This window comes from Phoxinus phoxinus (assembly GCF_949152265.1).
Source record: "Phoxinus phoxinus genome assembly, chromosome: 13".
NCBI lineage: Eukaryota > Metazoa > Chordata > Actinopteri > Cypriniformes > Leuciscidae > Phoxinus > Phoxinus phoxinus.
In genome coordinates, this window is record NC_136888.1 from 31,587,077 (window position 1) to 31,648,461 (window position 61,385).

General features: G+C 37.9%; 1 protein-coding gene across 1 annotated transcript; it reads left to right on the forward strand.

Annotated features, from left to right (window-relative positions):
* Positions 1 to 378: 378 nt before the first annotated feature.
* Positions 379 to 44,496, forward strand: LOC307008895 (ALK tyrosine kinase receptor-like; the record flags this gene model as incomplete). The annotated part of the gene is made up of 2 exons (XM_079632170.1): positions 379 to 1,232; positions 44,393 to 44,496. Exons 1-2 carry the CDS (start codon positions 512 to 514, stop codon positions 44,494 to 44,496), a joined length of 825 nt encoding a protein of 274 aa, XP_079488296.1. The 5' UTR covers positions 379 to 511.
* Positions 44,497 to 61,385: the final 16,889 nt, after the last annotated feature.

The following is a 61,385-nucleotide window of genomic DNA, read 5'->3' on the forward strand; positions in this document are numbered from 1 at the left end:
TATGTTTATGATCGGCAGATATTCCATGGATTGTGTTTGATTTCAACGCGCAGTTTGTCGTGTAAATATGTTGGTTTATCGAAAAGTGGACATGTTAAATGTGTAAGGATCTGTTATTATACGACTGCTGAAGATTTAAAAAAAAAAGGATTGCTGACAGAACGACTCTGAGGAATTGCATGCAGATACAAGGAGCCTTTGAGCAGCCCTGGAGAACTTGTTAGGCATACCAAGAAGCTCCACAAGAGGCGAATCTTTTTTTTTTTTTGGTGCGATTTAATGACCCTACCAAGGAATTATTTTGTGGATTATTCTTCTTTAATATGCGGGAATTAAAGAGCAACCTCAAGAGCTTTGATAAAAGCAAGCACATCTTGATGCACAAGGAGAAGAAATGTAGACTCGAATAGCTCTCCATTCGTTGTCCGTTTCAGCACCCCATTTGGAGAGCGTGCGGGTGCCGGAGTGAAGCAGAACCTAAAAGAAAACTGGATCTTTTTAGCTTAAAATCATGATCGCACGGATACTCTACTTTTTTCTTTGGTCTGCGGCATTTCTTCCCGAGCTGCAGTGCGCTTCTCAGAGAACCGCGGACGCACTTACTACTTTTCCCACGTCCGCGTTCATCAACGCCACCGACAGAAAGGACTCCAACCAGACCTCCACCTCTCGGATCAAGAGGAAGACGCTCTCGGTGGATTTCGCCGTCCCGTCGCTGTTACGTTACTACTTGGCTCTGTTTATAAAGCGCCCGCTTAACGGGGACTGTCTGTCGTTTAATGGATGTTACACGGTGCGCGCGAACTTGCTCATGCGCTGCGTTCCGTTGCAAAAAACCATCGCCAGTTTGGTTGATGTAAAGTTGGCCGGCATGAACCTCAACAGATCCAGCACTGGACAGCTCCCGTATCGACAGAAGCGTCCCGTGCCGAAAGTTTTGAATTTAGGTTTGACCAGCGCCAGTCGAAAGTCCAATCAAGTTGTGGTGGAGGTGGGAGAAGAGATGGTTAAAACGGGATGTGGAGGACTGCATGTGTACGAGGACGCGCCGGTTGTGTTCCTGGAAATGGACCTAACGCGGATTTTGGAGTGGTGGCTGGGGGCGGAGGGAGGCCGGCTCAGGGTCCGACTCATGCCCGAGCGGAAAGTGCAGGTCCCGGGGAAAGAGGACAAGTACTCCGCTGCCATCAGAGCTTCGGACGCCCGCCTCTTCATTCACATCGCTTCAAGTGGTAAGAATTCAACTTTGCGATGATTGCAGTGTTTATAGAGTTTAAGGTTATACTTTTATGTTAAGGTGTCCATGTTTCATTGTAATTAATTTTACTGAGTAATTAACTATGCTACTTATAGGTTAGGATTAAGATTGGGGATTGATTTAGAGTTATAGTTGCATGCAATTATATATAATTTATAGTTAGCCTGTGTACACTTTAAAATAAAGTGTTACCGAGTTTAATTTGCAGTGTAATTACATGCAGAGCAGTCGCTAAGGTTAAGGTGGAACTGTTTTGGGGCCCACAGTTCAAGGAGGCCCCTCAACAATTTATAAATATTATTTAAAAAAAAACCCAACACAATTAATTTCTTACTTGTGCTCAGTTCTTGTAATAGTGAGCAATTATATTCATTGTCTACACAGTTCTTGGTTAATCTGCAGTCAGATAGGTCTTTATAATGACCATTGCCCATGCAATGCTATGTAACTTCAGCTCAATTCAACATTTCACATCCATGTTGGGGTTTATTTTTGTGATAATGACCGGCTACATTATCCTCTGAATACAATACAATAGTGAGAAAAGTTTGTGTACAGCAAAAAAAAAAAAAAAGTTTTCATTGTGATTTGCTTATGCTGAGATTTGTCACCTCCCCCTTTTGCAATGTTATCAGTCTTGGTAATTCATTGGCTGTTCACAAGGGTGGCACTGCAACACCATTAAAGACTACACAGCATCACTGCACGCACAACAAGGGGCACAATCGCATAAGCTGACAGATGCAAAACCCATTTAATGGCTTGCCCCATCCCTCCTGTAAAGTCCAAAACTGTTGATCTGTTTCCTCATTGTAATTTAGTGTTGAGAATCTCAGTGTTGACCTAAGTAGAGTGACCACTGGAGACACCAGGCTTTCCACAGCAGGCTTTCATTCATTATCTGACATCAGCAACGTTTTTCTGTTTAAACATTTGCAATGATGTTTGATAGTATTATTATTGGTAAATCAGTTAATGGTGCCCTTTCCCCCAAATAATCCGTGAGGATGTTCTCAGAGACACTATGAAGTGCATAGACCTCAAGAGACAGGTAAAGGTTTTATGACCCCTGAATAAGCACTTTAGGCTTTTTGTAGTATATACTGCATGTTCTAAAGTACAGGCTTTAGTACCAAATTCTGGGTTATTTCATTAGAAGTCCAACAGCTGCTGACCCTCAGTTTTCGTTGTGGTTGTGTTACTTTATGATGTTTTTTGTGTGTGTGACTCCCACAGCTTTGATAATAGTTGCTTTATCTGTAAATAGCACTTCTGGTAAGGTTAGGATAGCATAGTTACCTAATATTGCCCATGTCACACTCTGTTCACACAGTCTTTGATTCTGACACATTCGTTTCTTTTCACATTTCTCATTCATCTCCCTTGAAAGCTTCCTCATTTTTGGGTGATTTTTCTGTAGCTGCTTCTGCGCAGGATTCAAGTTTCTGGTGCAGCCCACATATTGTGATTTGAAAGGTCTCTGAAACCCTTCATCAGTGAATGATGCTATTCAAGGCTGATTCATTCTTTGCTCACTCAAAACCGTACTAAATATTCCACGGCATCCATCAATAACCATCTCTGTCAAAGATGTCCTTTTTAAGAAGCAGTTCGATGAAACCACGGTGGCATTTTTCCCCCCTACATGCTCTGCTATTTTCCGCATAATCACAGTGCATTTAAAGTGGTGCGTGGATAAATAATTATTATAGTCAGTCTGGAATCTTTTATACCAATCATACTTTGATTACAGCGAAGATACTGTAGCCGCAGAGACTTGAGTGCCTCTTGAGTTATTTATGAAATTACAAGAACTATAATCATGCCAAAATCACATAAACTTGCTTTTTCTGTGATATTTTTTAGGTTTAAATATTGAATGAACCATCATAAAGAGATGTAATGCCCAAATGAATTTAAAACCACATCATGCCATATTACTCGTACTAGTACGAGTAGTTACTCGTAAATCATATGTGTTTGTACATGAAGTCTGGTTCTATACTCTTTTTTTGTTTGTTTTTGTTTAGATAAACACTAAAACTTTACAGATGTACATGGAATTCATAGGTCGTTTTTATCGAAGTAATTATGAAATCAATTTATTTATCATTTATTTGACACAGTGACCTCACTCTATTTTATTCTGTGTGATTTTCAAACACTGTTTCGGAAGTGTTTCAGTTCGGTTTCATACTTGTTGAGCTTTAAAGATAACTCAATTCATCAATTCAAAGAGCGCAAATGACATTCATTAGTTCCATCTAGATTCCATTTATAAATAAATTTGCCATTAAAAAGGTCATTTACTTGTAAATGAGAGTCTGAGTATTGAACTCGGTCACCTGTGGCGATGCCCTCTCAGAAATTCCAGCAATTTCAGCTCCGACATCTACTCTAAAGTTATGCATACATTAAAGGCTTTACTTTTCAGATTAGGTCAAAACATAGATTGCATTTCAATGTCTTTCCAAACATACACAACATTTGAATCTTTCACTGTAAAGTGTTGAGCAGATGAAGCATGATCCACGGACATCACATAATCTGTAATAGAAGTATCAAAGGCTTGTTGTCTTTCGCGGAGCGGTCAGGTCTAATCCTTCAAGACTCCCAGGGACTTTCTCATCTGAGGGTCAGAAAAGTCATTAAGATTTCTCTCTCTCCTCAGGCCCGGTGCTTTGTGACATTGTCTGTCCTCTGCTGCTCTCAGCATTCTTCGTTGCAATCAAAATTTCCTCTTCAGAAGCACACTATTCCATGTTCTTCATTTGTCCTCATTGCTTTCTGTGGTATGTGTTGTGGTTTCAATCTTTTTATGAAATCACTTCTCAGAGATCTTTGATGCCAGAAATGTTAGACTTTATTCACAAACAAAGCCGAGCAACCTCCTGCAGGAGATGACTCCCTGCAGGAGATGACTCGCGAACATCGGTTAGCTTTTCACATATATGCATACAGTGCCTCCAAAAATGGTCATACATCCTATAGATAGGGTCTTGCACCATGTGACAAACTTAAATAGAATCATCTGCTGCATCAGCATTCTGTAAGCCCCCCAAAAGTCAAACCAAAGACACACACAGGGAAATAATGGTGTACAAATATATAGCTGAATTACTTATTTCCTAAATAATAAAATCTTCAACATTCCCTCCTCTGGGGCTTATCTAAGCCCCACTTTTAGTATCCTTTTCCAGAGTGTAGTTTCAAAATCCAGCCCTCTCAGTTATGCTACCTAGTGACTAAATCAAGTCACCCAGTCTCTTTTCCAATGACTAGATTATGCGCACCACACTCGGGAGGAGCATTCGAGCCAAACATCTCTCTCCACATATTTTCTTTTCTTTCAGTTGTATTTTCTTTCTTTCAATGGAGAGAGTAAAAGACTTCGAATTCTCCCTAATAAAACAAAAAACATTGTTATAAGTGTGTGGATAAAGTTGGTTCAGCATTGCCTGTTATTGTCACAGTAGAGTATGTCAAACATAAAAATCCCTTATACATTTAAAAGTATTCTTGCGGTGTAGATATCCTCTTCGACCCAGACACTTTACGCATCGTAGAGGGTCACCCTTCGGGGAGAGGTTAGGCTAGCACATACACCCAGGGTCTGGCTCGTCAATCATCTTCTCCTTCCTCACTTGAGTCATTGTCCAATGCTTGTACATTTAAATTTGGTTTATAAGCCCAATCTTAATAATATTGGTTGCCCTTTAAAATTAATTTTCATTATCTTAATATTTCAGCATTTCCATTTGTCTAACAGTGATTTTGACAACTAGTGATCTTACTATGGGAAGTACACAACAGAATAATAACCACCTTTCAATATTGCAACTTCAGAAAACATTCCTATTTTAGCAAACCATGTTTAAACTTCAAATCAAGTTTTTCTTAACTTTTTGCTCTTAAACTTTTTTTTTTTTTTTAATCCTGTATTCGCTAAATGTTCCTCCCTGCGCAGTATTATTTGGTTAACGTGCAACACTGATCTTCAAACATAAGTCCTTCTACTTTTCTCATGTAATTGTTTTCCTCCTAATGCAGACAAAGCTTTACAGTAAATCTCTGCTGATTTATAATAAATAATTTATTCATTCTGCGTTTTTATTTTTCCGTGATCCATATGAATTTTGATTTAAAATAGGGCTGGGTTAAATACCTATTTTTCTCATTTTCAATTGCTTCTTTTTATGAAGGAATATCAATTATTAAATTCGAAGAATCAATCTTTTAGTCAATCATTTTTAGTTGATGAACGAACAGAACATTGTAGTGCACCTTTTATCCTTTAAATCGCTTTGTGCTTCGTTATAAAGTTTCATATTTAAATTCAGTTTTATTACCAAAATGTAACAATAAATACCATTTAGACATTTTTAATCTTGCGTTATAGCTCCTCATTGGAGCTCTTCAGTTCAAGCGGTTCTTAACTGAATACCTTTTCTTCCTTTCTACTAATTTCTAAATAAACTATCATGAATAAACTAATTATGTCACATGTAATCACTCAAACTAAGAAAGCTTTAGAGCAATGTTACATTTACCTCATAAAAGTCATTCAATAAACTCATTAGACAATTAGAACAAATAACTCTAGAAAATAACTTTTTCACTACCTACATATTGATTATATGTAAGCCTACATTTCTTTTTTTCTGTAAATTTAATCCATAATTTTTATATCAACCATTTAAAACATAAAGCATTATAACTTAATTATTATTAAAACTTCCTTGTGTGCAATTTAAGTGTTCGTATACAATTCATTTTAATCTTCAATATTCTTGGAATAACTTGCTAACCCATTATCTGAATTTATTTCTGATAGCATTTCAAATCTAAGGAATACTTCTCTGTTAGAAATCTCATTTCTACATCTGCCCTTCCTCTGCTAATAACATTGCCTTTACCCGTCTATATCATGTCCACATAATCCATTATCAAGCGTTTTAATAGTCCTTTCTCGCCTATTTGTGTCGCTGTTCCTTTCTTAACTTTGTTTTTTTTGGCACAAATTTGACAGATTTGCCATTTAATTTTCATTTTTTCCTTTAAACTTCCTTTTACTTTTCCTTATTCTTAATCTCTCCTTATTCTTAATCTCTCCTTATTCCCCCCTTGCGCACTGGTCAAAACCATTGCGCATCTGGATTGAGAATATTCAAAAGTGATGTTGGTGTAACAATCTGTTCTTCATGTGAATGTCAATTATCTTTTTGACCCTCCTCTGGTACCATAGATTGTTCTTAAGTGCCTGCTTGTTATTGAATTCAAATAACTTCCAATTAACTTGAGTTTGTCGTCCTATTAGCACTACTTAATATTTTATTTAGTCAATAGCATATTGAATCATAACATAATCTTATGATTTAAAATTAAAATCGAATATTTGTTAATAGCCAGTCTTAATACTTGTTTTTAATTTCAACTGTAGCCTTAAACTAATTAGGTATACCCCTGTATTGACAAGTTGCATCTGAGTACCCTTTTGGATCTTTTTAAAATGTCTTTTAGTTCTTTTTCTTTTTTCTTTTATGAATTGTCTTACTTCCCATTATTCTATGTAAATTTCTTGAATTAGTCGTTAACATTCATTTTATCATCATACCATACATTTTCTCTCTTCAATCATTTTTTTTTCTTTTCTGGTGGGGTTATTATTAAGTTGCTACTAAATATTCAAGGGCTTTAACATTACATTTTTAGAAAAGTTTGGTTGATGTTGAGTATTGTCTGAACTTGTACTCATCTCTTTCACTCTGATTCTCTTCTTTGCACAACTCCTTGTGAATTTCCCACTTTCTGCAACTTTTCATTCCTGTGAATTTGGTCAAGTTTGTCTCCTTTTTCCATTCATGTTGATCTTTGTGAGTTGTTGTAATGGGTTGTTTCCTCTCATTTGCAAGGGAAGATCATTGATCCCTCACTTTCTGTTGTGGAGGGGGTTGAGGCTTGTTGGTGTATTTTAAGTTGAGACATGGACTTTGCTGATCAATGCACAAGCCTCTTTTGAGCCTCTTCTGAGATTACAATGCACAGTCACTGGTTCTTTTTTAGAACCATCCCAGAAACCTTCCTGGAAGTGAGCTACTATCATCTGTGAATGAAATCTTAATTATTTATGTTAGTGACAACAACATATATTAAATCATCTGCTCATCTGACCCATTGTCCTCCTCGGTGTTACCTGTAGAATGGTCATGTGGGCTGAGTGGTTTCCTTTCATTAGCAGCAGGGCTTGAACCCATATATTCCCTTTTTATTTTATAAATTTGGCTTTTTATCTTCATATTTGCACCCTCTTTACATTTTTCTCACATTCAATTTCAACTGTACTTTTTACAATTAGTCAACTCAACTCAGTTATCTCATGGTTTTGAGTCCCACTATCAGCACACTATTCATCTTGGACAACACTCAACCCACTTTGCTATAAGAAAAAAGTTACAAGACATTATTTCATACTTTTGACAAATAATCAGCTCCATCATGATGTGCTGAAAAGAAAGTCAGATGTGTTATGCTCCATCATGATATTCTGAAAGGAAAGTAAGATGTGTTATACGCTGCGCAAAATGTGGCACTGTTTTTTCCCAATTTTTTCTATTGCCACTACAGTTTCAACCAGGACATTTAACCAAATTCATCCATGGTCATTATTTTATTGGGCAGAGTTTGCCCTGTGGGCCCACATATTCAATTTTCAATACAGCTGTATTGGCAAAATAATTGATTTGCCTCAGTGTCTCTTCAAACTCAATCTCTCACTCCATTCATACTCAGTCACACGCATTGGCCAACACACACTCCAGTGGCTGCTAAAGCAGGTTCTGCTCTAAATGCAGAACTTTTAATTTTAGCTGTGGAATTCCACAAGGTCTGATCAGGTCAACACAACTATGTCCAATCACTATTGAGAAGTTTCCATGATCATAAGGTTTCCATTTAACACCGGTTGTACAAAACCTTTTTTCTTTTTATAAACTCTAATATCCTCTATATTTTAGAATAATAGGCCTAGTTGGTCTAATTTTTCTTTCATATTTTTTTATCTTTGCTCATGAGCTGCTTTTAAGAAGAAATTGGAGATCTCTGCATAATCTTGGATTCTTGGCCAGTAACATTTCCAACTCATTATCCCATTTTTGACGTTTGTGATTTCATAATTTTGGACTTTTGGAGAAACTTTTCCCTCCAATCTATCTCTAGAATTTACCAAAACAAGATGGAGTGACCAGTATCATTGCTTTGTCAACAATAATAATCAATAATAATCATGCTTTTACAATAATAATCATGCTTTGACATTTTGTCTTTCTTTTTCTTTGCCAGAGAATATTTCTATCATGCTTTTAGCCCTATAGTTGTTTAATTTAATAGCCCTCACTATACCAAATCCAGCCTCCGTTCTAATTATTTGGTGAGTTTGAGCACCCACTTCTGTCTGTCAACATATTTTCTTTTTCTTATAGGGCTGGACTTGTACCTTACTGAAAAAGCAGAGAGGGTTAGTTTAGCAGAGAATATAAAGAATTGCTCTTAGACCAGTGAATAATCAAAATGAATAAAGTTAATATAATAATTAACCAACTTTGAAGCAGTCTCTGGTGATCATTGAGGAGGCCACACCTGTGGTGCCCCGTTCTTCTGTTTTTAGATCATCAGTCCGTTGAAGCTTCTTGGCTGTCGCTCTGCATGTGTTGTCAGCCGATGCTGTCACTCAAAGGCCTGTTAGGCTCTGCTGTTTCTGCAATGAAGTTGATCCTGCCTGAGTTTTGCATCTCAGGATTTTCTCTTTTTCCTTAGGAAAAGTCTCAAGTGAACGTTTCACCTTTTCCAGTATTAAATCAGTCTTTCTCCTTGCTGAGCTTTCCAGAAAGTCAATTTCAGGAGGGGAGCTGAAAGCCCCTCACCCACTTCTGTCTTCTTCTTTCTGCAGTCGTGTCTTTGACCTTTGGCCTCTTGTTGCTTTCATTGAAACTGTCAGTGAAGCCATCTGAAATTTGAACACTCAGAGATCTGCATGAATCAAATTTAACTTTTAAAAATACTAGGCCCAATTGTGCCTGAGCTGTCAGCTCTTTATCTAAATTTCACTTTTTAACCATCCTTTTTACTAGTTATTCTATATAAAAATCTCACTGGTTGACAACAGCAGTTCTTCCATTCTATTTTTAGTAAAGCAAGTTCTTCATTGCAGGAAAAAGCAAGCTATTTCTGGTTTTCAATATCAGCAATAATCTAACTTTGATAATCTAAGTATAATTAACTTTTCCCTATCATAAAATCAGCTTTAATCTTTATTCTATTTTTGCATGCTGTGTTCAAATAATCTAGCATGGTGAATAACATTTTTCTCAACCAACATCAAGGAATTCCTCTTATCTTTTCTTTTTAATTATTGAATCAACAATATTTACTACAATCCTAAGATTCCTGTAAAATGTTTATGATTGTTGAAACTTAGTCACCCAATCTTGCTCACCTTCAGCACACTGCACAACTTATTTTTTCTTAACACAAATTTAATTATCTGCAATGGAATAATTTTTTCCACTCTGTCTTCAGGGATAATGAGATACAAATTTTAGACGTCTTCAGATATATCATATAATATATTAAGCACGTGCAATCTTATTTATATTGATCTATTAATATATATATATATTATTTTTCGGCTACATTTATTGATTAAATATATATCTTTCTTTTTTTTTTTTAATCTTATTTCACACTGCAATAATCTGCAAAGTTAATATCTTGAAACAATTGTCTTCCTTTACTTTTGTTAATACACAACATTTATTTCATGTCTCTAAATCTCATTCACACATTCTTTGTCCCTTTTCAAGTGACCAGGGTCAGGGGGGTCACTATTTTTACCCACAGGCACAGTCAAGCAAGACACAGGATCCCACAGGCACACACACCCTATTCTGTACTATATTCCCTGTCAGATCTGAATTATTCGCTACTTCTCAATTTTTTTTTTTTTCTCAAAACACTACATTAAATATTCACTGTTTCACCTCCTCAACACAGCAAAAAACAATACCTCTAAGATTCACTGATTCACTTCCTCAACACAGTGAAAAAACAATACCTCTTTAACTATACTAAAACTTCATCTGTGCACATGCTATTTACTTGTATCCTTCAAGGCCCACTTACAAGTAAAACACAAATCAATAATAACTGATATCCTTATCAGTACGGTTGTCATATATGCTATTCTTGTATCATTCAATGCCCACTTACAAGAAAAACACCCTGTGTGCATGCTTTTTGCGTAATCATCCATCGAGGCCCTCTTGAAACGCAAAAACACAGATAAATCAACTGATATCCTTATCAGTAAATACAAATCCTCTGTATGCATGCTCTTGCTTATTATCCATCGAGGCCCACTTAATAAAGCAAAACACAGATTCTTGCATATTCGTACAACAAAACCTTAGCGCCAAATCAGCAACACCAGTGTTCATAAAATCCACACAGGATCATATAAGCACTGGTAAACACTACTGGGAGCTCCCCCGCGCTATTATAAACTACTTGATATCTACAAGGCCTTCTTATTAGTAATCAAACTGCATGCAATCATTTCTGGAATCAAAGACCCCTTTTTCAATTTTGTTTTGGTTCTTTTAAATTTGAAGAAGCTTTTCTTACCACTTCCGGGCAGCTGCTGGTGACCAACACATACTTTACACAAAAGCAAAAATGCTCACCTCAAAGTACAGTGGCCACTGTTGTCTGTGCCGGTCACCAGCGATGCCTTTTGTGGTTCCTTCAGCTCCTAACAAGTCCCATCTGGGGTGCCATTTGTTGTGGTTTCAATCTTTTTATGAAATCACTTCTCAGAGATCTTTGATGCCAGAAATGTTAGACTTTATTCACAAACAAAGCCGAGCAACCTCCTGCAGGAGATGACTCCCTGCAGGAGATGACTCGCGAACATCGGTTAGCTTTTCACATATATGCATACAGTGCCTCCAAAAATGGTCATACATCCTATAGATAGGGTCTTGCACCATGTGACAAACTTAAATAGAATCATCTGCTGCATCAGCATTCTGTAAGCCCCCCAAAAGTCAAACCAAAGACACACACAGGGAAATAATGGTGTACAAATATATAGCTGAATTACTTATTTCCTAAATAATAAAATCTTCAACATATGTGAATAGCATGGAACAAATACTAATATTTCAACACAGGCTCACAGGAAAAAAATATTTTAGCTACGTTCAGTTTGATAGAAAATCTGGCAACGTTTTATTACATTAGTTGTTGTTCGTATTGTGGGAGTTCAGAAATGAAATGACCGGTGAGTGGCGCTAAAAGGCTAATACTCATTCGTGTTTGAAAATAACACACCTACACTAAACCCTAAACATACCCGATAGTGTTAACAAAAGCAAGCATGAGACAAAAACACATTGCAGAAGCAACCATGCCATAGCTTGCTTCTACAAGTCTTTGAGCTCTTTTATCGTGAGTTCGTGACATGTTTCAAAGGACTTTTATCCGTGCGCTCTGCATCGCAAATGGTACATTCACTACACCAGAAAAGCCATACAAAATGGAGATGATAATGTGTTGCAAACATCAAAATACATTAGTGTTTTAAAGTAAAAGTGTTTTGAGTTCAAGGAAACGTGCAGAAAAAGTCTTGATTCGTCGACAATCTGCCCCTGTAATTGTGTTGAAAAGGAATAACAGTTGTTGGTGTTTTACTTCCTAGTGTTAATTTCTGCTGGAAACATTAAATTGTATGTATAGCTAAATTGTTTTGAGTTTTGCAAAAATGTAGGTAGAGGCACTCCAATAAGCCTATATTGTAATATGTATAGTAGTAGTATTAGTAGTAGTAGTATTAGTAGTGGTAGTAGTAGTAGTAGTAGGAATATATATCAATATGCACAATATAGGATCTTTTTGGTAACACTTTATTTTGATGGTCCACTTTAGACATTCTAACTATGAGTAACTTTTAAACTACATGTCAACTAACCCTCATTAGAGTATTAGTAGACTATCTGCTTAATATCTGCTAACTCTTTATTTTGCTGCTACTCAACAGACATTCAACTGACTTTAAGTAAATTTGCAACATGTCCACTTATTCTACAAACCCGAACCCTAACCTTACAGTCTACCAACAGTCGACTAATATTCTAATGAGAGTTAGTTGACATGTAGTTGCAAAGTTACTTATAGTTTGTAAACTGTCTAAAGTGTACTATCAAAATAAAGTGTTACCTATTTTTTCTGTTTTATAATATTAGTTTGTTGTAGACTTGGTTTAAAGGAACAGATCACACGGAAATAGTTGTCATCAGTCACTCATCTTCATGTCTTTCCAAAGATGTAATAACCAACCCTTTATTATTCTGTGGAACACAAATAGCTACATTTCGGGAGGTAAAAAAAATAAAAAAAATAATCCTTTATACAACTTGTTGTCTCACAATGCCAGTCACCTCATTTGTCAAACATCAAGTGAAATTCTCATACTGGGTGTTCTGGATTGTTTTTGGCCCCCTACCGGTAAACCTCTTTTAACCAGTGTGCTTCTCTCTCCGAGTTGAGAAGATCAATAATCCACCTGCTTGGAACAGTTTATCTCTGAAACTGGAAAGAACACAGCCAGGAAAGGATTCTCTAATCTTTTTCAACAATGTTTATGTCTGTAATTTTTTTGGAGGCTAGAATACTTTCTCCAATTTCAGTTTAATGCGCAGAGACAACTTAAGTAAGCCATTCTCACGGATTGATTTCCCTAGAGAGTGTGAACACTGTGGTTCTGTGGCACTTTCAACATTGCTCTGTTTCTTTGAGCAGCCAGAGACAGAAACATTAGTACGTCCAATAGGTCTGAGATTGGGGTGTTTGTCCGAGCAATGCAAGACCTTTTTGGAAACCTTTTGGTGCCGGTAACAATGCAGAAAATACTCACAGAAGCTGTAATCTGTCTTGAATTAGAATAAAATAGAATACTTTTGATTCTCCAATTGCAAAAAGGCTTTGTTGACATCTTACAACTTCTATCCCAGTTCAAAAAGGCAAGTTAATCACTTTAAGCTGGAAAACCCTGTCCTTTTGAACTTCCGCAAATCTCTAATTGTTCGTTCAAGCATTCAGTTCTCCTATGTGTCTTCTTGCGCATACATGAAGTGATAAGCAGAATCGAAACAAGTATCCAATTCCTGACCTTTTCGATTCCCTTCCCTACACAGGACTAGCGTGGCATAGCTGGAATTATTTAAATGCTCATCACCACATTTTGGTTAATAGCAGCTTTTAGCCTATTGTATTGGCAGGCTTATTTTGCCCAGTATTTCAGAGGCGGCCTTGACTTTTGAGCATTGAGCATCATGAATGGCTTAGGACATGCGTTCCAGGATTTGTTTGAGACACATAAGCCTATTATCTCTGCATATGAAAGACTTACAGAGAAAATGGTGCCTTGATGAAAACAATCAGGAGAATGCAATTTTTGTCAGTGTGTTTTTATTTCCCTCAATGTCAACATCAATTGAGCTAACAGTGCTAATTATGTAGATTACAGCAAAACAGCAATTTGGGGAGATTAGCATATTCACTATGTATAGAAGTCTGTAGCCGTAGGTTAGATATTTAAGACTTTGTTTGTGAGATTTTTCAACCAGACCTGCTCCAAAATTAGATCTATATTCATCTAAATAACATACTTGAAAGTCATAGATTTGAATGTTTTCATGCTCCCCTGCTCCCCCACACAGAGATTTAGTGCAGATTCAGCTTTGAAGCATGGTTAGTGTTCTCACTGGAGCCTTGCTCACCTTATAGGATATGTTGTTTTCGGATTTGGTTGAAGTTCTTTCACAGGGTTGCTTGAAAACCGATGTTGCGTGGAAGGAAGCTTTTAGTTTATGGTTTAACAGAAGGCGCTGAATTCCAGTGCAGTCAAAGGCTTTACGTTTGGAGGCGTTTGTGTGTCGTCTGTGCCGTCTCACCAGATTGAGCCTTGATGTAAGTTCTCGAAGCGCGGGGAGCATCTAGGCATCCTCTAATGATAGGATACTGCATCCAAGTAAGTGAGAATCAATTGCCTCTTGACTTTTCAAGCTTGTATCAATCAAACACTCATGGGAAAATCAATAAGGTGTCAAATGACACAGGGATTCATTATCTATGTATTTTCTATAATCAATGAACTCGAGGTGCACCTGTTTACAACCAAGGGCATTGTTTCACCGGTCACTTCAGAATCAGACCTTAGTTTAATTAGGACATTTAAGTCGTTTTTACAAACGTTCCTCAGAAAAAAAAAAAACATTATTGGTGTGCATCTTGAGACAAAACAATGGAACTGACATGTTTTAAGATCTATCAGTGCAAGTTGCTTTCAGTTAAACAGCTCAAACATGCATTTCTGTCTAAAAGCTTGCAGACACTTTGAATTAGTGAAATTAGCAAGAAATGTGAGTAACATTTGTTACTCACATTTCTGTCAGAATACAAATGAAACAGGATTTAATTTATAAATTAAGGATTACTGTCAAGGGGGTTGACAAATAATACTAATATCAAACATATTCAGAAAGCAAAGCACCAAAAAAAAGCATGGGCTTATCTTAAAAACACTGACAAGTGCACACACTGACATGAAATTGATCTTAAAGTCCAAAGTAAGTGGAGCAGTATTTGAGTGTCAAGGTCACTGTTGGTGTATTGTGAAATGTTTTCTTAATTTGAATTGCAAAACAGTTTGTCATAAGTTTCCTACGTGTATAGCTGAATCGTTGGCCAGGACCTCAGACTGCCTCAGGCCCTTTCCAAGACTGGCACCGGAAGTTGAATAACAAACCACATCGCCTATAGTTAATTTTTTTTGTTTTTGTTTTTTTACTTGAACCCAAGTGCAATTTGGAGCTAACAGTGTAGGATGATCACTAAGGCCCTGGGCTACTATTTTCACTCATTTGATTTCACACACAGTACTTGTGAACACTCAACTGAAGTGTGAATAGGTTCTCTCAACTTGAAGAAACACTCACAGTAGCCACAACAAACAGATATTTTGCTTGACTGCAACTAGTAAGCTGATGAAAATTGTATTTTTCTGATATTACGCTTATTTTACTGACCGAATTCCCATTCTGTTCCCAAGAGGAACATTGGGCCTGTGTAAAAATTCAGTTATAGTTGCCTTCAATTTAAAGGGATCCATCTTTGAAGGACTTTAATGTTTGGCTCAGCTAGCCATGCAGATAGATAAAAATCTATGCATCTTAATGAGCTGCCCTTCTAACCTGCCACCATCTATCTCCAATGCTAATGTGCACTGGTTCACTCGGAAGGGCCATCTACAAATGGCCTCCACTGATGGCAAAATGTATATAGCTAAGGCATGGGCAATGGGACTTCTGGGGTTATTCTTCACTATACTGTATAAAGTGCTGAGAGATGATGTTTTGTAGACCAAAACCTGGAAATAGCAGTTAGCATTATAGCTCATCCGGTTCCATTGTCCCAAAATCAATGGGTTTTTTTAATGGGTTTTTGGTCGATTGCCTGAAATAAGGTCTGTGGTTAACACAAGCTCAATATTAAGTTTTATTCTACGACATATTTTGTTTTAAAGCTTTCACTTGTCTTGGAAAAGGTGGTAGCTAACAAGTGGCTAAATGGAATTACAGAGTTTGTCAGTGATGTTAAACATCATCACATTGAACAGGTAAACTCATCTACTCACTTTTCCACTTTCAGTCTCATTGGGTCTCATTCATGAAACATTCGTAAATATACGAGTAAATATGTGAGTGATTTGCGCGTAAAGAGACCTTCCCGAAAACTTTTCTCCTGATTCACAAATATTTTGTAAACGTCAGATGTGATAGTGAAATGTGTGTGTGTGTGTTAATGAATTCCAATCAGTCGTAAATGGGACGCTCGTGCACGCTCATTCTCAATTACCATAAATCCCGCCCATTAAATCCGACTGACAACTATATATGGGCATCATATTATGACACCAAACGAAGGATTTCAACATGTCTTCTCAAAAGCGAATGAAAAATAACAATTTCTCATTATCAGATAATATTTTATTATCAGAAGTTCATTCAAAACGCCACATTTTATTTTCAACCGTACATAGTGGCGTATCAGGTCCTAAAAAAAAGGAAGCTTTGCAGCATATTACAGATGCAGTTAATGGAGTTTCATCTGTTAATCGAACAGTCCCAGTAGTGAAAAGAAAATGGTTCGACATGAAGCTTGACTGCAAAAAAACGAATTAGTTCACTTCGAAAAAATATAGCCCAGCCCTATTGAAAGCAATTAATTATTTGATTAAAGTGTTCTGTTTGCAGATGATATCACTGGCTCTCATAATAAAAGTAAAAAGAAAAACCTTATGTAATTACTACATATAATATTTTTTCAAAATGCTGTGTAAATATGTACCCGATTGGTGTAAATATGTACCCGATTAAAATGCAGCCTTATTAATGAGCAAAACGTTCGGATGTTAAACACACTATTTACGCGTGGCTGGGAGCAGGTGTAGATTTCTTTCGTACCAACTAACATTTGGAAAATACGAACATTTTAATTAATCCGAAAATTTACGCCAGAACCACTTTACACACGATTTACACAAAAATGAGTTCTGCTCGTGTTTCATGAATGAGAGTGAGACCCATTGTGTTTATAATCATGTGTAATAGAGGCCAGCTAGAGCTGTGCGAGTAAACCTCACTCCCCTGGCCTCAAGAGGCGCTCTAGCGACTGACACTAGAGGCTGCGGTCTTTAGCGTCCTTGCTAGCGCACCCATCGAAAACGCCGGTTCGAATCCTGCTCGGAGCGGTGCGAGTGGAACCAGGGGGATTACACAGGCTCTTGTAAACTATTCTAACTCAACTTTTAAGGGAAAAGGCTTTTTTAAATAAATACTGAAAGTGTTGTCGGAAGCTTAGTGATGGTAACGTTGAAGTCATGTGACCGTGGTGTAGTTAGATTATAACCTACGTTTAGCTTTTTACTTCTGCCGATTGTGCTTTAAAAAAGTTGTGTTCGTTTGTGAAGGATATCAGGAGGAACAAAACGTAAGAATCATAATCTTTTGTTGGTCACAGCTTATTTTCTGCAAAAACTCCAAAGGCCAATGGATAAACCATATTGGGTTTTTGTTGAGAGGGACAGGGTGATGCTAACTTCCAGGTTGGCCTACAAAATATTAGAGACCTTGTTACTCTTGACCAAGAGAATTACATGTAATAGATGCTTGAATAAAGATTTAAACATTTCATTATCATAATTAATAGGAGATAATATGATTCATGATTAGTTATTTCAAGAATTATTACAAGGCGTCTTTGATGACTTCAAATGGTTTTAGCATTTCTTTGGGGTTCCGAGAATTAAAGCTGGATTTGGCATTGTTCTCGCACTCGGTGGCTGATGTAAACCCACATTCTCTAATCCTCTAGTTGTAAATGTTACATATATTTCCCCAAACTCATGAGTTTTTGATTAATTGCTTTGTGCATGTGTTTCATGGGCATCTTTTGTGCAGCTTGAAACCAAACAGGAAAATGCATTTTGAGTGAAATCTTGAGCTCTCTCTGAGACTTCATTAAGAAACTACTTGAGTGTGTACATGTGTGTAGAAGAACATAGCGTTTGATGTGGCGAGGTGATTTTAGAGCCTCTGGTGCAATGTTGCTGCATTATAAGTAGGTATCAGCACACTTCTCATTGGAATGCAGAGTGCAATCAAGTATCACTCAACACAAAATGACCTCACAGTCACAGTGCTCTTATATAAGGATAAGGTGATTATGTGCATGAGTTATACTTCCTATATAACTCAATTAGGCATACAGCACTTTTAGGCAAGTTTTGGTAATTATGCATGCTCTTTTAAAGGACTCGGTTTCATAAACTAGGATTATAATTAGCCAAACTGCATGCAGTGGAGCGTGGATGACTTTTTTGACAATGGTAACATTCTTCTAGTTACAATAACCATTGGTGGTAGATTTTAACAAGGCCAAATTTAAGAATATCTTCCTCATTATTGGAAAACTTGACAAGAGACAAGGGAATGGAACAAACTCATGATTATGCCTCTGCAACTGAAACTTTTTGAGATATACTGTAGACAACATAAAAATGTTAGAAACTCAAAATAAATGGATTAGACCAAAACTACAGTATATATCACAATAATTATATAATATTTATTTATAATAATGATATAGCAATATAGTAATAATCTAGTAAAATGAGGTATCTCATTTGATTATTTTCTCTTTTTATTCAGAAATTGATGGTTGGATGCTTAAAAAATATTCATCATTAAACATCATTCAACAAATGAACGATGGTTTTGCATTGAGTTTGCTATCAGTGCAAAAACAGCTCTGCATTTTAGCACTTAAACATAATTCTAATTGGAATAACCAAAATATGAAGCTGTGATGATAACTGCTGATACGCACACACACTTGCGACTTTATGATTCACATCAGTTGCATGATAAAGTGTTACCTTCTATTTTAATGTGAAATGCTGTGATGTTGCTTGGCAACAACTGTGTTTAACAAAACCCCTTTAATAAGAAGTTCTTTCTCATCTTGACTCGTTCCATTCTGTGTTTTAATGTTTATTCATCTTTCTAACTTCTAACATGCAAATAATGTTAAGTGATCCTACCCATTTTAAGCAGCAGAAATAAATGTTCCTCTATATAGTAAAATCTCTTCTGATTGACACATTTCTACCAATTTACAGTATTTACTTCCTGGTATGTGTTGTCATTTATTACTATTATTCATAATAATAATAATAATATATATCAACATCAAGACTAGTAACAACTCTTAGCAGTGCCATTTTGTAAGAGAAAACTTTAAAATTCCCCTCTGGTATCACGATGCCATTTTAATTTATTTATTTATTTTAATATGATTCCTATATCATTAAATGAAAAAAAAAAAAAAATCCAACTATTTCCTGAATGTTCTGCACTCGTCTTCATATGTCCACTGTAATTTCAGGGGAATTTATCCTTGAGGATATTTCTGATTGGTTGGTCATAGTGATGCAACTTGTAATCATGCTGAAAGTTATTACAACTGACTAACCTCAGACGGAAACTTCTTAAAGCAAAATAATTTTGAACAAAATGAGACTTTGAGCCATAAAGAGCTGTGTGAGGGATGAAGTGTCAAGGGTTTACTGAATGCCAGTGGCAAGTGTTGCACTAAGACCTACTTCAGAATAAATAACCTCAGAAGAGATGGTTCTGAAACTCCTTCTTTGAAATGTGTGTGAGTGTACAGCTTCATAACATTCCTAAAACTCGTAACATTTCTCAAACTCTTTGATATACAAATTGGGATATTTAAAAGTTCATCGTTCACATTTGAGACCACCACCAAACACAATGCAACTCTCTTTTAGTCTTTGTGTAATCTGAACTCTGAGCTTTTAAAGGTCCTTTGAATTCACAATTAGACTTTTTACTTTTAGTTAATGTTTGGTATAGATATGCACATTTAAACCAAGGGTGTAACCATGTTTTGAGCATTTTTTTATGAAGCTTAAACAAATAGAACAGTAAAGGAAATTCTCTGTCATTTGGCCATTTCTTATTATTGGGGGGATTTGTCATATATATTGATATATATGGTTATGGCCATGATTTAAACATTTAACTGACTAAATTAGCTAAATTAGCAAAGTAGCTATGACATAACTAAAAAGAATTGGCTACTTTATATAAAAAAAGGATGATCAAATTGTTATTTCCCACCCAAACTTTCCTTTTTCAAAAGGAAACATGTCAACACTGGACAGAAAACTGCACTTGTCAAGTGATTTCATGGGCTTTACTATATAATGGCTCACTAAGAGCAACTTGCAGTGTGTTCTGGGTTACAATGAGAAGTGAGAAAGCTACAATTCCAAACACGGAAGCAAGTTTAGTAACTTGGCAGATGATGCAACACAGACTTATTGAAGTTCAGCCTTCGAGACTTTCAGAGAGAAAGATGAGATGAGACCAGCACTTTGACAGTAAGCCTTTAAACTCAAGGTTCCACATGACGTGTGCTGTTTCATAAAGTAAAACAGCAAACAATGACCATTTCAGGACTCTTTACACAACATTAGTTGTTGATTGATCCATACATTTCTGTAGATGAATCATTTATGAATATTAAGATTAGTCGGTAACACTTTATTTTGATGGTCCCTTTTGAAAATTCTGTTGACTATAAGTAGATGTCAACTTGCACGTATTAGAGTGTCAATAGACTGTCTGCTTAATATCTGCTAACAATAGTCTCCCAACAGACAATAAGTCACTTTGCAACTACATGTCAACTTATTCTAACCCTCTAATGAGAGTTATTAGACATGTCGGTGCAACGTTTCTTACACTCTAAAATATGCTGGGTTGTTTTAACCCAATTTTGGGTAAAATATGGACAAACCCAGCCATCGGGTTGATTTTTTTTAATTGCATTTTTGATCCAACGTTTGGGTTTGTCCATATTTGACCCAACATTGGGTTAAAACAACCCAGCATTTTTTAGAGTGTATTGTCAACAGAATGTGTTAAAGGGACCATCAAAATAAAGTGAAACAGATTAGTCTATATATAAATATATGTAATTTAAGCCATAAACAAAACCTGAGAATCTGACCTGAGGTGAATGACAATGTCAAATAATTTAGGACTGAACTCAACCTGACCTCCTTGTTTTTTAAATTGCTCCTTATTTCTTCAACAAGACACACATATTCTCATAGCTCTGACTAAAATATGAAGGGCCATGTACACATTGGGGAAAAAACAATGATGACATCTAAATTACCTGTTTTTATTCAAGTAAAAATAGTTCAGTGATTTTATCAACCTAAATATATTGATTTAACCTTTTTTTTAAATGTTATATCAGGTAGCTCAATTGCAAGTTACCACTTTTTACAGTGTATGTGTCAAAAAGTTACTGATGCAAACTCAAATCTAGCCCTAGACCAGACGCCTTGTTGGGTCCGTCAGGCTCAGGTTGGGTGTCAGACCTCTAGATGTTCGAAACAAGCATGCTTAATCTCATTTCTATGTGACGGGCATCTTGAGTGGATATCTTTCTTGACAGCTTCTGAGTCAGCTCAACCCCCGAATGAGACAAAGAGCAAGAGAGTGAGATGCGAAGAGAAGAGACAGAAAGATAAAGAATTAGTGCTGACTTAAGGCGAATCTGCAGGAAAATGACATCCACCACGGGATATCAACTGCCAGTGCAATTCTAATCCAGAAGAGATACGAGTCAGACTCTGAATGGGAATGGAACAAGCTGTTATTTTATATCTGTTTGGCTTCGGTTATTGCCGAGATGCATGTGTAAGTAATTGATTTGTATGCTTGGAGTGGGCCAAGTGGTTCCTTTTAGTGTATAGCATTAGAGCCAAGTTCAGGATGTAGTGCACATGACGCCAACGGATTACGCACTGATTTGCCTTGCTTCTTAGCCTGCGTTTTTTCTTCTTCTTTTTGCTGGATTTATAGTTGGAATTTTCTTATTGTCTTGACAAGCATAGGGAAATCGCAGCTTCAGAGGTCCTTCTGGCAGGGTCTTGTGTTTATGCGTGCATGTTTTTATGTATGCATGTAACATTTTCAGCTCATAATTTACGCAGCAGAATTAATCCGTGGTCACACTAGACTTTGATTACTCAATTTCTATCAAGGTTGTGATATGATGTCACACACTCTTTTTTTTATAACATGAGTTTAACATAACAAATAGTACATTCAAAATGTAAAAATATACAATCTACTCGATTTAACTGCAAAAATATGCATTCTTTTAATCCAGCCAAGCGGTCACACCATGACGTATCGATTTTCTACTGGTCACACGTCTTCACGTGAGGCGAGTTCGCAGGTCAGAGTTCATCACACTCAAACTTGAACAGGGAAATGGGAAACTTTTCACATAAGCTTGCGTTTCCAGTCTGATGCATATGTGAATGGAAGTCAATGGAACGAAATGTGTAGTGTGACCGCCCCTTCAGTTCACTCAAAAAGTGAAAATTCTGTCATAATATACTCAAATTACACTAATATACCCTTATGTGGTTTAATGACTCTAAAAATGTCATGTGGGATAACCATTCAATAAAAAATTAACAATTTTCTTTACAGCTTAAATGCATCTTAGTGTTCAGAATTATTAATGGTTAAAATAATAATGAAAAATTCTAAATAATGATCTCACTTTATATTAGGTAATGTACTTAGGCCTATGTCAAAAAACTAAAACTTTGATTATATGAACGTGATTATATGATTATAAAAGGTTGTGCGGCTAGAATTCAATTCTTTTAAAGTCCCCCTATGGTGAAAATCAAGCTTTTATTGTTGTTTATGTGTCTATGTGGTGTTATTAATATGCTATAAGACAAATCATGTGCAAATTCATAAGTCAACACCAATGCTGAGTATTTTCTCCTCAAAGCTGCAGTGAACCAAAGACAGTCTCAAAAACACAGTTTGAAATCGATGGTGACGTGTTTCTGATGTCACAAACTACCTTGTAACCAATCAGGTCAACGTGTGATCGTCAATGAGTGGCTCTCTGAGCTGGTGTGAGTGAGTGGAGGCGGGGCTCATTTGCATATTCATAGAACTGCGTATACTAAATGAGGCAAGAGTGTAGAGTTACATTCAAGCAATTTTAAGGCATGAACATTTTATTTTTCTAGGAAATGTTTAAATATGTTTTACTTTATTATGATATCAGGACAGTTGTATCACCCTGACATGTGCCCCCCCCCCCAAAAAAAAAAAAATCACATATTTCAAATATCTCTTCAGAGAAGTCATATTTCAAGTAATTTTATGTATTATTTTAATTTTAAATGTATTATTTCTACTGTGAAAAACAAAGGAAATATCCTACAGAATGTCAAGTCTGCTCTTTTCCGTACGATGAAGGTAGACATTGACCAGAGGGGGAGTTTACATTTCTCTGTGTATTATCCCTTTATAGTCAAGGAGAGCGCTAGGTCCCCTTTCACAATGCTGACAGTGAATGAGTACGTCTTTAGAGAGGTTGGAGCTCAGAGAAATGCAAAATGTGGGTTGGATCAGCTTGTGGCATTAAGACCAAGAACCTGCGTTCTGATTAACTGTCATGAGAGTGACGCGTGTTGCTGAATGCTGTTGGTTTGACACACAGCTGTTAACCTTTACAAACTGCTGGCCCCTCTTTACGTCTCCACGTTTAACATCACACTGATAAGGCCCCGTGCGGTTCATTTGTTTAATAAACCCCCATGCAACCAGCTGAGGCCATAATCCTTCCCTATCATACTGTTCTTAGCTTAAGTCAAACTCCAGGACACAACATTAGCGGATTGTAAAATGAGGAATCTTTACACTTTAATACCCCCCCCCACCCCCTAAAATAATAATAATAATAATAATTTGTCACTATCTACTTTCTCACGAGTCATGCAAAAGGTGTTCAAGCTCCAAAATGACAACAAATAAACATAATAATACTAAAATGTAGTAATATATTAAAAGTAGTCCATAACTAGGCCTACTCTTGAACTAAATTTCAAGTCTTCTGAAAACATTTGAGAGATGTATGTGGGGAACAGAGTTATTTGCTGAAAATCCACCTCCCAGTGGCACTTTCATGAGAATAATGAGAGAAATAGCAATTCATAAATGATTCATTATTTACAGTGTGATCTTTTCAATAAATCGGTTGATGTGCTTTACAGAACAACCTGTGGTTTTTCCCAAAAGCATCATTAACCAACTGTAGTCACAAGCTCCGTTGTCAGCAGCATTCACAAATTCAGTGTTTCCCGAAACCACAGTTCAAACGAACATTCTCAAACAGCGTGCAGAGATTGACACAAAAAGAACCTGCCATTGAATCAAACAGTTGTAAACAATGCAACATGATTTAAATCAAAAATAGCGAAGAAGTCCTCAGATGTTCGCTATTTACAGCAATAATCTTGCAGGAAATTGAATCCACCTGCATGACATCATTATTTTCTATAGCATATTGTTGAACCAATGTGGATTGAACAACAGATGTGTAGAAGTTAGTAGGTTAGTCGTGGCTAGCTCATTTCTCCAATGATGGTTCTATGGTAGTTAAGCAGTGAGTTACATTGTTGTACAGGAAACACATCTCTGATCTCTTGATTGATTCATGAATCTGACGGATCTGGTTCTCGAATTCAACTCACTGACTCAATCTGGTCACAATGGTTAATGGATAAATAATGGATTGGAAGAACAGACTGAAATGTGGGTTATTATTCAGAGCTGTTATTGTTTTTACTGAACATTTTACTTTTATATTAAAGCAAATTTAGTTTTTATGGTGAAATAAGTTGTAAAAAGCCAAAATAAACTAATAAAATATTAGATTGACCTACATGGCTGTGTCTAAATAAAATACATGTATTAAATACAGCACACTGCAAAAGTAGTAAAACACAGATTGTCCAATTTACTTAATCATATTATTTGTCATCTACACAAAAGAATGTGTTTCTATTCAAATACAACAAATACTATGAATTTGAAGTTAAATCCTCTCAGGGAACAAATAAAATCATTTTGAGACAACTTTTTTTTTGGTAACTTAAAGATTATTTATTTTAATTATGTTGAAGTTACATGAACAATATAGTTTGTTTTACTTTATTGATTCGTGTGTCATGTGTACATCACATGATTAAATCAAGTAAATACTTTTTTTTTTAATTCTATGGTCTTTCTAATAAATAATATTTATACTTTGTATGAATGTTTTTGTCTATTTTTTATTAATATGATTTTTTTAACCAACCATAAATGTACCTTGAAAAAATTTAATAAATTTGGCTATAAAAAATTAGAGTATTTTTGGTCCATAAGTTGGTCCAAAGTATATGTATTTTTTTCTGTTAAATGAGTTCAAAGTGAGTGAGCATGAGTAACAAATTTTAAACTAAACAGTTACACTTTATTTTAAGGTGATGTAGTTACATTGTACTTACTCAAATAAGTAATATTAATTAACCACATTTACTTACTGTAGAGTTACGGTTAGGGTTTTGTTTAGAGTTAGTTACTTGTAATCATGCATCATTTACTGGCATTACTGTAGTACAGTAGGTACATGTAGTAACGTGTAACTATGTCATCTTAAAATGAAGTGTTACCAACTCAGCCTTTAGGATGTGAAGTAATGCACCATCAAATAATGCCTGTAGGTGCCGAACACAGCAGGAGACAATTTTCACATCATCTACTGCTGCTAACCTGAAGAAACCAGTGGCACTTATGACTCAGGAGAGAGCCTCATGCTAAAGAGACGGTACAGTCAACACAAGATGGAGCTTGGGGCTTATCACCTCAGCTCACACCACACACACATCTACGTGCTCAGCAGTGTGGAGCCGCTTGGTGAGAGCCCTAGCTCTTCTTTGAGACAGGTCACTAGAACTGAATGCCGAGTGCCAATCCTAACTGTCCCGTGCTCTGATACCTCTTCTTATGGAGAGCTTATCTTCACCCTACTTTTTATCCACTGCTGAAGCTCTGAATGAAAAAAGAGAGAGTCTCAAGGAGAAAGGAATCAAAGTTTGACAAAGTCAGAACTTCTCGGATTGGCGGTTAAAATTCAGAGCAAGTAGGCTTGTGCTGTACACTTGAGAGCACAGATTATTCCGGCTGAAATACGGAAGCCCAAAATTGGGGACTGCCGAGAAAGACTGCGGACTTTGCATGTGACACAGGCACCATCAATCATAACAGGCGTCTGCTTATTTGACACCACTCTTGTCTTCTAGAATCTCATTTTGATTTGGGATTTGGGGAAGAGTTCCAAGACAAATTGCTTTCTTTTTTCTTGAGTCAGTCGCTGTTATTTGGCGAAACAAACAGAACATAATTTCAAGGTCTCGTTGCTTCCTATATTTATGCATAACTATACAAGAGATAGTGTAAGTGCTAGAGACAGACCATGCATACGTGAATGAGAGAAAACAATACAGCTAAATATAGCATCTGTAGTCTCAGTAAGTCGCCCAGGGTTGTCCATCATTCACAAATAAATGAAATATGCCTTTTAAATTCAAATTCAATTTTTGGTATCAAACATGATGCAGATTTGTATACGTGTAATTCTTGTGTAAATACATAACTATATTACACTTTTTAAAACATTGAAACCATATTTGACACTCCTCTCTGTGGTGAAAAGCTAATATTGTAGTATTGAAGCAAGTTAATTTAGTTGCAGTATTGGTGAAACCATTCAAGAGTGTATAGGAAACAATCCTCCTTAATTCAGTTAAAAATAAAGCTGCTTACATTGATTATATTTGAGGATTTGGTTGTTCCCCCGCGGTTGAAATCATCACATTCCGTGGGGGGTCGCTTTAGAGATTTCAGTCCCATTCTCTCATTCAGGATCTACTCTAGCATGACCACAAATAGCTGCTTGGGGGTGTTACCAAAATGGCCGCTGAGTGAACTGACTTGGTTCTTAAGTGATACTGGTTATGTTAAAGGTATAGTGGAACATTTTCTTTTTCCGGATGGATCATCAAGACTATTGGTCCTCCTAGTTGTCAATCATTCTGGTGATATGTTTACGTAAGGCCGTCGTACGTGCTCATCCCTTTCTGCGCATGCGCACTTTCAGGTGTATATGTGTGGTGTGCTACGGTTTCAGCCAATCAATGAAGCTCGCCGTTCTCACCGGGTTTTTTCAAAATGTCTGAGGGTCGCAAGAGAAAAAGTGTCTACAAATTGTATGACAAGAAGAGAAAGGCCTCTGAAGAAAGAAACAAGACCAGAGTGTTTTTGGGAGAATATTTCTAAAAGCACAGGTTGGGCTTCCCACTGATGCCTCAGTGAAGTTTCTACTCGACAGGTACAGTTTGGCATGCTATTTGGAGAAATCCATTTAAAATTACTGCTAGTAAATATTAATGTAAGCTATGATTAGCGATGCTAGCCCTGGCACAAGTCACGCACCGCTCAGACACAGTAAACATCTCAATTTGTCTAAAGTAGCTTTATGACCAAATGGTAAAAGGTATCACGCTGAAATGTTATAAAACCTTGTGTGTTCCTTTTTGATAATAGTGTGACAGTGGAAAAAGTGCAAATCTTCTTTTTGAAAGTAGGCTTGTATGAGCCATGCCGACATGCCGTGCACTAGGAGAACTTGGCTCGTGCATGTTCTCTCGTGCACGCGTTTAACAGGCGTTCCCTCTCGGGAGCAGTGTTGCGCATGTGCATTTATTTCAAAAAGTGGAGAGGGCGGTTCTTTTCTAAAATTCGGGAAAATCTTCCACTATACCTTTAAGCCTGGAACACACCAAGCCGGCGCCGACGACCTAGCGCTGATGAAAGCCGACTGTGTTGTCGCCTCGCGTCGGGGTAAAAAGCTGCACTTGAACACACCGAGAGAACTACAGGCGAATGCGCGTTCTGCACCTGCGTGTAAATGAGACAACTGTCTATTTCTGCAGATATATTCATCTATATTCGTCATTCAAAAAGGGAAACCGACGCTACAGGCTGCAGATACACACACCGTAAACAAAGCAGTGCGTGCTTACCGTTTTGAATATTGATTGATTAATTGATTCCTTTATTGTCATTGTACTTTACATACAATTAAATGTTTTATACTTTCCAACATATACAGCAAAGACTAGTTAGATTCATAGTGCAAATTGTCCATTATATGTTCACTTAATTGTCTAGCATGTCAGAATATCTTGTGGTAATAAGTTGAGGATGTAGTAGAATATCAATCCTGCTAAACACTTAGTTTATTCCACTCCGCTCATGTTAATATTGAAATATTCGCCATGGAACACTCAGGTAAGATGACATAACATAAGACCAGCCTTCTATCTGTACCGTTTTGACTTCTTTGCTCGCTTTTTTGCAATTATTCTCGTGCACTGACTCGTTCACTAAGCTGAACAGCCAATCAAAGTTCCCTCTTTCACCGACGGCCCGACGCCGATTTAACATGTCGAATCGTCCGGAAAAAGCCAACGAGGACCAATTTCAGCCGACGGTGTGGAACACACGGAGAAAACTTAGTCGACCGATGCACAAAAACTGCCCGACGGCCGACCATCGGCTTGGTGTGTTCCAGGATTAAGAGCCAAGTTAGGCCTTGCTCACACCACAAAGACTTGGCTAGGATTCACAGCCATTTACCTGGACACAGCCTGGATCACTTTGAGCTGACACATCAGTACAGAGGCAAGAAAGTGTAACCGATCACACTGGATAACTCCCAGCTCAGTGACATTAAAATGACCTTCCTTGAAAGACCACTGACTTGGCTTTCACCCCAGAGTTTTTGCTCATTTTTCTCTTTCACACGTTTGCCTCTGGTCATTCAGCAAGTGTAGAAGTGAACAGGGCAATGGCAAGGAGACAGGACAGTACGTTGGGGTCTCTTTCATTCGCTTGGCAACCATCTTGATAGTTGTTCAAAGTTTTGCTTTAAGTGCAGAATAAGTCTGTTTTATGTCATTTTATACTTGAAAACAGACTGAAGCAAAATGCCCTTTCTGACAGACATGGCAGATTTAAAAGAATAAAAATAAAACTGTGACAGAAAGTCTAGCATTAATTTTATCCTATCTGTTTTCCTTCCTTGAACTGCCACCTTAACGTGGTGGAGGGGTTTGAGTACCCGAATGACCCTAGGAGCTATGTTGTCCGGGGCTATATGCCCCTGGTAGGGTCTCCCAAGGCAAACAGGTCCTAGGCGACGGGTCAGACTAAGAGTAGTTCAAAAAACCCTTTATGAAGAAAATTAAAGCAAGGACCGTGACGTCGCCCGGTATGGCGCAGCCGGGGCCCCACCCTGGAGCCAGGCCCGGGGTTGGGGCTCGTATGCGAGCGCCTGGTGGTCGGGCCTCCCCCCACGGGGTCCGGCCGGGCTCAGCCCGAAGGAGCGACGTGGGGCCGCCTTCCCGTGGGCTCACCACCTGCAGGAGGGGCCGTAAGGGGCCGGTGCTTAGAGGATCGGGCGGCAGTCGAAGGCGGGGGCCTCGACAACCCGATCCCTGGACACGGAAACTAGCTCTAGGGACGTGGAACGTCACCTCGCTGGCGGGGAAGGAGCCTGAGATTGTGCGTGAGGTTGAGAGGTTCCAACTAGAGATAGTTGGAATCACCTCTACGCACGGCTTAGGCTCTGGAACCACACTCCTTGAGAGAGGATGGACTCTTCACCACTCTGGAGTTGCCCATGGTGAGAGGCGGCGGGCTGGTGTGGGTTTGCTCATAGCCCCCCAACTCAGCCGCCATGTGTTGGAGTTTACCCCGGTGAACGAGAGGGTCGTTTCCCTGCGCCTACGGGTTGGGGATAGGTCTCTCACTGTCGTGTGTGCCTACGGGCCAAACGGCAGTGTAGAGTACCCGGCCTTCTTGGAGTCTCTGGGAGGGGTGCTGGAAAGTGCTCCGACTGGAGACTCCGTCGTTCTACTGGGGGACTTCAACGCCCACGTGGGCAACGACAGTGTTACCTGGAGGGGCGTGATTGGGATGAACGGCCCCCCTGATCTGAACCCGAGCGGTGTTCAGTTATTGGACTTCTGTGCTAGTTACAGTTTGTCCATAACGAACACCATGTTCAAGCATAAGGGTGTCCATCAGTACACGTGGCACCAGGACACCCTAGGCCGTAGGTCGATGATCGACTTTGTGGTCGTTTCATCTGACCTGCGGCCGTATGTCTTGGACACTCGGGTAAAGAGAGGGGCGGAGCTGTCAACTGATCACCACCTGGTGGTGAGTTGGATCCGATGGCGGAAGAGGAAGCTGGACAGACTCGGCAGACCCAAGCGTACTGTAAGGGTCTGCTGGGAACGTTTGGCCGAGTCTCCTGTCAGAGAGATCTTCAACTCCCACCTCCGGCGGAGCTTCGACCGGATCCCGAGGGAGGCTGGAGATATTGAGTCCGAGTGGACCATGTTCTCCACCTCCATTGTCGAAGCGGCCACTCGGAGCTGTGGCCGTAAGGTCTCCGGTGCCTGTCGAGGCGGCAATCCCCGAACCCGGTGGTGGACACCGGAAGTAAGGGATGCCGTCAAGCTGAAGAAGGAGTCCTATCGGGCCTGGTTGGCTTGTGGGACTCCTGAGGCAGCTGACGGGTACCGGCAGGCCAAGCGAACTGCAGCCCGGGTGGTTGTGGAGGCAAAAACTCGGGCCTGGGAGGAGTTCGGAGAGGCCATGGAAAATGACTATCGGCTGGCCTCGAAGAGATTCTGGCAAACCGTCCGGCGACTCAGGAGAGGGAAGCAGTGCCCCACCAACGCTGTTTACAGTGGAGGTGGGCAGCTGTTGACCTCAACTGGGGATGTCGTCGGACGGTGGAAGGAATACTTCGAGGATCTCCTCAATCCCGCCGTCACGTCTTCCATTGAGGAAGCAGAGGCTGAGGGCTCGGAGGTTGACTCGTCCATCTCCCAAGCTGAAGTCACCGAGGTAGTCAAGAAACTCCTCGGTGGCAAGGCGCCGGGGGTGGATGAGATCCGCCCTGAGTACCTCAAGTCTCTGGATGTTGCGGGGCTGTCTTGGCTGACACGCCTCTGCAGCATCGCGTGGCGGTCGGGGACAGTACCTCTGGGATGGCAGACTGGGGTGGTGGTCCCTCTTTTTAAGAAGGGGGACCGGAGAGTGTGTTCCAACTACAGGGGGATCACACTTCTCAGCCTCCCCGGGAAAGTCTATGCTAGGGTACTGGAGAGGAGATTACGGCCGATAGTAGAACCTCGGATTCAGGAGGAACAGTGCGGTTTTCGTCCCGGCCGTGGAACACTGGACCAGCTCTATACCCTCTACAGGGTGCTGGAGGGTTCATGGGAGTTTGCCCAACCAATCCACATGTGTTTTGTGGATTTGGAGAAGGCATTCGACTGTGTCCCTCGAGGCGGCCTGTGGAGGGTGCTCCGGGAGTATGGGGTCCGGGGTCCTTTGCTAAGGGCTGTCCGGTCCCTATACGACCGGAGCAGGAGCTTGGTTCGCATTGCCGGCAGTAAGTCAGACTTCTTCCCGGTGCATGTTGGACTTCGGCAGGGCTGCCCTTTGTCGCCGGTTCTGTTCATAATATTTATGGACAGAATTTCTAGGCGCAGCCAGGGGCCGGAGGGTGTCAGGTTCGGGGACCACACGATTTCGTCTCTGCTCTTTGCGGATGATGTTGTCGTGTTGGCCCCTACAGACCAGGACCTTCAGCATGCACTGGGACGGTTTGCAGCCGAGTGTGAAGCGGCTGGGATGAGAATCAGCACCTCCAAATCCGAGGCCATGGTCCTCAGTCGGAAAAGGGTGGCTTGCTCACTTCAGGTTGGTGGAGAGTTCCTGCCTCAAGTGGAGGAGTTCAAGTATCTTGGGGTCTTGTTCACGAGTGAGGGAAGGATGGAACGGGAGATTGACAGACGGATCGGTGCAGCTTCCGCAGTAATGCGGTCGATGTACCGGTCTGTCGTGGTGAAGAAAGAGCTGAGCCGCAAGGCGAAGCTCTCGATTTACCGGTCAATCTACGTTCCTACTCTCACCTATGGTCATGAGCTTTGGGTCATGACCGAAAGGACAAGATCCCGGATACAGGCGGCCGAAATGAGCTTTCTCCGCAGGGTGGCTGGGCGATCCCTTAGAGATAGGGTGAGGAGCTCGGTCACTCGGGAGGAGCTCAGAGTAGAGCCGCTGCTCCTCCACATCGAGAGGGGTCAGCTGAGGTGGCTTGGGCATCTGTTCCGGATGCCTCCTGGACGCCTTCCCGGGAAGGTGTTCCGGGCACGTCCCACCGGGAGGAGACCCCGGGGAAGACCTAGGACACGCTGGAGAGACTATGTCTCTCGGCTGGCCTGGGAACGCCTCGGTGTCCCCCCGGAAGAGCTAGAGGAAGTGGCTAGGGAAAGGGAAGTCTGGGCATCTCTGCTTAGACTGCTGCCCCCGCGACCCGGCCCCGGATAAGCGGAAGAAGATGGATGGATGGATGGATGTTTTCCTTCCTCGATTTAGTCTTTCTTTTTCTGCTGTCATTCCATAGGGATTTAATGTCATGAATCATGGAATAAATAACCACCACCCAAAAAGAAATAAATACGCTTCTCTCTGACTGAATCTTAAATCCAAGTAGCTAAATTAGCTCTAGTTTGTGCTCGGGACGGAGAAATGACATGCCATATACTCAGGCTGTAAGGCAGGATCCGTTTGCATTTATATGCTGTATTAAGTTGTCAAGGTTTAGTGGTGGTAAATGTGTTTATGCATTTCATATGGACCTGAAAAACAGCATTTTGTTTCTAACTCAGAGGCAATAGAGATAATACATCTAGGTGTGGATTATCATCACAGCTGTCTGAAAAATATTTTTGTCTTTATCCAAGAAAATGCAATTCCAGGTATTATAACCAAATCCTAGAGTACTTTGAGGAAACAGTAAGAGGTATGTGCAAATAGTATTTAAAAAAAAAAAAATTATATGCAAGCTTATCTTTTTCATATAGGCCTTGTTTCACAGAAATGGCTTAGATTAAGCCAGGATTAGGCCTTAGTTTAATTAGGACATTTAATTAGGTAGCTTTTATAAAAGTCCATATATATATATATATATATATATATATATATATATATATATATATATATATATATATATATATATATATATGTATATATATATAATGCAACTTGATACAAAACAATGACAAGCAAATTGCTTTCTGTTAAAACAGCTCAAACATGCATTTTAGTCTGGGACTTGACTTAAGCCTTGTCTGTTGAACTGGGGGATAATGAAGTAAATTAAAAATTGGCTTTCATGGTCCAAAACGTCCTCATAGCTCCATAAAGTTTCCTAAAATAATTTATTCCATCTACTATAGCTTTCCTTGGCGCCTCCATGAGTATTGAGAAGTAATGGTGTCTAATTCTTGAACAAATCCTTCGTTTGAGTAAATTATTTCAAAGAATCAGTTGATTCAGATCACAAAACTGGTCTGTGCCGGGTTTCCCGATAACGATGTATTTTAGCTCTTAAGAGCGCTCTCTACGTGCAAGGTTACGAACGCTCGCGGCAATTCCACGCGCGTTTCCCAAAAATGCACTTAACATGAACGTGCAAGAACTCGTTTTACGTGCTACTTAAGAGTCGCTGTCCATTTGCGAAGTGCTGAAATATTACCTTATATGGATTCCTATTCTGAACGTTTAACCTAATAATCGTCATCTGTTGTGGATTAGCAATCAAGACAAGTCTATATAAAGCACCCACAGGCGGAGGGACTGACAAAATGGCTGGGGAAAAAAAATAAATAAAAAATATATAGATACCTTTCAAAAAGATTACATTAAAGAGTGCCCTTACTTAACAGGGAGGAAGATGAAGAGGTGGAGGAGGTGGAAGAGGAGGACGACGACTAAGAAATGGGACCACATGATGGCCAACCAAGAAATCGCCAATACATGGCTGGTTTTCGTGCACGTCATTGACAGATTTTTTTTAATTCATCCCTATTTTGCCCAGTCTTTGAAGCATATTTTCCACATTACTTCTTTTATATTTTTTTTTGTTAATTCATTTAATTTAGGTGTGTATTTCTATCTTTTTCTTCCCTTTTTAATTATTTCATTTGTAAATTCATGTAAACAAAAAACGAGTAAAATAAAGTGTACAATAAAGTACAATCAAAACATTATATTACTCACGTTGCAGTGTGTTAAATCTAGATAAAAGTGTAATCTGCCGGTCGTCCTGCAGGTGTCCTCATAAATCTGTCTTCTTACGATGCACTTGGGGATGTACGATTACTCCAGAGCACTCGTAGTTCTGCGAAGATTTTCAAATGCTACTTAAGCTACGATGCTTTTGGGAAACAGACCATAATATTAAGATCAGTCGTACGATCGTTTTTACGATCAACTTAGACTTACGATGATTTTGGGAAACGCAGCCCTGAATGTTTCGTTTATGAATTGGACTAATTCTCAAGGTTCAATTTGAGATACAACAATACGTCAATGAGCCAGTCAAAGAGGATCATTGAAATTTCATTTTCAACTTCTGGCACAAAGTTGACGCATGAATTCAGAAGACTTGAACTCAGAAACAGACAACCTTTATGATGATTTTTTTTATTTTATTTTGGGTTTTGAGAAACCGTTCCATTTCATTATAGGAAAAATGTCAAAGGATATTCTTAAAATAATCTGGTGATTAAGTATATGACATAATATTTGTTTTGCAATTAACTATTCTTTAATAGCCAGGATTGCTCATCTAGATTATGCGGCTTTGGTCTGGATGATAGACCACATGTGGACATAGCCAGGTCCAGGCTTTGGCAGGCTCCAAAGAGGAGGACCACGGCTAATGAGTGAAGGAAACAGCTCTTCAAAAGCTGTAGCCTGACAGCTTCTTTGATCTACCCATTTGCACTCACTTGTGGCCACTTGATGGCTCTCCCCTGCCCACTGAGCCGAAGCCAGGTACCCAAGGGTCTATCACAGGCTTCAGGTTGAAGAGTCGGCACCATCACTCATGAGTAAGCACTTCAGGACAGGATTAGAAGAGATCAAGAGGTCTTCACATGTTCGGCCCATTGGAGCTCCGCTATAGCTCGCTATAAATGTGGGTCAGGACGTGGATGACCGAGGGCCCCCGTTGAAGATGCGCTTGGCTTGCCTTGAGTGGTGATGAAGCGGGCTGCGAGTCATCCATCTCCCCCCGGCTTTACTGCTTTAGTATTGAGCAGGGCTCAATCAGACGGCTGATGAATGTCAGCCGCCTGCTGGAGAAGCCATAAAAAAACAAACAAACGGATGGGAGAAGCAGAATTAATGGCGGCAGTGGAGCAGGGAGGCTACCTCGCGCTCTTACTCTGATTAAACAGAGACCATCACAGGGGAAGGGGCCATTAGAGATTGATTGTATTGACTTTATTGCCTTTGCTGGAAAAAGACGTGGTGGCAACCATTTTCCCCCAATCACGCTCTTTTATGTGTGCCCTGGGCTGAGGGGAGGCACTTCTCCATTTGCCAGGCGATTCTGTCAGAAACAATGAGCGAGACCCCAAAGAACTACCAGCTCTCTGTGTCGACAAGGACAGCTCCTCAGGCCAGGTTGTGAAAAAGCTTTCAAAGTGAAATGCTTTAAAATAATGCTTTAAGAAGGCCTTTGTGGTGCTAAAGAGCTAACAAAAACTCCCGGGATAGCAGAGGTAAAAAGAACATCATTTCTGGTTAATAGCATGACTACTGCAAAAGCAAGCGAGGGATACTGCAATGAAACCAAACAAACGGATGCCATTAGTCATCAAACTCAAATATTTGTCATCCAACTCAAATATTGTTTGCTGCTGTACTGGATGACTTTAGATAAGGTATATCAATAACAATCCTGACATCCAGATATTCTTTCTTATTATAGTATGTGAAAAGCAGTAAGTCCGACCGGACAGGCTATCCGAATACTCAGTATTCATGAAATGCTAGGTGAACATTACTAGTATGGCCTACTGCATGTGCAATTCTGAAGTGGACACTTTGCTAGCCCATGAGGTCACAGGAGCTGAGAAGGCGTCAGATTCAAAAAGCTGAAAAAAATTGATTTGCAACTGCTTTATGAATGTTCCTGTTAAATGTCATTGTTACTTTTATGTTCGAATAAGTTGTTTTATAAAAGTTTGGCAACGTTAGACATAGCGATTGCTAGTCATATCAGATCAGGTGTAACAAGCGATGAGAGGAATATGACGATAACGATAACGATGGAGCGATGAGAATTTTCAGTTGTTCTCCAAGAGTCAAACTATGGGAAATCTAGGAACGGATGCTTGCCAGAACACACGATATAGGCAATCTCAATATGATGTATTTTTGGGGATAAACACTGGCTTTCATGCAGTTGAACATAATTATAGTTCTGAGTGTATGATTACAATTATGGATGTGACAAAGTACTTGGTTTGGCATTTACTGTGATAGAGCTTGGCAGTTTTCTTTGAGAGGAAGAGGGAAGACCCACAAATGATTTACCCGGAAATATAAGGCCTTTTAATTTCCTTCACTATAATAGATTTAATAAGATAGAAATAATGCTTTCTTGCTTTCGTGCATCTGCCTGAAACTTGTCAATAGAAAACAAAATAAAAAAGAGAATGCAGTTTCAGAAAATAGTATTTGAGATATTGAAAAAAAAAGCACAGTTGTAACAGTACTTATTCTTGCTAGTGTCACTTTTTCCCACAATAACAGTTGTCAGAGCATATACTTGGCACAAGATTTTTTTTGTGGCTCAGTGCTCTAAACAACATACAAACCTACATATTTTGGAGTGTTTTTTCACCTTTAGAGCGAAAAAATTTTTTTTACAACCTGTAAGTAAATTGTCGACTAACGTAACCAACCGAATGTGTTGCATCAGATATTGTTGATAAAAAAATTCAGCACAGTACAGAAGCAAGTGAGGCAGATTACAGTGATCTCAGGGTGAGTGATTGCCTCACCGTAACTACTTGACTGTGCAGAACAAAATGTCTTGAAAACTGCTGGCATTTACCAATCCTACATGAATCACTCCTGAAACAGGGAGAGAAAATAGTTTTGCTTGCACATTGGAACATTAATAAAGTTTTTCCGTAGCTATCTTTCCTGCCTAGTGAAAATAAGGACAAAAACTTTCCGCAGTGCAGTTCTTCAATAAGACAATCATGCCGGCCTCATCGCATAATAATAAGCCAGACTGCTTTATTGAGCCTTTTTTTTTTTTTTTGCTTTGAATCTAAGCAAGTGATATCTTTCATCTCACAGTGGCCCAAAGCAATGCATACATAACTCAGCAACTGGGACAATTTCAAATGCTTCAATGACATTTGCTTCATAATATTGGTTTGAGATGGACAGGCTCCTCCATGCCCACAGAGACCGTGTCCCACTCCCATCACAGTCGAACCATTTGATCTGGTGATATCCCTCGGATATGGCAGAGATACAGGGATCGACCTGATGTGGCATTACATCTTTACACAGAATCTGGAAGCACAGAGCTGCCTTAGTGTACGCCACTGAGGACAGGTAGCGGAATCAAAATGGCTTTTCCCTCAAAGCTAATGATATCTGGAGCATACAGGCGACATGAACGTCTTGATCCTGGAACAACATTACAATCAACCAATCAGATTTGAGGGAAACATGTACAATTTATGTCAAGTTTAGGCTTACAACCAGGGCTGGGTGCTTCTACATCAGTGTTATTCATCACTTCCCTTTCATTTTAGGGATTAGTTATGGGTAGGGTTCATTTTAGGAGTATTAGGGTTAGGACTACATTTTCAGACAGAAATGTTGTTCCAGGATCAACAAAATACGTTGATCCATGCACATGTTGTGCATGGCAAAATCACAGTGAGCCAAGTGTGAACTCTAAGATGGCTTCTGTAACACATAGGATATTATAGTATTAATAATAATAATAATAAAAAGAGTAATTTTTGATTGGGTATTTTTTGAAAATGGGTCATAACAACTTGACAATGCAAAAAAAGATGGATTGGCAAGTTGTTATGACCCAAATGTACGTGAGTCCGATCCTGAAATGTGCCCAGGCAATTTAGGCAAGAATTTTGACTTCTGTAACACATTGATTGTTATGATAGTAATGATAATATTTTCATAATCGGTGCATTACATTTTCAATCTCAATTCATTAAAATATGCATTTTTAGACCATTAAATGTTAACTTTATTGCATCATGTCACACTGCCAAACTGTGCTGAATAGCAGCACATTATTGTCAAGAACTGAAATGTGAAAACTGCTAATGTACCTGTTGAAATTTTGGGTACGTTTTACACCGTTTTTTTGTTTTTTTTTGGAGTAACCTTACTATATATTGGATTCATATTCTTGAATTTACATTCTATAATGCACAAAAGTTGTATTATTAAAACTATGTTTGAACGACAACAACCAGTGGACAAGCGTGAACAAGCTTAATGTGGAGCCCTGCAAAGATGTCATGGTTTCTTACAGGTTTCTTAAAGCCAGCACACACATGAGGAGATCTGCATATTGATCAACCGCTAGGCTTTCCAAAGAGCAGAACGATTTGAATAAACAGCAAAGGTTTGATCTGAAGACACCCATCAAGGTGGGTCAATAGCACCTCGGGGAGTAGAGCCTCCGTCAGGTCTCCTGACAGCCAGGGATCGAGAGAACGACCTGCATGACGAATGAGAGGGAGACATGTGGGCTAGGAGAGAGATACAGATCTGCAGACACGTATCCGTTCTCGAGCAAGAGAAAAGCTCCACAATAGCCCAAGTATCTGCCAATTGAGAAATCAGCGAGATGGCAAATAACAGATGAGGGATATTTAGATATTAAGATATTTAGATTGGGAGATGCGATTAATCAGCAGTTATGCCAACAACACTGGAACTTAATCACAATAGATTAAATCACAAATGTTTAAAATTAATTCTGTAGTTTATCAAAGAGCCTGTATTGCAAGAAATATGTGTGGCTGCACCATGAAGTTTACAACGGCTCGCAAAGCACTTATAAAATGTGTCCAGGCAATTTTTCAAACTGCTGTGCTATGCACTCATGTGACAATAACATCCCAACTGTCTGCCATTACCGGGCTAATAATGTCCAGTCTCTCTTATGGCTCATGTCTACTGTAAAATATTGTTTGCAGGGACATTAGAAAACATTCCTGCCCGTTTTCTCAAGAGATACATAAATTACCTGCCATATGCAATAAGCCAATCAGTGCTAAGAGGTCATAAACTGGCTCTTGAGGCGCATAATGCTTGTTCATACCACCCTCCAACTTCCATCTTCCAAAGCAGCTTATTCACTAGAACTACGTCTGACATAAATACAACTTTTTTTTGTTTGGTTGCCATTGCATCTAGACACGAGCGTCCGATACATATGCGCGTCCTCTCTCCTGATCTGACACATAATCATTATCTCTGATGTGAGAGCTGTATTTATTAGGTGAGGTTACAACCTTTACTTCCTCTCCTCCTTCTTGTAGTGTTGTAGTCATGACCCTGAAACTCATTAAGATCCACCCACACTCCATTCAACACAGCTACTTCTTATCTTCATAATCATTCTAAACACTCAAATCTCTGTAGTATAACTTTAGGGCACATTTAAAATGCTGTTTGTAGATTTTATTCTTTTTTTTTTCAGCATTAGAATCTTAAAGTTTTATTTTTTTATTTTTAGATTTGTGTTGCTAGCCTCGGTGACATATTTTTGTAGCTGAGTAAAATATTTAAACTAGCCAAATTTAACCTCACATGTAAGTTACTCAATATTACCCACTTGTTTATACACGTAGAACCGTTGTATAAAAGCAATATCACAAAAAGTAATCATAGATGCCCATATTCCGTAGTATCCGTACAGCAACATGATTGTGAATGTAGGTATAGTCAGATAACAATATTTAACAATGTATACATATATTTTTCATTTGATTGGTTCAACCGCCTGCCACCCTCCCGAATTTAAATAAAATATAATTTTTTGTCACGTCATCCACCCGATCCGCCGCGCATCTCTACCGCGCCCCCAACACATTTGTCGCCCTAGGCAACCGCCTAGTTCGCCTATAGCAATCGCCGGCCCTGAATGTGATATTGCAAAAAACATAAATAACCCCTACACATTAACATGAGTTAAATCATTTTAGCAGCATGCTCAAAACAGCAATGTGTTAATTCATGCTAGTAACATGCTACCGATGTGCTAATTGATGGTAGAAACATGCTAGCAACATGCTAAACATGTTAACACTTTGCTAATTCATGCTAGAAACATGTTAACAATGTTATATAACTCAAGGAACATTTTAGGAATGTTAAAAACATGCTAGCAATTTGCAGATTGATGCTAGAAACATTCTATAACATGTTAGCATTGTGTTAATTCATGCTAGAAACATGCTAGCAATTTGTTGAAAGGAAAATGCTAACAAACAATGCTAAATTATGGTAGCAACATGGTAAACATAGTAGCAAAGTGTTAAATCAAGCTAGAAAAAATTATAACAATGTGTTAAATCATGTTAAAAACATGCTAGCAATGTGCTAATTCATGCTAGAAACATGCTTGAGAAAGGATGCTTGAGCAGTTTTTATTCAATACATTTTGATCCTACAAAAAAGTACAATGCTTTCTCACTCCAAAGGCATCAAAAACGAACACTGTATTGACAACCTAAGATAACTTCTGAATATTTCTTAATACAATACAGTATTAAAACCGAGGATATGACAGGCGGATGCAGTCACAATAATTCATTCAAAAACGACAAAATTCTACCTCTTCTGCCTTCAGCTTTGATATGAAATGCTTTTGACTCTCATGTGTCTTGTTTCAGAATAGTCACTGCAGAAAAGGTTACACGCTTGTTTGAATGTTGCGACTGCTGGAGACGGCAATGAGGAATAAGCCGACATTTCTGCCGCTTCCTCATAAATCGTAGTAGATGCATATTTTAGGAGAACATATGTATTGCAAACCCTTCCACGTTGCTGTTCTTTATTTTTATTTTTTATTTTTGATGTAGGCGTACCAACGCAGCATCATTGCAAGATCTGAGCAGCTGCGATACACAGTGTGGACGGTCCGTTATTTAGATCAGATTCCAATCGGATACACAAATATTAACAGTGTTAACGTCTTTATTATCAAGCTGATGATCTGAATCTGGTGTGTTTGATTAGAGCACTGCTAATGTTGTTGGTAGCTTTCATTTCCCACTAAAAATCTACTAAAAATCCTTCCAAAATTCCTGAGCCGGCAAAGTTGGTGAATTTTTTCCCTCTGAATATGAAATAAATGAATGTAACATATAATCCCCCCAGAGTCCTAATTAATTTATCTAACGTACCAAAGGACCGTTCGCTAAGCCATCAGAACATACAAAATAAAAACTTCAAATATATGTGTCATGTATACATGACTCAAAAAATGAATAAATCCCACTCTTCCTAAATCTATCGCCACCTCAGGCAAAGGAAAAGTAGAACAATTATTGTGGTCGCCCCCTGACTATTCTTGTGTTCATTACATAAATATCTGTTTTTGCTGGCAGGCAAGGACATTGGCTGTGTGCCGCTAATGTTCCAGTGTGACGTCGAGTGCGCAGTGTGATTTTAATATTTGAATAGCTGTGGGGAGCCAGAGCCTCTGTTTCCCAGCGTTAACATAAACCGAGTGCGTTCGGTCATTACGAAAGTCATTAGGGCACCTGTGTGTTAGCTAGAAAGCGTCTGCTGACTGTGTCTAAAGCTGAGTTGGCCGTAGCGTCTCTCTGATCGTCTCTCAGTTCCTTTTTTGTTATGCATTACTCACAGCAGGTGCTCGTAGCACGCTCACGCTGGAAGATGCGATGCGATAAGTAGTCCTCTTCACCTTCCTGAAGCCCCTTGACCCTTGAGAAATTAGTTGGATTATGTGCCGTCTTTGTGAAGTTTAGGAGTTGCTGTAAATGAAGTGTGGCTAAATTGGTAAATTGTTTTTTACGCTAATTATGACATTTTTTCCCCCCTCTGAAAGCCATTTGTCAACTGTTCTTTGTTCTAAGATGTCGTTTGCAAGCTGATAAGTGTAAAAAGTTGTAATTTTTCTCTCTCTGTCCCAGATTCCACAGGTATTGAAAACATTTATTGACTAAAATGATTGTTAGAAGAGAAAGAATCTCCTCCTGCATTAGATTTACTTCTGGTTGTCCATTGATCATTCGAATGACATTTTCTCTCTCATGAATAATATGCTGCTTCCTCTATGAAGGAGCTCAGGGATATCTGGTGTCTTCTGCTCCATCCATGTCCTTTTCCAGGTTGTTTTCCTAAGGAAGGGAATGTCTGAATGTGTGACTCGTCATCCTTCTTGAGACTGGAAAGCCATTCATTCAGTTCACACAGTAATTACAGTTCAAACCAAATCAAACTGGACAATATATTATTCATAGTGGGCCAATGACATTATGCTAATTTGTTTGTCTTGATCTATTCATTTATTGAAAAATAAATTAAAAATGCAATTCATACATGCAGTGACTTGAATATGCCTTTTCTATGATCACCATTTTTAATTAAAATTATTTTTCATTCTTAGGGAGGAAAAAATAAATAAATCGGGGTCATAAAACTGCCCTGATATCATAATGAAAAAAAACAAACATAATTAAATGGAATAAATAATTATTTTTTATTACTTTAGGAAAAAAAAAAAAAATGCATTGGTCATGTGACGTATATCCAACATGCATGAAAAAGACAGGGAATTATATAGAGCAAACAACTCTCGCCAAGTCTCTTAAAATATAAGATAATTTCACTTATTTTTTAACCTATCATTACACCACAGACATTTTATTTATTTATTTATTTATATATTTATAGGAAAGCATGTGGTATGTAAATGCCTAATTTGTTTCCCGTTTTAATTAGACATCTGTCACATGCAATAATACTGAGTATTGAAATATTAAAGTTTTAAATCAACATTTCATGTTGACTTTAAGCAAGCTAACTAAAAACAAACAAACAAACAAAAAATTCATTCATAAACATTTACACCTAATTAGGTATTTTGTGTGCATGTAAATAATGTATCAATTTAATGTCCTCTTAACTCTGATTTATGGGGCTATTTTATGACCAGATTTACCTCATTGAGGAAGAAATGACCCTCCCACCTCCATCTATCTCATTGTATTGACTGAGTTACCACTAACTTATACACTTATAAAATACTATAAATCTGGCCCCTGGAAAACTAAGCAGCCATTACCTAACGTACTTACTCAAATAGGAAGTTTCAAGAATGTGATTTTCAGCAGCACTGGATTAGACACCTTCCATTGATTCTCTCGATTTCTCGCCCTCTCTCCCACTTTCTCTCCTTTTCGCTAGTGTTACCTTGAGCCGGGCTCCAAAAACCTCTCTCCACATAATAATGAGAAATCTTCAGCTAAAAACAGACAGACGCTTCATCTTAAACAGTCAATTTGTTGAAGGATTTCTGAATTAAAGAGCATATTAGCGCAATTAGAACGAGGCTACAGTTCAGCGATCCTAATGTTTTGCTTAATCTGGTTTGAGACACAGTATAATGGCTGTGTGTGAATGCTGTTAACCTATGAGGGTGTGTAAATAATGACTGAATTTCATGTTTGGGTGAAGTATTATTTTAAGAATCGGCTGTGTTTTTGTGTTGTTGGGCAATAGCATTGCTACAAACAGTTGCAACTATTTCAAATGTGCAGTATGTAATATTGACAGCTAGCGATTGAAATGTGTACTGTAGTCCATATTCAAAATACTGTGAGAGTTGTTTCCCCCGCCCCGTCCTCGACGCTCACGAGGGTTGCCAGATTGAGGACACGCAACAGGAACAAGCGCAGTTGACAATGAAAGGCGACGAACCTTACACTGTAAGTTACTGAGTTGATTTATCTGCGTTTTAATAAGCCTATGGACACAAGCTTTTTAGATGGATGCCGAGGCGTTTTAGGTCGGGTAGAATCTGTGGCTTATTTATTACATAACGGAAGTTGATCCACTGTATTACATTTGTATTGACAATATTTCCGTCCTTTTTTTTGTAATTTCTTTACTAAGAAGTGGTCACACGTTACACAATTCATATACACTGAACTTTTTATTTTTCACTACATTTTTGTACAATTATACAATTATATACTAGCCATTTTTTTTGCAACATTCTGCTCTCTAGATATCGTTCAACCTTTAATTAATGCACATTTTACAAGTTGACTGTTCAACAAAAATGTAGCAAAATTCTCTACTGTGGCCTTGTCAGGTGTATTAACAGTGCAAAAAAATCAAAGTTATCCCATTTTTGTGCCAATAAAGAATTTCAATTCATTTTATTTCACTTCAGATTCAAGTTTAATCTTTTTGTGTTAAAAAAAAAAAAATTGCTTCACTGAGCCAGAATCTGTACTATGTAGTATTATTACATAAAGCAAAGGAATGATCATTTCATTGCTTATGCTTTCAGATGAGCCAGTCTCAGTTCAGCGTCTGTTCAGACGTGAATGCCGTCAAGGCTCGTCCTTCATTCAACTGTCAACTTCTGTCATTGTGTTACACTGCAGTCTCTGAATTGTTAATCAGATGCCCAGCAACTGCAGGTCAAACTCACAAACTTTAATAGATCCAATACTAGAAAAGCTCAGACAAGTTGGGAGAAGAAACCAAGGTAAAAAGTTTTAAAAGGTATGGTTACCATTAATGGATATTTAACTTTTATCATTTATATATGTATATATATAATTAAAATCAGTTTAATATATATATATATATATATATATATATATATAAACTCGAAAAATGTGGATATCGTGCAAAAGTTCATTTATTTCAGTAATTCAACTTTAAAGGTGAAACTAATATATTATATAGACTCATTACATGCAAAGTTAGATATTTCAAGCCTTTATTTGTTATAATTTTGATGATTATGGCTTACAGCTTATGAAAACCTTTTCACTATATTCTAATTTTGAATTTGGGGTTTTCAAAATCTGTAAGCCATAATAAAAATTATAACAAATGAATGCTTGAAATATATCACTTTGCATGTAATGAGTCTATATAATATATTAGTTTCACCTTTTAAGTTGAATTACTGAAATAAATGAACTTTTCCACGATATTATCATTTTTCGAGTTTCACCTGTATATAATTTGCATGTGTAATTATTTACTGTTGCTGTTTTGGGCCACAATATATGAAACAGAAACATCGAACATCTTGTGTGGAACATAAAATACAATATTTTGCAAAATTTCTCAGTATATATATTATTATTATTACTATATATATATTTTTTTTCATCAATGGTCTCCAACACATTCTCCGGGAATGGTTTCCAACATTCTTGATGACAGAAATGTAATTTTTTGGTGAACTGTCCCTTTAAATACAGCGGGCACTGGCAGATGCAGGATTACAACAAGACCCCTTCAGGTCTCGTATTCAAGTACATTAGAGAGCCATACTTGCTTGACTGGAAATATGTCCCTCGAGACTTTAGCAATATTGCTGCTGAGTGAACTGACTTCCCTCAGGACTTTTAGGAAAAGGTACTAAAAAAATGAAGTTACTCTACAGTAGCAAACAGTTCTGAATTGCAGAGTCGTCTGTATGAAGTTATGAATACAATGTAGTTAAAAAAAAAATAGACACTGTGTTTAACTCAGTTTAATGCATCTACATTTTAAAAGTTGACAAAGTTACCAAAAAAATTATCAACATACTACTGTAGTCTAGGTGGTCAGCTATAAAGTGTTAACAGGAGTTAAGCTGCCCTACTTTCATCTACATGACAACTTTTTCTGGTTCTTTGACCAAACAGCAGAGGACGCATGCAGTGTCTACAATGACATGATGATTACAGGTTGTGTATTGCCTCACGAAGGGTTACTTTGCTGATATGGGTTTCAGTCATATATTTTCCAGTGCCAGGATCTAGTAGGGAGTATTGTGGAGGTAATATCATCTGAGAAGTGGGGAATCACTTTTGTATATGTGATATTCTTAGAACTGGTTTACTGTATGTTTATATTTCTGGCACATTAGCATTAGACATTGCCCTGGTGAATTGATTCAGTCACAGAGTCCTATTTAAAGATACTGTAATCTTGTTTCTATATCCCTCCTCTTGACTCTCCTGTTCAGGCAATGTTGGGGTTAATTTTTCCCAAAGCACAAACTCACCTGTGGCCCTGGTTATTTATTCAGGAATCTGGCTGTGTGGAAAACGTGTTGATATGGAGAAATGTGTGTTAACTGATTTCAGGTTATGATGCTTTAAAGTAATTAGTGTGTGTTTGTGTTAACTGAATGAAAACATGGCTTAACCTGTGGGCCTTTTTAATTTCTCTTGTTTGGATTACAGAACGTCTGAACTCTAAAAAACCCCACTAATTGTATTATTGTAATTATTAAATAACTGAATAACTGACATAATCATAACCTTCAAGCTTAATTTGTGATTTTTTTGTAATTATATTTTTTCATTATTTAAATCATACATTTTCCAAACTTGATATTACTCATAAAACACATTGAAGCTGTTGTTTAGAGAAACAAATTAGCTTCTTAAGGAAAGCTACATATAAATAAAATGCAATTTATTCAATATCAATTGCACTTATGTAAATGTGTATAATACGTATGTATGTTTGTATAATAATTTATATTATTTTACATAAAGCCTATTAGTCAATATAAATCAGATTTAAAACTTTGATATTTAGTGATAGCCTCTGCATTTGATGCAATTGTCATAAGCAAAAGTGTTCATTTAAAGTGATAGTTCACCCAGAAATTAAAATTCTGTCATCATTTGCTCATTTCTGATTACTCATTACATATTTCTGTCCCTCCATTGAAAAAACAAACAAAACAAAAAGTCATGTACAGCGATTCTGACTAAACCTTGCATTAAACTGCTCGATTCATATTACTTCTACAATTTCTTTTTGAACTTTTTGAATCTTGAAAGTCTATACTTTCAATGGAGGGACAGACATCTCCCAGGTTTCATAAAAAAAAAAATTTTTATTTGAAGATGAACAAAAGTCTTGTGGGTTTGGAACTGCAGGGGGAGTAATTGACACAATTAAATATTTGGGTGAACTATCCTTTTAACAGTTTCCCTGCCATCGGTTATCACTGTTATACGGTAGGGGGCGCTAGTAGTCATCTTCTCAAAGAATACTGAATCTCCTGATCAAAACACAGGCGAAGAAGAAGCAAGCTCTAGAAGCACATAAGGTAACACGATCATCAAACATTCAACAGAATATACATCAAAACTCCCTAAAGTCACCAAATTAAATATCAAACCCAGGAAGTGGTACAGGACTGTGTTGATGGACTTGATCTACTCTATGTATGTTTTTAACATATTTCTAAATCCGGATGTAGTCTTTGACAAAAACACTTTTATATATATATATATTATATTAAAAGAAAGAACAAAGCATCTACTTAAAAAAATATAAAAATAATAATAATATATATATATATATATATATATATATATATATATATATATATATATATATATATATAAGTAGATGCTCTGTTCTTTCTTTTAATATATAGTATGTCCATATATTCATATAAAAAATATTCTGGGGGCATGGAAGTAATGTGAAAATGTAAAAAAATGCTGGCGCTGACAACTTTTTTTGAAGACACTGGCGGGGAAAGAGTTAATGGGTTTATCCTACATGTAGCCATTTATGCAGTGACACGTCACGGTTCACTGGTACGCTATTGATGCTGTTTAAGAAATGTGTTTATTCGTTTATTCTGTTCTGTAATATAGTTATATTCCATAACTGACAGCCTTAGACTAGAAAGAAATTAGCCCTAGGAAATTGGGAAAGACCTCCTAAAGACCTCAGACCATCTTTCTATTTACATCTTTCTTGTCTTCAATGAAAGCAGCACATTTATTTTGACAGTCTTTCAGGGGGTCAAAAACTCTGTCATGACCTCAGTAATCACTGGGAACATTTGCATATTCGTGAAGTGTTTTGCATTCGATTAGTATAATTATACATGAGCAGAGCACTTCAGTGACACGGGCACCATCTCCACCGCACCAGACCTCAAATCAATAGTCTTTAAAGCACAGAACAATATATTTTTTGTAAAATGATCCAGTAGCATAACTCAAATCTCCGTGTACAATGAGAAGGCCCCGCCCACAACTGGTGATGTCATATAGTATTAAATTATATCCAAAATAAAAGTTTGTGTTTACATAATATATGTGTGTGTATCGTGTATAATTTTTTAAAATATATAAATACACACACATGCATGTATATATTTGAGAAATATTTGGATTTATATACTGCATATATTTTTATATGATTTATATTATATATAAATATATAACTATTTTATATATAAATAACACATTTTTCTTAAATATATGCATGCATGTGTGTGTATTTATATATACAAAATAATTATACACAATACACACACATATATTATGTAAACACAAACTTTTATTTTGGATTCGATTAATCGCGATTAATTGTTTACAGCCTTAAAATGATATATTATATTGTTGTCTTTTTCTGTTCTGAAATGCATATTGTCCATCTTTCTATACATCTCTCACCAGCAAGTCTACATCTGGTTTTTAGGGCTGAAAACTTGTATGCGTTTTGGACGTTCATTTACGCAATTACAGCATTTTGCGGGCCTGAAAACGCAAACTTTTAAAACGTTTCAAAGTGCAAGTTTTTGAAAACGATACTGTTATCATCTCTGTAAACTACACAAACATGATTTTTCAGAAAACGGTGACGTCATGGGCAAGTGAATCACGTGGTCAGTCTATAGGCGTGTGACATCGCCATCTACTGGCCTGACAGCAGAATACAGCGTTTTTAGTCGTATAATGCCCTCATGTTTTGCCATGTTGCGTGTTGCGTGTTGTGTGTTGTGTGTTGTGTGTTGTGTGTTGTTTTGGCCAAGCCTGTAGTCAGTTCAAGTTATTGTCTGCTGTTTATTTGTATACGTTTTGCTCATTAAACTGGGTTCATTAAACTCGCCTCCCAGTGGATTATCGTTACAGATACAAACTTATTTGCTTTAGTAATTGCCATGAGTGCATGAACTATAGTATTTTTTCTTTCTTTTAGAAGCTTGCTAGCAAATATGCATCCTATTTCTGCTGGCGGTGTTTTGTAATAACGGTTTATTTTGCGAGAGACTTCATACACTCCATAAAGAATCAGCGACAGTTCGTAATAAGCAACAAGGCCAGAAAATGCTTTCATAAAAAAAAAAAAAACACAGGTGAATAACATACTGTTGTTGTTGTTCCTCCACAAGGACGCTAGTCATTAAGTAAACAGGTTTAATGAGCTGGAAATATAGCGCTCAAGTCAACAGATGTAGGTGAGCGATGCACTGAAGCTGCGCTGGAGGTATTCACTATAGACTGGAAAAGAGGTTCATGATTTAATATGCATGCTACATTTTTTAAGACTATGGAGTGCAGTGTAATCACACGCATCTGGTAATTCTGAAACTCCCAAGTGCCGTAAACATGTTGCATGGTAAATGGCCAATTGAATTCAATAAAAAAGAGCATAATGAAAACCTGAGCCAACCTTATGTGTCTCCTTTGTCTTTCCGTTGAAATACATGCACTTTGTTCCAGGGGTTGATTTTTAACATATCGAACCTTTCTTTCTTTCTTTCTTTCTTTCTTTCTTTCTTTCTTTCTTTCTTTCTTTCTTTCTTTCTTTCTTTCTTTCTTTCTTTCTTTCTTTCTTTCTTTCTTTCAATACAAAGGCCACATTAAAACTGATTTGGAAAAATATTTTTTAGTCATTTATTTGTTCTTAATTTATATGCAACTGTTTCAGTCTCAGTGAAGTGCGTCACATGACCAAAACAAACAAAAAGCAGGGGCACTATCACTCTCTTTTACCAATTAGCATTTTTTTAAATGAAAATTTGAAATTTAAAATGTGAAAATATGATTTCATTGTTTTTATTTAAATGCAAGATCTCCCGCCCTCCACCACCAAACTAATGATGGGAAGTTCAGATCATTTTACTGACTCTCTTGTTCGATCTCAGTCATCAAAATTAACGAATCGTTTTTTGAGTCATAAATCGTTCATATAAGGAGCCTTAAATGTTATACTTTTAACAGGCAAATTCCCCGAACACATCAAGCTACGCAATCTTTATCATATTCTGAATTAAGAAATCATTATAATGCAGTCAAAAATAATTTACTGGGAACATAAATAGTTACTTTACCTTCTGAGTCTTTTGTTCATTTATCAGTGTGACAGACGCAATGAACGAATCGTTCATGAACGACTCATCACTACACCAAACTAGTCAAGGACAAACTTCACCCCACAGTGGATTCTAAAGAGTTCACCGGTCCTGTCAATCTGATTGCACTACACATACACAATGCTGAAACAAATAGGGCCTACTAACCCCTAAACCCTGATAACCTTAACCTTAGTATAGCATTAACACATCCTGATAGATGTAACACATTATCACATATTACGAATACATAAAATGCTAGCTATAAAATTAGAATTCGCAAGACAAATAAGTAATTTATACTAATAATGTTTAAAATATTAATCTTTATGAAACAAGTTGCGACAGTCTTTTCTTCCTGTGACATATATCCACGGAACAGGACTTCTAAAAGAAGACATAATGTTGGGCGGCACTGATTTTGTCCACTGGGAATTGATTAGATGGTTGTGGTTTGCTGTCACGAATTCCCTGTGTCTGGGTGCATTGGCTTTTATTTTGATATTCTTTTGTCTTACTTCGGCGGTGCTTAGTTCCAGTGTGTTTAGTTCCTGTTTCCTTGGTTGCCATAGTTGTTCATTGTTCCATTGGTTAATTGATTAGAGTCTCACCGGCTACTCATTGCCACTGCGAACCGGACGTGCTTCGGCTGTGCGTATTGCAACATCAACTCGGAAATAAAGTTCGATTCAGTTCGATTAGTAAATTGGCTCGACCGGTTACTTCCTGAGAGCCGGCTCAAAAGAACGATTTGTTGAAGAATCGGAACATACTACAAGCCAGCAGTTGTAACACTGTGATCTCATGTGATTGACATGTGCCGCCATCATGCTGGTGAGAAGAGATGATGCTGGGGAAGTTATTTTGATTATGAGGGCACGTGAATTGTCATTTATAATTAATACTGCAATTTGTCAATTTAGATTTCATGGTGATTTTCATTTGAGATTTGGAAATGAATGAATGATCATTTTCACTTTTATCTGAACTCTATTGCAGTTATTATGCGTAGATACGTACATATATTAAAGCCTTCGAAATGTCAGCGCAGGCCTTGCTGTTCGCTGCTGTCTGCCTGTGATACTTCCACCCCCACGCCAACGTCTGCCTTATTTCAAAACACCTTAAGTAACATCTTACAGAGCTATGAGTCAATGTCTGGAATATGGCTGAGTGCAAGTGTGCATTTGTTGCTTTAGACAAGCACACAGAAGCATTCCCTCCACCAGAAGACTGCAGGAAGATCATAGCCATGCAAATGGATGGAGTACAACTATTGATTCAGCCCTCTTGTGTTAGCGCGCGTGCAGGCTTGTACGTTTTGCAGAATGCCTGGCGGGAAACAGAGGCAGACGCAACAATATTGCAAAGGTCAATCAGACTATAGCTTTCCGACACCAGAGAATCCCAGAATCATAGGAGAAACTACAACAAAATTCTTCCCCCATTGTTTGTTTCCAAAGACATGCTTTATGAACATGGACAGAATCGGACTCTGCAATTGCCTGTACTGTATATAGAACCGCCAACCCTTCTTTTCTGTCATGCATCATCACATTCCAAGGCTACATGTTTATTCGAATACAGAATTGAGTTATACTGGCAACTTGCACTGGTATTGATTCCTCCGCCAAAAACAATACACAGCTGCCAGAGAGTTATGCAAATGCACAGAGCTAGCGAAATGCCCTTGCAGCATTTTCGCTCAATGCCTCTTGGCTGAGATGTGCCATTTTTACAAAAGGGGATGTTTATTGACAGCCGCTAGTAGTGGGAAGCTAACACCTGGTGGTGGGCTGATGAAGCATATATTGAGATGGAAGGCTCTTCAATGCGTTACACCTTGAAAGGACTCGCAGTGAGACCACTTCCTCACAGATAGGTCGTCGACATGTGCCAGCGTTATTTTGACAAGGAGTGCATTTAAAAAGTGCATTTGCTATCACAACATGTGCGCTGTTGCCTGCAGCGGGGTTTGCCTTTTACGTTGGGAGTGTAAGTGAGAACGGATGAATAAAGACTTCGGGTCAATGACATATAATAGTGTACACTATAATGAAAAAGATCTAGTTTAAAATGCATGTGCCAATTTTATTATTATTTTTATTATTATTTTAAACAAATGTACTCTGTATTCATAGTGATTATTGTTTTATATATTTTCATGAAAAGTATCAGATTAATTTTACGGTGTAACCACACATTGAATACATATCTAATATATATATTTCAAGTTAAAAGATAAAGGTAAAAAAAACAACAACAAGATAATAAATATTATATTTTTCAAAGTTAAAAAGGTATATCATAAATTATTCTTCATATATATCAATATCATGCTTTGGGATAAAATATGTTCATGACATATTTGGCCAAAGTATGTTTTTTAATATTTTTTTTCATGCTTGCTATCTAACCATGGTTGCATGGACGCCACCCGAGCTCTGGGTTGACAATTGCATGCTTTTATTTTTTTATTTAAAACATTTAATTCTGTTTCTTTAGTATACTAATTTAAATTAAAATAACATCAGCACATATGTTGTTTGTTTATCAGGGTTGTTTTTCTTTAAATGTTATTTTACTACTGCCAATGATAATGTAACAAACATTATCATTAGTAACTAACATCTCTCATATAGACACACAAAGCTATTTTCATTTCAAATTTTCTCAGGAATGCTTTTAAGCAACTTGTTGTGGCATTAATTTGTCCTGTCATTTTAGCTCAAATATACCCGTGGGTGCTTCAGAAAGCAGATTTTACTCACTGTGATCCAGCCAATATGAGCACAAAATCCCTGCATTAGCAATCTCATTTGATCTTGTAGTCACAAATGAGTGTTACTCTGGCTCATGCCTCCAACAGACACATGATAGCATTTGATATTGACCTCAGGGTGCAGATAGAGGACATAGCAGAATAATCTCAATCCACTACTGACTGCTTCATATTGCTGCTATAGACTGTCTGTAACTGCTGGTATAAAATCCATACATCCACATTTTTTTGTGAAATGTTACATTTGTTATTATGCTAGCATAATAATAAATGGGTTCTTCACCGCTGGCAAAATAGTCTTTCAATAAAACTAGGCTGCACTGTAGAAAGGTGAAATTAATTGAAATCTGTGCTATCTGAATAGAGAAACAGAGAAAAACGGATGTTGTCTTGCCTTTTTCCAAATAGGAAGGAAAACTTAAACACACATAATGCACTAGGCATGTTGCCGTCCAAGGCCACGCAAATCGAACTTTGTCTCAAAATTGCAAGAAATATAGTTATAAACTTGCAATAAAGTAAATATTCGAGTTATAAAAAGGGGATCTGCAGAATCGTCAAATTAACCATCACTATTACTATTGCTCTCCCTTAAAGTCCCCATTTAATCAATAATTGTATCCCTTAAAACTAATTTTTGATCACAAAAATGACATTTAAACGTTTTTTCCTTAAAAAAAAAAATCTTCATGCCTTAAAATAGCTTGAATGTAACTACAACCTTGCCTCGTTTAGTAAACGGTTCTATGAATATGCAAATTAGCCCCGCCTCCACTCACTCACAGCAGCTCAGAGATCCACTCGTTGACTATCATACGTTGACCTGATTGGTTACAAGGTAGTTTATGACGTCAGAAACACCAGCGATTTCATACCGTGTTTTTTAGACTGTCTTTGGTTCACTGCAGTTTTAAAGAGAAAATACTCAGCAATGGTGTTGACTTATGAATTTGCACATGGTTAAAGCACCACATAGACACATAAACAACATTAAAAGCTTGATTTCCAACACAGGGGTGCTTTAAGATTAAAGATTTGAACAACCCTTACGTGAAGTATTAAACTTCAGTGTGTTTGTGCTACGGTTGACTCATACCTCAAAGCGCGGAGCTTGTTGAGAAGAGATATGCCTCTGCTTTTCTAAGCGATCAGACTTATGCAAGGTGGATGATAAAAAGGTGCAAAAAAATCTCATAGACTGACACTGAAGAAGAACATTTCTCTTATCTAGGGATCAGAATATCATCTAGACTTGGGTCATAGCAACCACTCAGAACAGCCTAGCAACTTCCTAAAAAACAATCATTAAACCCTGACTGTGAGGTTTGTACTGAGAAGCGCTCGTCCTATATTGTTCTGAAAAGGTAAAAGCTAGTTTACATATAATATGGATAAGAGCATTTGTGCGAATTTAAGTTTCCTTGGAAAATAACAGACACAACCGAGGGAAAGGTGCCTTGAATCAGAGGTTTCCCAGACATTTGAGCTGGAATAGACAGACACAATCCTGCTGGCATTTTTATGAGCTATGACCTTTGAAGAGAGCGCCTGTCCTATTAAAGCATTTTGGAGCTCAGAGCAGGGCCCCTCAGAGTCGCCGGAAGAGACAGACGCTCACAGATATAAATGATTCAACCAAAGATCTGTTTAATCAAGTCAAATTACTCTTAAAAAGAGTGCTTAGTATGGAACTAATTCACTTCAAAAGACTAAACTTAATTGGGAATTGTTTTCAGAGTCTTTGAATGTTTATAGTTTAGATATGAACACTGATGTCTATAGTAGCTATCATAAAAAAAGACTAAATCACCTTTTGAAAGTTGCTTGATGCTGATTGTATCTATTACAGCGTTACACCAGTAGGTGGCGACAAGTGACTGTTAAAAATTTATTTGTCATTGAATCATTCATTAATCAAAGAGATTCGTTAAAAAAAAAAAAACAATATATGAAAATACAATGAATGAACAATGAATAATTTATTCAAACTGATTTTGTTTTTTAAATTGATTAAATATTTATTTTTGAATGGACTGCAGCCAATAGCATTTTGTCAGAACCTCTTGTAAAATTACATGTTATTTCGTTCAGTTGTCTACTCAGAATCGTGGGAGAATCATGAACTTTGCAAAAAAAAAAAACGTATTCTCAATTTATCCAGAATTGTACAGCTCTACTCTATATAATTTCAAAATGAAATTCATTGCTAAAGTGTATTGCCGAATCTGGACAACCTTCACGTAAATTGATCAAGTGGCTTAGGAAAAGTCATATGGACCGCTTTTATGGTGCTTTCTTGAACATTATAGTCTGTGGTCACTATATGCTTTTATTGTATGGAAAAGAGGAGAGCATACAAGCACATGGGTTTGAAATGACACGGATGCCATAATCCTTTGATCCACGATTTTGTGACTCTCAAATCGGTCCAGGTGCTTCAACACCTGATTTAAAATAATGTGTTTGCTCACTAAAAGAGCAACCCGAGAACATCTATCTTTAATGCTGGACAGTTGCACAGGCGTACCCATGTGGCCCTGTGTCCACACTCTGTGGGTAAACGAAACGCATCTGGCATCCAAATGATGGGCATATCTTCACCGAGGTCATGGGGTCTCGTGGTTGACACATCACCACACCTTCCCCGTGCCTGCCTTTCAGACAGACAGAAGAGCATCCTGGGAAATTGTGTCAGCCTCCAAACAGTTGCAACTCAGCATGTGGCCTCCCGAAGGGCTGCTGATCTGATCTATTTTCTACTTTTGGCATTTACAAAGAAGTGTAAGGTATACCTACCGTGTAGTGTAGACGTTGGAAGTGGCCGACTTGATATTTGAATTCCCACCTGCAGTTCCCTTGATAACAAGACAGCACAGTCAGTCTTAAGTCTGGCAATTTATCTTCAGCCACTCCTTTGACGCACATGGGTCACTATGTGTGTACACATTTGTATTCGAGGACACTGTAAAAGAACCATGGAGTTCATTTACTAGCATTCTGTGTGTGGGTCCTATTTATATCTCTGTGCTTACATAAGATCGCATTTGTCTCCCCTTTCTTCAGGTGTATGCACAACATGACAGCACATTACCAGGAAGAAACAAGCCATGTGACAAACACGAAGAGATATGCAGCTCAACACCCCCACACACAAAACAAAACACAAAACCGAAACATCTTTATTTCACATGCGCATGCACATGCACGTTTGCGTGTGGCGCTAATGCGATACATCGGAGTGGTACGCAGCTGTCCTTTGGCAAAGCAGTAAATTGACGCTAATGCAATTAGCCTTCACCATAGTCTCTGTGATCTGGAAATGGCAGTGGATGAAAAGAGAAAACACATCTGTGCTTCTAATTAGGCAGAAAGCGTATACTGGAAATAGGTTTGGAACGGTGTTAAAACACCTCATATTTCACTGGTCGTCCATCGATTTTGTAGCCCAATGAATATTCCAATGAGATTCTGGATATATTGCCCAAGAGGGCGCTGGCGGCGACTGCTAATCACTGGCAATACCATATTGTCAGGCGAATGTGTCACCATTATGTGACGTGATTGGTCAGAATGCCAACACCCCTGGCACTGGAAACCGAGAGGTCTCGTATATCTCATCAATTATAGCCCTAAAAAAGAAAGAAAAAAGAAAAAAACTGAATTAACAGCTTGTTCTTACTAAGGAAAATAGTATAGTTTTTATGATTGTCACTTTATATAAATGCATTACAGCATTACCACTGGGTGTTTTATGGGTTTGCTGTCAATATGATTGCGAGCTCTTCTCCAGATGGGAAATATCATTTGACAGTGTCATAAAAAAAGTAGTGATTACATCCTTGTTTGACTACTGATTTATGAAGCCGTCCTAATACACACACTACCTATATCCCTAAACAAATTCGCCAAGCCCACAGGCTGAAAATCAAGTTACTTAAAAACAAATTTACAGACATATGATTTTATTTCAAGAGTGCAGCGTGTGACACTTAAATGTTCTTTCTCAGACAATTGCTGTTAATCCTGGGAATCAGTCCCACTTTTCCTCCCTCTAGCGACGCCCCTGAGCGTCAATATGACTATTGCTCATACTTGGCATGTACCTGTAGTATTAGTGAGCTGAACACACTCCTAAACATTACTTTAGCCTCATTCTGTACTGTTTATGCTATGGGCAGAAAGAGAGGCTTGGGGCCGGATTTAATAACAGCTGGCGCCAGCGCAAACCCTCTTTTGCTGTTAAAAAACTACGGTCAGGATTTACTAAAGACACGCAGTGAAAAATTAGCGCTGAAAAGGCATGGACAAAAAAGGGTCATTTTTGCGGCTGACCTTCTAACATATGAATTTGTAGGAATTTCCCTTTCAGACGCAACATTTATGGGAGGAGAGTATGTACATGAATCACGCAAGGTGATATACAATGGTTTGCACTCATCTATTTACTGTTATTTGCGCCATTATTTACTGCCCAAAAACAGCAGGTCTTAAACGTTAATTTGTGGTGCTCTAGGTAGATAGTGTTGGTCATTATGGAAATTATCCGTCTGTGTTCTTTAATTTCCACGTCGTCAGTAGATCTCCTGCACAACTTTCCACTCCCATTGCCATTTTCATGGGATTGTGCAATCATGATAATTTGCCCTGTTTAGTAAATCTGTCCCTTCGTGCGAAGTGTTGTGCTGTTAGTTTTCAAAGCAATTCCTCATTGAATCTAGGCCTACATACCAGAATGTGCACATTTCAGGTAAATATGCAGGGTCACACAATGCGTTTCGTCAAGTACGGACACTTTAATGTCTCAAGTGTGGATCTTTATAAATCTGAATTTTATTATAAACCCCTTTTCCTCTTTGTTATATAAAGCTAATGTTGAAACGGCTGTGGAAATATTTGACAATGCCGTCGTCGATTTTTGCTGCTTTTCACATGCTTTTTGTTTTAGTCTTAATTTATACCTTAGACTATCATGCATCCCAGATAAGCTGTAATTTTATGTAATGATGCATTATCAAATTGTAATTTCCACCTCTGTCATTCATGCAAGAGAATGTCATTGAAGATAGTACAGCATTTGAAATGCTGTGGAAATGTCACAGTGGTGGAAATATTTTCACGAGTCTGCTGTTAAAGCCAATTCACACTGTGCCGACAAATGCTGACCAGCATCAATCACCAGACATTCCACGACCAGACAACTGAACGTGTCAATCTGCATAAACAAGCGCAGGTCAATATACGCCGACAGGGGTAACACACTGATCTGACAAAACCCAACAAAGTGTCTGTTGCCATTGTTTGCCGTCTGTCGGTGCAGTGTGAATTGGCCTTTAATAGACAAATTAAGGATGTGGGCCGGATAGAACATCAGTAAAAAACAGCTCCAAACACTATGGCAACATCACGCCAACCACCCACAACACATTTACATCGACAAGCCCTCCTCAACATTTTATTCAGAAAATTAAAAACAAAAAGTTACATAACACATATCCTCAAACTGCAAGAAGTGTTGGAAGGACTCCCACCCTCCCCCCTTTTTTATCCTTGGAATGGCCTTGTGCGTGCCTTGAGAGTTTGTGAAAGACAAACGCAGAGCCTCAGAAGAGAAAGATCAATACCAAGTTCGACCACTGTCCACTGCATACACACAATAAAGCCTCATTACTGCCTTCACAGATAAAGAAATGAATCAAACACACCCCGGTGTGAATAATTCATGAGAAGCAGTGGGAGAAAAATAAAACTCTGTGCTGACATGGATTGAGCTTAAGCCTTTTATATTTAGAAGTCATTCAAACGACTGCCATATTTTCAAGCCGTCCTGACTCTGAGATAGTGTTAATTACGCTCTCATAGAGGTCCAGTTCTTATCAGCGTTACCCATGATGCCGGATCACAGCTGCATCAAGAAGTATCAAAAACACTGGCCCAATGCTTTAGAGAAAAATGAGGAAGAGATAGGGACAAAAAGAAAGAAAAAGAGCTGTTTTGCAATACAACCAGGTGAAATTAGCATTCCCATTCATCTCAATGGCAATTGCTCGGCTTGCACCGGACTGCCTAAACTATGTGTTTTGAGATATGCTGTCTTGGCACATGGTGCCTAGTCAATAGGGCAATGCATTAGCTTTCACATTCCCTAGACCTTCACTATCTTTACTATGCCCTAAAATATTATTCTGTCACCATACACTACCGGCCAAAAAGATTGTAATGTTTTTAAAAGAAGTCTCTGAGGCTCACCAATATGGAGCCCTGCACATGACATGTGGGGGGAAAAAAAGGTAGGCTATATCATGGCCACGAATTAACAATTAATTCCCATGACTTACTAATACATCAGCACATATGAATTTGTTCCCTTGTTTTAAGTAAATCATGCGCACGTTATAATAATTTGTTTCCTTGTTTTGCTAAATCAAGGGAACAAATTATTATATTGTGTGGTGTGTGTGCATGATTTAGTAAAATAGCGAGCGAGTTATTATATCGTGTGCACAATTGATTATAAAAATTATAGAATGAAATGTTAATTCGGGGTCACTATATATATATATATATATGTGTGTGTGTGTGTGTATATTTGTCCATTTGACTATCCGGTCACCCTTGGCGATGCACTGCTCTAGTCACATGACAAATGAGGTTAATGCATCACAGTAGATAATGTTAATGTCATATTTGTCTTTTACTATTGATTGTCAACGTCTTTTATCTGTCTGCTCCTTTTATCAAGCTGAGCTGTCAACTTTTAATTAGTATAGCCAAAGACATACATAATTAATTGCACAGCAAAAATGCAAGAGAAACTAGATCTCTGTTACAACAGTAAAAATTTGAAGCAATTAAACTCTACAGGGCTTTTAACAATCAGGAATGCCTATTTCTGCTACACCCATTATTAACAGGTGAATAACAGCAAGCATACAAACAAACAATTTCAGTAAAATTGGAGTGAATTCCAATGAGCTGTTGTCTTTCATCCAACCTTTAATCAGTGATCCAAAATGATTTTATGTCTGAAAGTTCTAAACAATTGTCTGTGCATCAAAAAGTGCTCCACATGCAATTATGTGAAGTGTTTATAGAACAGAACTTAAATGGATCCTTGTCTTCACTTGATAAGAGTAATGATACTGATTGTCTTGGATGTATTATTTCTTCTACTCCGCAAGTATCTTCATAGGTGTATATAATTAGGTTTAAGCAAAGTTGCAACAGAACGGGTCACTTTTATTTGATTACAAATGGAAAAATTTATGTGTTCTAGGCTATGCATGCGATTTGAACCCTGGACAGTGTTGAAGACCTACTGTATACAGTAAGAAATACATGTACAATATAATATAAATATAAAAAGAAAATAAACATAGGATCAATGGAAAAACATGCCTTTAGCTACATTTTTGAACAACCTTAAAAACCTGCACATACATCTTACCGCAGTTTCCAGCTCAAATGACACTAGTGGCAGTAAAACACAACGTTTATTCCTTTTTTAAAACAATTATGATTACAGGAGATTATCGATTAATGAAGACTTATTTTTGCAAGGTCCAGGGAAATTGAAATTGCTTTTTTTTAAACATAGTAAACTTGCACATAGGCATCTCCACCTCTTGATATAAATAAATGCTGTGATGTTATTTCCATCAAGAGGTGCATCAACTTTTGGTCAAGATCTTGTATTGACAATTTAAAGTCTATAAAGTCTCCTCCAGCACATCCCAAAGACTTTCAATGAATTTAAGGTCTGGACTCAGAGCAGTCAATTCATGTGTGAAAATGATTCTTCATGCTCCTCACAACCATTCTTTCACAATCTGAGCCTGATGAATCTTGACATTGTCATCCTGGAATATGGCCATTATGTGTTTTCCTACATGGCTGTTTAAGAAATGAAAAGCTACACACTCCATCAATTAGGGTAAGAAGAGCTGTCGCCAAACATATATCATGCTAGAAACATAATAATCACTGCAATAATGATCCAGTCACAGACTCGTTTGAAAGCATTTGCCTATTTAAATCCAAACAGCGACTTTTTATTTTATTTTTATTTTGGTGGGAAGTGTATTTTCTCAAGTCACTGATCTAAAGAGAGAATGCTGTGAATGTTGATTCAAAAATAGTTTGATCCAATATCTCTAAATGAAGCTCTTGTGTCTAAACTGAAGTAAATACCTGCAGCTAAGTACCAACATCTAGTAAAAAGAAGAGTGGAATCTGCTGTAATAGGACGGGACCCATGTGAATGTGGTATTATACATAGCAATAACCAGTTTTCTTTCTCAGTTGCCCTTATGTCCTCTCAGTCTCATTTGATACCATTTTACAGAGATTAAGATTGAAAATACTTTTGGTTTCTTAGGC